General features: G+C 49.3%; 3 protein-coding genes across 15 annotated transcripts; 2 read left to right on the plus strand and 1 right to left on the minus strand.

Moving 5' to 3' along the window:
• The first annotated feature begins 528 nt into the window (after positions 1-528).
• RNF215 (ring finger protein 215) lies at positions 529-7,714 on the plus strand. 4 transcript variants are annotated; one of them, XM_053589598.1, is made up of 9 exons: positions 529-899; positions 1,147-1,290; positions 1,761-1,832; positions 1,912-1,997; positions 2,915-3,071; positions 6,204-6,320; positions 6,396-6,539; positions 6,754-6,856; positions 6,935-7,710. In XM_053589598.1, exons 1-9 carry the CDS (start codon positions 615-617, stop codon positions 6,955-6,957), a joined length of 1,131 nt encoding a protein of 376 aa, XP_053445573.1. In that variant the 5' UTR covers positions 529-614; the 3' UTR covers positions 6,958-7,710. The 4 variants fall into 4 exon arrangements, with proteins under 4 accessions (XP_053445573.1, XP_053445572.1, XP_053445569.1 ...); XM_053589597.1 differs by having other exon boundaries at positions 2,915-3,038; positions 6,754-7,714; XM_053589594.1 differs by having other exon boundaries at positions 6,754-7,712.
• A 2-nt stretch (positions 7,715-7,716) lies between these two features.
• On the minus strand, positions 7,717-25,628 carry CCDC157 (coiled-coil domain containing 157). 10 transcript variants are annotated; one of them, XM_053589589.1, is made up of 13 exons: positions 25,487-25,628; positions 20,674-20,800; positions 20,367-20,490; positions 17,572-17,830; positions 15,592-15,763; positions 14,298-14,943; positions 13,613-13,690; positions 13,074-13,264; positions 11,719-11,895; positions 11,400-11,568; positions 10,190-10,329; positions 9,537-9,625; positions 9,061-9,449 (listed from the first exon to the last, which is right to left on the minus strand). In XM_053589589.1, the coding sequence occupies exons 4-13, from the start codon at positions 17,817-17,819 to the stop codon at positions 9,200-9,202; spliced, it is 2,160 nt and encodes a 719-aa protein (XP_053445564.1). In that variant the 5' UTR covers positions 17,820-17,830; positions 20,367-20,490; positions 20,674-20,800; positions 25,487-25,628; the 3' UTR covers positions 9,061-9,199. The 10 variants fall into 10 exon arrangements, with proteins under 10 accessions (XP_053445567.1, XP_053445563.1, XP_053445562.1 ...); XM_053589592.1 differs by lacking the exons at positions 9,061-9,449; positions 9,537-9,625 and adding an exon at positions 7,717-7,839; XM_053589588.1 differs by lacking the exon at positions 9,537-9,625 and having other exon boundaries at positions 7,852-9,449; positions 20,384-20,490; positions 20,734-20,800.
• Positions 25,629-25,732: 104 nt separating this feature from the next.
• Positions 25,733-49,063, plus strand: SF3A1 (splicing factor 3a subunit 1). The gene is made up of 16 exons (XM_053589582.1): positions 25,733-25,893; positions 29,349-29,470; positions 35,776-35,983; positions 37,118-37,375; positions 39,665-39,739; positions 40,823-40,973; positions 41,311-41,504; positions 42,292-42,409; positions 42,709-42,894; positions 43,549-43,670; positions 43,772-44,017; positions 44,538-44,745; positions 45,253-45,407; positions 47,085-47,186; positions 47,298-47,369; positions 48,559-49,063. The coding sequence occupies exons 1-16, from the start codon at positions 25,831-25,833 to the stop codon at positions 48,658-48,660; spliced, it is 2,382 nt and encodes a 793-aa protein (XP_053445557.1). The 5' UTR covers positions 25,733-25,830; the 3' UTR covers positions 48,661-49,063.
• The last annotated feature ends 5,712 nt before the right edge of the window (positions 49,064-54,775 follow it).

Raw genomic sequence — 54,775 nt, forward strand, 5'->3', positions numbered from 1 at the left:
CATCCTTTTGTGTATCCCAAAACTTTCTTAATGACCCACGTATCAAGTCCATTTCACAGATGAGGGACAAAGCGACCCTAGCCTCTCTGTCCCACCTAGGAACTGTGACCTTCTGCTTCACGTCCCCCAGCTCCTCCCCCTCCCCCTCTGGAACTCTTGCCTCAATCTCCCCCGTCTGCCTGCCAAGCCAATCTCTAGTTCGCGCCGCAGCAGAGCAAAACCCAGCCCCTAGGTTTCCAGATGTCCCTCATTCTTGCCCTTCTCGGTCTATGATAGTGTCTCCGCTACCTAAGGTCTCCCCTTATAACTATCTCCCTCGGGTCTCCGCCGTCTCTGACTTCCCGCCAGTCACTAAGACCCGGGCTCCGCCCCTCTCCGGCTCCCCTGCCAGCCGGCGCCTTGCCTCTCATGGCCACCAGGGGACGCGCGCGGCCCGGTTTGGATGCTGGAGCCGCCGAGCGCCCCCCCCCCGTTTCTCCTGGAGTCCCGCCCCGTCCGGCCGCGGCTCCGCCCCTCCCGTCGCCCGCCTCGTCCGGCCGTGGCCTCACTGTCTCCTCTCCCCCTTCACCCGGGACCCCCGGCACCCTTGTCTCTCCAGCTCCCCGGATCGGGCCATGGGCCCCGCCGCTCGCCCTTCACTGAGGTCGCCGCCACCTCCGCCGCCGCAGCCCCCGACGCCACTGCTTCTGCTGCTGCCCCTGCTGCCGCTGTGGCTTGGCCTGGCGGGGCCTGGGGCCGCGGCTGACGGCAGCGAGCCTGCGGCCGGGGCGGGGCGGGGCGGAGCCCGAGCCGTGCGGGTGGACGTGAGGCTGCCGCGGCAGGACGCTCTGGTCCTGGAGGGTGTCAGGGTCGGCCCCGAAGCCGACCCGGCACTCCCACTGGGCGGTCGTCTGCTCCTGGTGAGCTACCCGGAACCATCTTGGCAGCTTCACCTAAACTCTCTCGATCCCCGCACCTAGAACCAGCCTTCATCCTGAACCAAGCCCAACAATCCTGCGTCCGCTCCCTTGGTTGCCCAGGCTCCCAACATTCAGGTTTTGAATACCTGACATCAAAATGCCCTCCCCTCCAAACTCATTCTCCAACCCGAGTCCCTCCCTCGTCTTCCTCCCTGTCTCCCTCTGCTCATGGCCCCTCACCACACAGATGGACATCGTGGATGCTGAACAGGAGGTGCCGGTAGAAGGCTGGATTGCAGTGGCTTACGTGGGCAAGGAGCCGGCCGCCCAGTTCCATCAGGAGAATCAGGGCAGTGGCCCGCAGGCCTATCCCAAGGACTTGGTCCGGCAGGTGCAGGGGATGTTTGTGGGAGAGGAGGGCTGGAGGAAAGGGTTCCAAGGCGTCTACCAGAGCCAGTCTACCAGGTGGTCCCTTAAAGAGCTTCCAGAGAAACCCTGAGCCTGGGTAGATCAGTGTACCCCAGTTTGGAAAATTGAGTCAGTATGGTGTCAAAGCAGGGAGGGGAGGGGAGGCCACAGAGAGGTCAGGAGGCTCCACCAGGCTCTGAGAGTATGGGATGGGGAGTTCGTGATGGGGCCAGTGGGGGAGACTGCCCTGCTAGGACCAGGGAAGGCACAGCATTGTTTGGGTCCTGCAGAGAATCTGCAGGGAAGGCAGGAGGATTGAAGTTTCTGCCCTTGACCTCCAGAAACTAGTGTAGAGTTTAAATCATTGCCAGGACCTAAGAGCATCTGGGGCTGTAGGTGACTAGACAGGTGTGCAACCAGGTGTATGCCAGCCTCCCACCTTCTGTCCTGCAGATGCGGCGGGCCCTTTTCCTGGGAGCCTCTGCCCTGCTTCTCCTCATCCTGAACCACAACGTGGTCCGAGAGGTAAACTGGAGCAGCTGTGAGGGTGAGCAGGCTGGGGACCGGGAGACCCAGGCCTGCTGACCTCCTTGTCCCGCTGCAGCTGGACATATCCCAGCTTCTGCTGAGGCCAGTGGTTGTCCTCCATTACTCTTCCAATGTCACCAAGCTATTGGAGGCACTACTGCAGTGAGTTGAAGTTTAGGGTCCAAAGGATTGGGTCTGGGAGCCTGGGTGCTGAGGATCCCTGAATCTCCCATGGGCTTAGGAGGACCTGTTAACCTTAAGACTCTCCTCTCCATAGCTGAAAAATGGGTGAGGGAATGGGCAGGAGGTGCCGGGATCTAGAGCCTGGAGGTAGCTCTTGGGGCTAGAATGGTCTGGCCTCAGCAAGGAGGAAGCCACTACCTGATTGGCTCTTTCCTGGGCTTCCAGAATTCTAGGTGTGGCTGGTGTGAAAATTGGATGTACCAACAGGCAGGAAAGGCCTGGGGGCCAAAGCAAAAGGCTTTCAGGGATGACATTCTAGGGCATGAGTATCCAACCCAACACACAGCCCACTGGCTACATGCTAATTTTGTGAGGACTTTTTTTTTTTTTTTTGTAGAGACAGAGTCTCACCTTATCGCCCTCGGTAGAGTGCCGTGGCGTCACACAGCTCACAGTAACCTCCAAATCCTCGGGCTTAGGCTATTCTCTTGACTCAGCCTCCCAAGTAGCTGGGACTACAGGCGCCTGTCACAATGCCCAGCTATTTTTTTGTTGCTGTTTGGCCGGGGCTGGGTTTGAACCCGCCACCCTCGGCATATGGGGCCGGCGCCCTACCCGCTGAGCCACAGGCGCCGCCCGTGAGGACTTTTTTTACTTATCTGTGGCATTGGATGGCACAAAATGTATGCACGGACCTTTGTTTTGCTAATCAGCTTTGTTAGTGGTTGTGTATTTTATGTGTGGCCCAAGACAACTCTTATCCTTCCAATGTATGGCAGAGAAAAAAAAGGTCAGACACCCCTGTTAGGGCATCCTCCCACAGGGTTGGTGTGGGTAGATATATTTTGTTTCACAGGAGCCCTCCCATCTGGCCCTTCTGTGACTTTCTTTCCTAGGAGGACTCAGGCCATAGCTGAAATCACCAGTGGAATGTCCTTGTCTGCCAACATTGAGTGGAAGCTGACCTTGTGGACCACCTGTGGCCTCTCCAAGGATGGTTCTGGAGGATGGCAGGACTTGGTATGCCTGGGAGGTAGCCGTGCCCAGGAGCAGGTGGGTGCTAGCCAATTATATGGGGGAGACCCAAGTAGGGCCACATACATGGCCTTCTCTTAACAAATCCTGTGGCCTCTCCCTGGTTTGGTGGCCAGGACAGCTGTTTCCACCCACAGGAGTGAGTGTTCAGTGACATGATGCAGGTGGGCCCACAGTGCAGCACCTGGTCCAGAGTCATGTTCAGTGTTCACTGTTGTGTGTTGTTCTGCTCAGACTCCTTCTTTGGTTCTATACTGACTGCAGACTAAAGTTCGGATTCCTCAGCCCAGCTTTCAGAGCTCTCTTGTGCATGCACCCTAGTTTTCTAGTCTTTTCTCTATGCTCTGGCCATCCTGGTCCTTACTGTCCTCCACATATGCCTTAGTCTCCTGAAACTGGGCCTTGTCCACACTTGGCCATAGGAGTGAACATCCTTTTTCTCCAGAATCTTTTTCATAATTCATCTTACCAACCTTCTTTAGAAAGTTTCTGTTGTACCGTCAGCTTGAAGTTCCTCTCCCTCTGCTACATCACCTCAGCACTTTGTCAGGCCTTCCCAAAGCTCTTAGGACAGCCCATCCTATGGGTGCTGGGACATGTGACTTTGTCTCCTGGCAGCCAGGGCTACATTTTATTGTCTCTGAATTTCCCAATGCTTAGCATCAAGGGGTTTCAAAGGCATTCTGCCCACAAGCTTTTCTTGAGTCCCTACTCTGTGCAGGGCAGGCACACCCCAGGCTCCTAGTGTGCAGCCTCTAAGTAGGTCTTGGCCAATGTGGGCTGGGTGAGGCAGCATCAAGTCATGCAGACTTGGCTTCAAATCCTGGCTCTGGGCTGGGCATGGTGGCTCATGACTCTAATCCCTGCACTTTAGGAGACTGAAGTTGGAGGGTCACTTGAGCCCAGGAGTTTGAGGCTATGGTGAGCTATGATCATGCCACTGTACTCCAGCCTGGGCAGCAGAGAGGCACTTTCTCTAAAACAAAACAAAACAAAAACAATCTGGCTTTAAGACCTTAGCTGAGTGATCTTAGGCTGAGTGTTTAACCTCTCTGGTCTCATGTTCCTTATTTGTAAACACATGAGTAGCCTGCAGACTTCTGAATAGGGCAGGCATTTGCTAAGAGGCCAGGAGGTGGGAATGCCTGTAGTTGCAGGGCAGTCTGACTGGTAAAGTGTACAAAGCTCAGTAGCCTTAGCCATACTGCTGATCAGGGTCTAGTGGGCACAGCAAGTATTGGGTGGCCATGGAAGCTAAGGTGTCTGCAGGGTGGCTGTGGCAGGCATCTCAGTGGCTGCCTGATGGATATTGGGATCTCAGCCCTGACCTCAGGTTGCAGTCACCCCATCCCTCCAGTCTCTAGGAGTCCAGAGCTGTAGCACCCATGTATTGGGAACGGCTGATGAGTATCAGCCACTGCCTTGCCTTCCCCCCTCACCTTGGTCTTCCCAAGATAAGCTGAGCTTGGGGAGGCTGGGTCTCTGCAGCTGAGCTTCAGGCTGGCTATACCCTCAGGCCATCCAGTCCCTGCTGGCTGCTCCAAAGCACAGAGCTCGAGAGCAGGCTCTTCCTTGGAGTGCTCGTGCTGCAATGGCTGTGGGCCAGCCTGGCTCATTATGGCATGGGCATAGCATGGCATGGGGCATAAAGGCAGGGCAACTCCAGCTGGGCCCCATGGGGGCCCATACTGGGGAGCAGATAGGCCAGAGATATGCTTTCACCCTGCTGGGGTGAGCACTGAGCTGGTGGTGGGCACAGGACTCACCTGAGCTCAGCCTGGAGGTTGGGGACAGCTTCCTGGAACAGGTGCCACTGCCCACCAGCAACTGTCCTGGGACAAGACAGAAGGGGGAGCTGGGGCTCACAGACACTTCAGTAATGGACCCCAAAGTGCCTCCACCCCGTGCAAGAGCAACCTCTTAACGGCACTAGCAGCACCCAGCCTCATCTAGAGTAGTGGCCTCTTTAACATCAAATCATTTCTCAGCCCTTCTCCCGCACATGACAGTAGCTGAACTTTAGCGTTGGTCAGGGAAGAACATGATGGCAGAGAGCCACTCGGAATACAGACAGCTTTCAGATGATGTTTATCAACCATAACACATCTCCAGGCCATGTGCAGTGATGTGCCTGTGGGGAACAGCGTGATTTGCCATCTTTTGCTTTCTCTGCCATGTCATTTCCTGACCCAGCTGTTCAGTAGGCAGAGCCTAGAAGCACACTGCATGTGGTAGGTGTTAAGTCAGTGTGGTTCCCCCAGTAACTCTGGACCCCCAGGGGCCCAGGACACCAGGTAAAGTGTTCTTTTAATCTTGTTTCCTTATCAAATTCATTCATTCCACAAAGGCCATGTGAGGCACTGGGGCTACAGTGGTGACCATGTCAATATGGTCACCTCCTACCAACAGGAGCACATGCACCCCAGAGGGCAGCAGCAAGGAAACTCGTGGTTGAGGTGGGGAGGCGTATTTGCCAGCCATGGTGGTCATGGAGAGCTTCTGAAACAAGGGGTATCCAGGGGCATTTGGTGAGGAAGGGCGCAAGGAAGAAAAGAGTCCTCAAGATAGGGAACAGTGTGTGGAAGGCTGGTCAGAAGCATGGGACGCTGAGAAGAGAGAGGTGGCAGGTGGAGCTGCACTGCAGGGAAATGCGTCAGGCAAGGGAGCTGTGGGGTCAGGTGTGCAGGTGAGATCCCTGTGGCTGTGAGTGAGAAATGAGTGGGAAGAACAGCATGAGACCCCCAGGAGAGCCAAGCACACTGGGCTTAGGGGCTGGCTCCCTCTGAGACAGAGGGTGTGCCAGCATTCAGCCTGGGTGGAGGTGAGTGATGGCAGGGCCTGAGGAAACGTGGGATGGGGGTGGGCTGGGGCGGGAGGGTGACTAGGTACTGGGCAGGAAGATGGGTTGGGGAGTATTTGAGGCTGCCAAGTAGACTGCAAAACACCAGGTTTGTTGCTCAGAAGAGCCCTGGGCTGGGGACAGATATGGCTCTCCTTGGGGTGTAGGGTATAGACCCTGAGGAATATGCATGTGGGAGGGATGCAGAGGCCCTCACCTGTGTGGGCCGGGGTATTCCTGGGGTGGATGTTCCTGAGTAAAGAATATTGGACAGCCCCAGTATCCTTGACACCTGCTTGCCTCCCTGCAAGCCCCTGCAGCAGCTGTGGAATGCCATCCTGCTGGTGGCCATGCTCCTGTGCACAGGACTCGTGGTCCAGGCCCAGCGGCAAGCATCACGGCAGAGCCAGCAAGAGCCCAGAGGCCAGGTGGGAGCCATCCTGAGGGAGCCCCATGCCCCCAGCCCTTGGGTGTGCAAGACTGTGGCTGTCATTTCCCCATAGGTGGACCTGTTTAAGCACCGTGTAGTGCGAAGACTGGCATCCCTCAAGACGCGGCGCTGCCGTCTGAGCAGGGCAGTGCAGGGCTTCCCAGAGCCTAGCACTGAGACCTGTGCTGTGTGCCTGGACTACTTTTGCAACAAGCAGGTTGGTACCCTGGGCAGGCACCAGCCATTGGGTGCCTGAGCTGCCTCCCAACTGACTGCTGAGAGACCTCCCACCAGGCTACAGAAAGCAGAATCATGGGGTTGGACAGGCCACAGGGTTTCGGTTCCCAGCTCAGATGAGGGACATGGGACCAGGTACCCCTACCTGGAGTCCTGATGCTGTGGCCTGAGCCCTTCCTCCCCTACCCCTGCAGTGGCTCCGGGTACTGCCCTGTAAACACGAGTTCCACCGAGACTGTGTAGACCCGTGGCTGCTGCTCCAGCAGACCTGTCCTCTGTGCAAATTCAACGTCCTAGGTGAGCAACAGGCGTGGGGCCCTTGGCTGACTCCACCTGCTGCCTTCCTCCCTGTTCTTTTTTCCTCTTCCCCTGCAGGGAACTGCTACTCAGATGACTAGCTGCCCCTCATAGACTTCGCACATGGGATGGATTTCTTGTGTCTATACCCTGGCCCTCAGCAGGATGGACAGAACAGCAAGCCCTGTAAGCAAGAGGATACCCCACCGTATCCACACTGGGAAAGAGGGATACCCACCATCAAGCGGTGGATTCAGGGCTGGAAGCTGCCATCCAAGGACAAGAGGTTGCTTTGGAGCCCCTCTCTGGAATTCTGGAGCATCTGTATCTACTTCCTCACAGGCAGTTCCCAGATCACTTGGGGAAGAGAATTTGGAGCCAGTCCAGATGTCCTCAGGGTTCTAGGAGTTCTCTGTGGCTTGTCAAGGGGTCCCTTAGGACTAAAGCTATAGTAGACAGGTTTGGTGCTTATTTATTGGGGTAGGGGTGTATTGAAGGAAGAGCTGTCGGGCCTTGGGGCACCCTGGCCTGACCATCTTCCAGGATACCTCTGTTGCCCGTGGCCCTCAGTTATTGGGCCCTGGGGCTCATGGGTCCTGCTGCCTGTGCAGCTGGGCTGCCTTCCCAGGCCTGGCTAGGACCAGAGGCCTTAGAAACTATCTAGTCCTGTACTTCTGGTTGGGGCTGTATGTTGCTGACCAGGATACTTGAAGCCACAGGATAAATGTGGTGCATCTTTCGGGGTATCCATTAAAAAAAAAAAAAAGTAACAGTTGGGAAACAAGTAACAGTTGGGGTTGGGAAGTTTTAATAGTAAAATAAACATGGATATATTTTAACATAAGATATAGAACTATATGGATGTTTTAAGATAAAGCCATAGAAAAACTGAGGCAAGAGGATCATTTGAGCCCAAGAGTTAGAGGTTGCTGTGAGCTATGATGCCAGGGCACTCTACCCTGGGTGACAGCTTAAGACTCCGTCTAAAAAAAAAAAGAAAAAGAAAAAAAAAAAAAAGAAAAAGAAATTCTGTTGCTGACTTGGAAATGAAGGGAGCCACCTGGCAAGGAAGGTATATAGCCTCTAGAGGCCAAGGGAGAACCAGGTTGACATCCAGCAGCAAGGAAATGGGGACCTCAGTCCTAAAGCTGCAAGGATCAAAATTCTGCCAAACTACCATGAGCTTGGAAATGGATTCTTTCCCAGAGCTGTTACAGGGGAACACAACTTACTAATACCTTGATTTCAGCCTTCTAAGACACTGAGCAGATAGCTCAGCCATGCAGAGCCTGACTTCCAGAACTGAGAGCCAGTTAATGGACACCAAGTTGATGGAGGCCTGAGAAAGTTAGTTGCTCAGCTATAAGAGGTCCTCCCACTAGATGTGGGCACAAGTCTCCTGCTCAAGGAGCCACACTGAGGGCTGGAGCTAGGCAGACCCAGCTGTGCCAGCTCAGCTCTACACAGCCCTTCTTGACTTCTCTTAATTCAGGTGCTCTGCTTAGTGGCCTCCTCACCAAGGGAGAATGTCCTGGACAGCTGGGAGTGTGTGCCCTGAGAAGTCCTGAGCAAGGTCTGACAGTCTGTTCTTCACAGAGGTGACTCAGCACAGGCCAGAAGAAAACTAGATGGCTGTGTGCCTGGTGTACCTGGTGGTATCAGTGCCCAGCCACATGGCATCCTGGGCTGGGTGGGCCTCAAGGGACAGGCCTGTCTTGAGCAGCCTCCTGGGGCTCTGACTTCTGGGATTTAGAGAAACCCTTTGTGACTATCACCATTTCCTAACTGCAAGGAATGTTCCAGGGAGAGGGAGCCTGGTGTTTTTGGGCTCTTAATATCCCCGCCCCAGGATCAGAGCCAGGGTGGGAGGCTGAAGTTATTGCTGCCCTCTGCCTGCCTGTGAGCCCAAAGCCTGGCAACCAGCCTCCAACTCCTTGTCTCAGGTATCCTCATTGGCCCTTCTCTCACACCTCCAAACCTGCTCCTCTTGGTTGGTGCCAGTCACTGAGTCACTTGGCCCTTGCTGTGATGATAGAAAGACTGCCTTTCACCTGGCCCATGTGTTAAAACCTTCTTTTTGCCCTTGGTGTACTCCCCTCTTCCATACGTCAGGAGGGAGGCAAGAAGTTCCCATTTTCTGAGGTTCATAGTGCCAGGACTCTGCTGGCCAATGACCTGCATGGCTGGGGATGCAGTAGCTTATGCCCAGGATAGGGATGGAAGGACTCTTCCCCCAACTCAGCCATGCTGTGAGGCCAGGATTGCTGTGGGTAGATGGCAGGAGCTTTATTAACAGTGGATGGGCTGCCAGCCACCTGCCATCCATCCCCAGTCCACTGTAGGCTACATGGGTCGTTCCTGGGGCTGGTGTGCAGAGCTGGCCTGGCCCCGGCCTGGTGATAGTCTCCTCCTCAGCCTGGCCAAGGCCCGGATAGGGTTCTGGGCACAGATGGCTGAGTTGGTCACATCCTCCAGAGAGGATTTGCTGGGCCGGCTGCAGGACTGTCGAGGTGAGGATGCTCGAGGCTGGCTTGGCAAGGTTCTGCTTGCACTGCCTGTCCTGCTGCCAGGAGGGTGCCATTTGCCCAGGGGCCTGAGGGAGAACCAGATGCAAGGTCTCCCATGAGCAAGGGGGACTACACCCACTCATCTGCCCTGCCTCTGGCAAAACCTCACTTACCGTGGGGATACTCGCTGAGCCTGCACTGGGGGTGCTGCCCCCTGAGTTCCCTTGCTGGGAGGGGACCAGAGCTGCTCCTGTGGGATCAGCTGCAAAGAAAGCCCAGCTCAGAAAGGTCCAAAAGGCCCCTTCGCACTGTACAGAAAGGGTGTCACAGCCAGGGATGGGGAAGAAGGGCCCAAATCCATAACTACCCTGTTTCCCCGAAAATAAGACATTTTAAGGTGTGCTCCCAAAGATGCGCTAGGTCTTATTTTCAGGGGACGTCTTATCTTTCCTGTAAGTAGGTCTTTCAGAGGATGTCTTATTTTAGGAAAAACAGGGTATTGTCTTTTCTACTAAGGGGCAGGGTCCATCCTCAGCTGCAAACTCTCAAGCAGGCAATACATGTGGGCAGGTTGCCTTCTGGTAAGGCTCTGGTTGCATGTGAAATATAGGTGTGAAGTGCCACAGGGAGCTTTGGAGCTAGGAAGCACTGGATCCATTAACATCCTCAGGCCTTCTTGAAATGTGGAAGATGTTTCACAAAAGCACAGCCTAAAGCCCATGTAATAACATGGGCTTTAGACAAGTTCCCATGGTAGATTCTAAAGACCTCTCTGCTGGGTAGGAGCTTCCTCTAAGACACCAAGGACCCACCCTGACAGGCCCACCTGGAGGCCCCCCTGCTGGGCCACCTCCCGGATTTTAGACAACATTGATTGCAGCCGCCCATTCTCCTCCTGCAGGACCCGGATGCGGATGTCATTGGCCTTCACTTGCTTCTCCATGTCATCTGTGACATTGCCAGAATCTGTGGGGACATGCTGTCTGAGCCCCCACCCCACCAGGTCTGCCTCTTGTGCCTAGTGGGACAGGACCTCAGAGGGCATGCACACTAGCTTGGGTGGGTGGTCTGGCAGGTGCAGGACAGCTGGCAGAGAATAGGACCTCCCATTTTGTCATTGTCCTAATGAGGCCTTGTTCCCCCTTCCCCATCCCCCTGCCTGCTGGGAAGGTGACCACAGTATTATAAAACTTGAGAGCTGGATAGGCCCTAGAGCTTTGTAAGGGTCTTAGCAAATAAGCCAGAGACTGAATCTCTTCCAAGACCACCTGGTTTTAGCAGGCCAGTGAGAAAGTAAGCTGGCCAAAAGTCGCACAGCCAGTGCCTGGTATGAGTCGCAGGAATTCAGCAAGGATATCCTTTCCCACGGCTTTGGTAATGGATAATTCCTTTGAACTCTATGAACCTGGGCAAGTTGCTGCCCATTCTGGTTCTTACTTTCCCAGTCTGTCAAAGGGGGCTGCCGACTGCCTCATAGAGAGTTTGAGAGGGGTACACAGGCATAGCATTTAGTGCTCAAGAGTGATGATTTATCAGGAGCAGCTGAAGTGCATCTCCTCCTGACAGCTGTGTGAATGGACTCACTCCAGAGCTTTAGCGGTCTAAGGGGCTGGGAGGAGAAACCAGGTCACCTGACAGCCTATACTGTGCCAAAAAGGGGATTCAGCATTCCTATGCCATGGGGTCCAGCCTTATGGTGTGGTTTGGGGGATGCCAGGAAAAGGAACATAGGGAAGTCAAGGAAGGATAGGCATGTGATGTGGTGAACAGCATGGGCTACAAAGAAGCCAGACTGGCTCTGGAGTTGGCTGTTGTGACTGGGGATGGTCACATCATGTCTGACTTCCACAGCCCAGTCTGCACAGGAAGAGGCTAACACATGAAGCACCTGGGTGTCATGCTGCTACCTAGGGGCTGTGCTGCTGGCTATCCTCACTGCACACTGGTGCACTGCAGCCCTGGTATCCTCCCTGTGGGAGCCCTGAGCTGCCCACCCTGGATCCTCTGTACCCTCAGCACCACCCCTAGTCTCCTACTTTGGATCTGGGCCTCGCTGGGCCTGTGCAGGTCCGGGAAGGCCACCAGCAGCCGCTCCCTCTCCCTCAGTTCCATCAGCTGCTGCTCCAGCTCCAAGATGGTCAGCCGCAAGTCTGTGGTCACCTGCTCCAGGCCTTGCTTCTCCCGCTGCAGGCTCTGCAGCAACTCCTGGGACAGGGAGAAGCCTGCCCTAGCTCAGGAGCCAGGCCTGAGCCACATGGCTCTGGTCTCTCTCCTAGGGAGGACACTTTCCCCAACCCCCAGACTTGAGATGGGCCTGGAGGCACTCAGCTGGGACCCTCCCACCCCCACCCTCACCTGTTGGGCCTGGAGCTGGCACCATCCCTGCTCCTTCTCGCCCTTTAGATCTTGCAGCTGCTCTTCTACACAGGCCTTCTGGGCCTCTGCCTTGTCCAGGCTGCTCCGCAGTTCCTCACGCTCCTGGTCCAGGCTGTCCAGCTGCTGCAGCAGAGCTCGCTGTTTGGCCTGCAGGGACTAAGCGGGAATGGACAGGCAGGGAGACTGTGAGTGGGCCATGCCTAGCCATGTGGGACTAAAAGGCTCCATTATCTGCTACCCTCCCAGCTGCGCCACCTGCGCAATGCGTCTGTGCACAGTGGAGGCTAGCCCAGCAGGAAAAAGACCATGCAAAGCCCCAGGAGAGCACTGTAGCAGGGCTTGCTGCTTGGCTGACTCTGGGCTTCTGCACACCTCTTCCTAGTCACAGTCCCCTCTCCCAGAGGAACTCTAGGAACCAAGCTGTTCTTTCTCCTTAGGTCTCCAGTGTCACATCTGCCCATGTCACTGATACTTACTGAGTGTAAAGCAAGAAGGGCCTACACTAGTCTACTCTTGAGTTCTGGCTCCACATCTCACTAGCTGTGTGGCCATGGGCCACTTCCTTAACCTCACCAAGCCTCTGTTTCCTCATCCTTAAAAGGGGGATGACAAGAGTATCCATTGCCTGCCCTTGTGGCAGGGAGTGAGAACAGAGTGTGGCAGAGCCTGAAGCCCAGTGCTTGCGTCACAGCAGATGCCCAAAATGTAGTGGCTGTGACTTTTTGTAACACACTAAGAAAAGCGCCTACTGGTGTAGAAAGGATTTCTCTATTCAGGGCCTAAGCCTGAGCCTGATGACTTCCAACTGGGCTCTAGGTTCCCTGCTGAGCCTTAGCGAGTAAGCCTAGCCAGGACAGCCCCTGACCTGCCTGCTTCACTGAGTGACTGATCACCTGTTCCCTCAGCCACACCCCTGAGAACTCCCATGAGAGCCCACTGCCAAGAGCAGAAGTGTGATCTGAATCCTGGCTCACCTGCTCCCTTCCCCTGGCTTATAAACTGATCACCAGCCACTAGTATCCTGCATAAAGGCAACCTCCTCCCAGAAGCTGTTCTGGATTCCCATAGCAGACATAGCTGTCCCTCCCTGGACCCTTGCAGCACTTTCCTCATCCCTCTTAGCCATCTGGCAGGAGAGATTTTGCACATCTGCTCATCCTTGCCTGATAGGGAACCCTCCAGAGTGAGGCCTCACTGTCCCCCCCAGTGCCTGGCTCAGGGCAGACTCTCCGTACATAGATATGTAGATAAGCCCCCCACCCCCTGCCAGTGGGGCCCTCTCCATGCAACCCATGTTGCAGTCGCCCAAGACCTGCCGAGGCCTCTGGCCTTACCTCCTGGTGGCGGACCATGCTGTCAACACGGGCCTTCTCCTTGTCCAGCTCTGTGCTAGCCCAGCAGATCTGCTGGCTGGCCCCCTCTAGCCGTCCTGCCAGCAGCTGCACCTGCTCCTCCAGCTGCTGTACTTGCCTTTCAGCCACCACCCTGCGCTCACTTTCCTCCTGCAGCTGCTGGGCCTTTGCCTCTGCAGAAGTGAGCAGGTGCAGGAGGGGCAGGGCAAGGGAGCCCCAGCTGCAAGCCCTGCACTATTTCTGACCCAGTTGGCACCTGGGGAAGGTGTCACATCATATCTCTGGGCCTCAATATTCTCAGCCACAAAATGGGTCTCTGGACCCCTCACAGCTGAAATGAGTTTGTTAAATAGAGGTGCTGTCTGGGTGGGAGATAGCAACCCAGCTTGGCCACTGCACAACATTGTGGTCGGTCAGGCCCACCCTCGTGTAATTTCCTTTATCTTTGTCCTGGAAGCTCAGGGTATAGACATGAAGAATGCTCATCTAGCTATGACATAGCTTGAGATGGGGCTTCTTACCCACGGCCTGCATGGACTCCTGCTGCTGCTTCAGTTCCCTGCCCAGGTCAGCCACCTTCATCTTTAGGTCACTTATTTCTACAGAAGCCAAAAGAGAGGCCTTTCAGAGGGCCCCTTGGGCTTGGCCAGTGGCCTTCACACCCAGCATGCCCTGCAGCATGGAGGCAGTGTCACAATGCAGAGGGGCCACCCAGGTTACATGGCTCTGCAGAGTACCAGGGGTCTGGACAATGCTTCCCACTGGCTGGCTGTACTTCCTGGACCTTGATGCCTACCATGGAGGCAACAGCGAGGGTCAGAAAGGGCACTGATATGTGCAAATTCCTCAGTTTACCAAAGCCAAAGAGGCTGCTCTACTCGGCTGAAGGGGCCAGAGGAATTCCCTGAAAGTAACTCAGTGACCAACACGGTGAAGTGGATGAATGCCCCAGCTCCCTTCCCTCCTGAGAGGTCAAGTCAGAGGCATCTCCCAGCATTCCCCAGTGGGACAGGGCTCAGCTGCTCAGGGTGTCACCTGTCACCACTGGATAAACATACTCTTCTTCGCTGCCTTCCCTTTTCTGCTGCTTGCCCATTCTCCAACCTGGATTTCTTACACACAGACTGCTGTCCTGTCACAGGAATGCCTCCGCTAAGGCTGTGGCAGAGCCCTGGGCACTAGGCATTCAGCCCCTGGGGCACAGACCTGTAAGTAGGTGCTGCTTGTCATGCTCCCATTCAGCCAGGCACTGCTCAGCCTCCTCTGCCTGCTGCTGTCGTGCCCCCTCCTCCTGCTGCAGCGCCTGTTCCAGCTTGTCCACCTGCTTTCTCAGTCCAGCCTTCTGCCCCTCAGCCTCCTCTAGCTGGGCCCTGAGGGGGCTGACAAGCTGAGAGAGGGTCCCCATATGCTTACTGAGACGCGTCAGGTCCTTGCTCTGCTCTGCTGCCCAATGGCTCACAGTGGCAGCTGGCAGTGGCCTGAGTCCCATGCTGTCCTGCACCAGCTGCTGGATTTGGGCTAAGGATGAGGGCAAATTCTGGCTCTGACACAGGCTGATGACCACCTTGCCTACCTCCTGCAGACTGCCCTGGACACTGATGCATGCATCACAGGGCACCAGGGCCGTCTCAATGGTCTGGGAGTGGATGCTCTTGGTATTCTTGGAGGTCATGGTTGGACACTGCAGAGAAACTCTGACAGGGAAGCTCTCCAACTCTTGGCAGGTCTGAGGCAATCCTAACACTGGGGAGGGGGGCTTGAAGAACTTGGCAGTCATACGTTCAAGGATCTTGGCTGGCTCGCCCTTGGCTGTGGACTTGGAGGTTGGGGCTTCCCCTTGCTTTGTCTTTTTCTGTGGTTGGGAAACAAAAAGGAAAAAAGATGAGGGACATGGGCCTGGGAGGTGACCAGTCCTCTGAGGAAATGTTCACTGACAGCCTTGTCTGAAGTGCAGACCTTCAGGTGTTGTCTGACATCATCATGAATAGGACAGAACTATCTCCCTCTTTTCCACTGACTTAACTTACCAGGCCAGGCCTGTACTCTTCTGCCCTGACTTGATGTGACTATATGCACGATATTGGGAGGGTAACAGTGACAGTAGCAGCTGCCAGTTACTGGGCTCTTGCTTAGTGAACTTGCCTGCTCTCCTGTCAACAATAACCACTCTCAGTTTTAGTTTCCTTCCCTTCATGGTGACAGTGATCATCCCCCATTGGTGGTTGTTAAGACTGTGGAAGAACCCCCATCATACAGATAAACAAACTGAGGTTCAGAGCAGATGGCATTTCCCCAAAGTCCCACAGCATAAATGGCAGAGTCGGGGAGCCCAGACATGGCCCCCAGGACCTAAAGTCTTAACTGCCATACTGTATGGCCCTGACTGGGAGGGCAGTGGGGAGATAATGGAGGACACAGCACACACAGTGGAACCCAGGAAGCTGGGGCTGGACAACATGAGGAGAGTCACAGCTGGGGGGAAAGGGTAGGTCCAACCCACCTGGGGGGCTGCCTGTTGGTAGAGCATGCCCAGCCTTAGCAGGCTGTTCCAGAAACGTCGTACTGTGAGCCCCACAGACATGCAGGGCCCCACAGCCCCAGCGGAAGGCATCATTTGCTCCGAGGCAAGGTTCTCCAAGTAGCTTGCACAGCTCTGAAGCAGCAGCAGGAGCCTATAGACAGAGATGCCAGGGATGCTGGGACCTTGGCTGGTACCAATGTATACTCACACCACAGCTCTGGGGATGGGGCCCAAGTATTGGGCCCTTGAAGAGTCTTAGCATAAGATATTGGGCTAGTTTTAAACCCAACCCAGGGGTCACTTCCTCCAGGAAGTCCCCCTGGCTCCAGTTTCAACTCGGGGCCTCTTCTTGGCCTCTTGGCTGGCAGCACTTCTGCCTGGTTGCTTCCCCACTGGGAAGCTCTGGTAGGCCAGGCCTACCCTTGCCTCAGGTGTATCCTGAGTCCTTGGAAAATTCTGTGTGAAGAGCTGTCTTATATCAAGTAGCCCAGAACCTTTCCAGATGACAGAGCAGAGACCTCAAGACAGGAGGAACCTACCCACAGCCACAGGGTGAATAGGGTAGGGCAGGGCAGAGCAGGGGTGAGATGCACTCTCCTGATCCTAGTCCGGGCTTCTCCTACAAGGTGAACTGCTTCTGTGACAATGGAGATGTTAAGTTGAAGACACCTAAGTGTCTGTCCTAACCTCCAAGTTCAAAATTAAGAGTCAGGTGCTAATTTTAAGGAAAAAGGGTGTTAGAAAGATAAGTGGGGTCTTGGGCAGAGAGGGCCTGGGGGCAGACATGCTAACTACTCCAGGCCTTGCCCCTCTTTAACCAAGGTATTGTCCTCTATGACTGGGGAATGGAGACAACTGGCAGGAGGGAATGGGAAAGCATCTGGAAATAGCACAGAGCATGGCCTCAGCAGAGCCATCTGTCTGCCCAGTTTCACCCTTGTGGTGGGATATTGTTGTGCTGCCTATAGCCTTAATCCCAACCCTGCCATGAACTGAGTTTCTCTAAAGGCTACACTGTGGGCCAGAGGCCATAGCTCTGACCTCCAGGGTTCCTAAGGAGTCAGGCAGGGCGGGAACATGTCAGCGACAGGTTCACAGAGAAGAGGGTGGGTGAGCTGTGCCTTGGTCAAACCAGGAACAGGAAATAGGACCTTCTTAGCAAAGGGAAGCATAACACATGTAAAGCCACGGAGGGAGGAAGGCGTGTTCTGTGCTCACACACTTTTGACCCTCACAAATTACAAATGGTGCTTTCATACCAAGGGCTCCTCCAGGCTTCAGGGTGGTAACCCTGGCTCCTCTGTTCCCAGGAAGGTTATTCTGCAACTGCTAGGGTCCCTCTCACATTTCTGCTGGCTCCCTGGCCCCAATGATTTTACTAGCACGTGAGACTTCTGAGCACAGGAAACCCGGGTTGCAGTCCCTAGGGAGTAGAGGCTGAAACCCACATTAACTTTAATGATCCTGTGGAAATGGTAGGGCTGCAGGAGAATCCACTAGCCTCTTACCAGTAGGGCCATGACTTGGGAAAAACATATCCCATGCCTGGCCTGTGACAGGCAGAGGGAACAGCACAGCCCACAGAACACTGGGGAAAAGAGGCTGGAATGGAAACTGTGAGCAGCAGCTGCAATGTCTCTGACACAGAAACCCTGAGGAAGTGGTTGGGAGTGGCTGGGAGGTGGCAGTCAGAGCCATGGTGCCACAGAGACCACCAGTGTGGCTAGCAACTCCCTGAGATAGACAGAACAGCATAGCCTAGCACACGACACAACAAAAGGTTAAATTATTTTGAAGTCCTGAGCTGATCTGGTTCCTGACAGGTACTCAGCAGCCAATGGTGAGTTTTGTGACCAATGTCATCACAATCTCTGTAGGGGACTTCTGCAGCTGCTACTGGTTTAAGAAGGGGTGGGGTGCCACCATCCCAAGATGACCAGGTTTGGTCAAGGCCCTCACCTGTCAATGACCAGCTCCAGCAGTACAGCATGGGACAGCTGCGTGAACTCGGGGTCACCTGGCACATGGTCATAGTGCTCTAGCAAGGCTACCATGTCAAGGTCACAGGCCACCTGGTCAGGGAACTTCCATGAGGGGAAGCGCACGGGCCCAGCACGAGAGAACACATCTACGATGGCGCCCTGCAGATCAGTGAGGTCCTTGCGCAGGCTTTCCATGCAGGCCTGGCTGCCCAGCAGGTGTGCCATCCTCACAGCTCCTGTGGCAGGCAGAGAGGAGTCCTGCTAGCAGAGCCAGGCAACTTTTGCTGGAGGAACTCCCTAAAGCCCTAATTTGCCTGGTGGCTCCTAGGCTAAAAGTATTCCCCATAACCTGGGGGAAAGTCTGCTCCCCAGTCTCAGGTGATGAGGCTTCAGGACCTGGTTCTGGGCAGCTTCACCAGCCTCCCACTCACTCACTCTTGCCCAGGCCCCCACTGCTGAGTCCATCCTTCCATAAGTCCCTCCTGAGAGCCTATGTGTGCAAGGCCCCCTACTAAGGGCCAAGAGGATATAGCTGTGAATAAAAATGTGCCCACAACACTCCTCTTCCAGGGCTGTGAATAAGAATGTACCCACCATCCTCCTCTCCCAGGGTGAACCCTCAAATAGGGGCACAAACAACTGAAAAAGAGTTCTAGCTACAGTGTGTGTGTGGGGGGGAGTGTTGGGCCACACCAGGCCACTATCATCTCCTGCTTAGACCATTGTAACCATTGTAGCAGGTTTCCTGGGCCACAGCCTGCCTGTTCCAATCTGATCAACTTCAGCTCCAGAGAGTTGAGCTAAACTCTATGTGATGACATCACACTGACCAACAATGCCTCAGGACTCCTGGGGAAAAAAAAGGCCACCTACACCACAACCCCCCTCCCTTTGAAGCCCCTCCCATACTCCCCACTCCTACTATTAGCAGCTATGAGCACCAGCTCATGCACCAGGTACTCATTTCTGAATCCTTTTCCCTCTGTCTCTTTGTCCCCATCCAATTCCCACCACCTGGCTAACTGCTTCTCTTGAGCACCCTCTGGGCTCTGGCCCTCTCAGCTCTGATTGCTCTCTGCCCAACAGCCTCCTCTCCAGCCCACCTCAGTCACTGTGGTGTCTCCAGTGTAACCAGCCTGGGGACTGGCCCATTGTAGATGCTCACTGGTAAATGAATGACTGAGTGATTGAATTGAGAAGATAAAAAGAATCACAAAGAAAATTTAAAATGCACTGATGTTTAGGGGAAAACAAGTCCTAAATCGGAAAAGGAGAAAACCAGAAGATAAGTACTGAGACCTATCCTAATCACTCTCTGGTGACAGGGAGCCCATGCCATCTTCATACAGGGAGACCCAGCCCTGCTTCTTCTTTACAGTGTAGCCTCAAGCAAGCCACTTTACCTACTCTGAGCCCCAGCTCCTTCAGCTGTAAAATGGGGACACTGTCCCCAAGTAGTCTGGGTTGTTGAAAGACTTTAAAGGGGTCATGAGTAAAGAACTTGGTCCAAGGCACTGTTAAAGTTCACAAACAACACTATCATGATATTCTTAGCAGTAACAACAGCAGAGACTATCCTTGTCTTCAGCACATGCCCAGCTCCTCTACTTCTCCAATTCCCCAGCAGTACACATAGAATGCTTTTCTTCCATCTCTGGACCCTGTGCACAGTGGCTGGATGATCTACCCATGTCCCTTAACTCAGAAACTAGAGAGGTGGCTGGGCGCAGTGGCTCACACCTGTAATTCTAGCATTCTGGGAGGCCAAGGCAGGATGATCACTTGAGCTCAGAAGTTCAAGAGCAGCCTAAGCAAGCATGAGATCCCATCCCTACTATAAATATAAAAAAATCAGTTGGGCATTGTGGTAGGTTCCTGTTATCCCAGCTACTCAGGAGGCTGGGCCAGGAGTTTGAGGTTGCCGGGAGCTAGGCTGATGCCATGGCACCCTAGCCTGTGGCAATAGAGACTCTGTATCAAAAAAGAAGAAAGAAAAAATTAAAGGTGGAGGGGAGAGGCGAGACACTCCTGACCTGGTCCTCCTATAGTTCGTGATGCCCTAGAAGGTCCAGGGTGCAAGTTGGCAGCTGGTTTCAGAGCCAGCACTCTGCTGGGAATTGGGTAACTGTGTAGATGCTGAGCTCTGGTCCCTACCTACTTGCCAGCAGAGGTCCCTTGTCCTTTGTGGATTTCTCAGATCAAAAAGCACCTCCTTGCACCATAACCTCTCCCTGAAATGCAAGGGCTACTTGGGTAATATTTAGGCCACAGTTCCTTTTGCCTCAGCAAGTCCAGGCCTGGTAGGGAAACTCTTCTAAAACCTATCCTTCCCCCAACCTCCCTCATCTCAGAAAAGTAGCAACAACTGAGTACACCATGGCTTGGCCCAAGCCCAGGTTCGTCCTCAAATCCCCTTTCCTCTACCCCCACATCCCAGCACCAATTGCTGCCAAGCCTACATCCAGACCACATTTGGAAGCAAGCACATCTCTCCATTGTAACTGCTCCTGCCCCACCATCTCCCCACACTACTGCCACAACCTGAGAGGTCACCCACTTCCCTTGGGCCCAGCACCACCTCTTCCATCTGACCATGGCAATCAGACTGATAAAGGCAGCTTACCCTCCTGCTCAGAGCCTTTCATGTCTTTATGCAGCACTAAAGACTGGGGAAATTCCTGGGGCTAAGGCTCTCTATAGCCTGATCCCACTACTTCAGTGTCTCACCACCCAGAATGCACACCTTTCCCACTCTTCATCTAGATAACATACCCCTCTAGGGTCTTTACCCAAAGCTTCCTTCCTCAGGAAAGCTCCCCGTCCGCAGGCTGGATGAGGTCCCCCATTGCACTTTATCAGAGCATTGTGTTCTTTTCCTTCCCAGCACACTCTGTCACTGGAAAGGAATCATTATTTGAGTCATTATGAAGAAGTGATAGCCTGTCTTCCTATGAGTGTGTGGTATTGCCTCTTGGTCACCTGGGTCACAGATGCTGGGGAAATCAGAGGTACCCAGGGGTAATTGCTGAGGGCTGACCTGGATTGTTCAGCCTTCCAGAGGACTGGGCCTTCCCCTCACCTCCATGCAGGTGCTGCCCATGGAGCTGTAGTGACTGAGGTATCTGGCTCTCAGACCAACCTGTGGGCTCAGGAGCTCTGAGTCAGAGGCTTATGCAGGTGCCTGGCTTCTTGTCTCCAGTGCAGGCCTTGGGAACAGATTAAGGAGAGAGTGAATGAGTCAGGTAGGGCTGCCTATGGGGCAGGGTGAAGAAGGCTGTCCAAGAAAAAAGGGAGGTGTTTCAGGCTGAAGGAATGGGGTGAGGGAGACAGCAAGTGGGATGGCTGCCTTGAGCCTGGGCAGAGGCCATGCTTCAATAGTGACTCATGCCTGTAATCCCAGCACTTTGGGAGGTTGAGGCAAGAGGACTGGTTGAGGCCAGGAGTTCAAGACCAGCCTGGGCAACACAGTGAGACCCCACCTGTCTCTCTCTCTCTTTCTTCTCGGACTATACTAACAAGGATTGAGACCCCATCTCTACAAAAAATAAGAAAAATTAGCTGGGTGTGGTGGCCTGGGCCTGTAGTCCAGCTACTCAGACAGCTGAGGTAATAAGACTACTTGATCTCAGGAGTTCAAGACAGCAGTGATCTATGATTATACAGCCTGGACTATAGACCCTATCTCTAAAAATGTTTTTCTTTTTTTCTACTTCTTAGCCATATACATTGAAAAATATTTTTTAAAAAATAGTGCTAGCTGGGCGGCGCCTGTGGCTCAGTCGGTAAGGCGCCGGCCCCATATGCCGAGGGTGGCGGGTTCAAACCCAGCCCTGGCCAAACTGCAACAAAAAAAAATAAAAATAGCCGGGCGTTGTGGCGGGCGCCTGTAGTCCCAGCTACTCGGGAGGCTGAGGCAAGAGAATCGCTTAAGCCCAGGAGTTGGAGGTTGCTGTGAGCTGTGTGAGGCCACGGCACTCTACCGAGGGCCATAAAGTGAGACTCTGTCTCTACAAAAAAAAAAAAAAAAAAAAAAATAGTGCTAGCTGTGATTAAAGAACTTATTATGTGCCATTTCTTCAACTCTTTCTCCTTTATACAGAAGAGGAAACTGTATAAAGTTAGGAAGCCAGCCTAAGGGCATTCAGGGAGCTGGGATTCTCAGTCCAACATCTCTGCTGTGTTCTCCTCAGGCCATGCTGTTTCTAGAGCAGCGGAGTCCAAAAGAAATAAGGTGAGCCATATACAGGATTTTAGATTTTCTATTAGCCACTGATGAGGTACAGGAAATACTAACCCAAAATACAGCACCTTGGAAACTAAGAAAACTGCAGAAGCAGGAAGACCATAATCACCTTCCCTCATCCATTTCTCTAAAACAGGCTATTGGGAGGGTCACTCTCTTCCTTATACCTAGCTGGAAAGGAATGTCACAAAGGAACACCAAGAAATATCTGAACAAATGGGCCTTGCTAAATTCTCCCCCAGCTTATTACTAAGATCATACCCTCCCCTTTGTCTTCCAATCATACTTCTGCACAATTGTCTATAAAAATACACAGATCTCTTTGGGTCTTCATTTCTGAAGGTACTCATGTTAGGGAACACTTTTATTAAATAAATATGTGTGCTTTTCTCTTGTAAATCTATCGTGTTATAGGCATCTCAACCATGAATCTTGTATTGAGTGAGGATAAAGATATTACTTTTTCTCCCCAAACATTAAAAAGAATTTTAAAATAGGCAAATTAATTTTAATAACATTTTATTTAATCCAATATACTCCAAATATTATTTCAACATGAAATCAAGATAAAATTATTAAGGAGATCTTTTTTATATTCTTATTTTTGGTATTATGTCTCAAAGTCCAATGTCTATTTGACATAGTACATCTCTGTTTGGACCAGACACCATTTCAAATGCTTAAAAGCCACGTGGCCTGGTGGCTACTCTATTGAATAGCACAGGTGGAGAACGTCAGATACTGTGTGTCGCCCAGTAAATGGTGGCTATTTATCAACTGCATCCCAGGCACCATACCAAGACTAAGGACAAAGCCAGTTACACAGAGGCCTGTCTTCCAGGAACCATCAACTATGTCTGACAGTCTCTGCAAGAGGTAAGCTTGGGTGTGTCAGCTCCACCCACATGGTGGAAAGTGATGTGGGTCTACCCCCAACACTCATACACACAAACACACACACATGTTGCTTAGCAAGTGCCTCTCATGAGATACTTCTGCCTAAGAGATTTTATGTCCCCAAAGAGAAAGGTGGAAACAAAGGAAAACAACAGACGGAAACATTGTGGGTTCCTTCTTGAAATGAGTGTGCAGTAAATAAATAAAGCAAGCAAGAAGCCCCAACATGGGAGGAAGTATATTCAGGTGGCAAAGCACCTGGAACCCATAAGCTTGCTTGTGAAGGCACCAAGGAACACTGATCCGTCCACTTTCAAACAACTATAGCTGCCATGGGGGCAATCTTGGATATCAGTTCACATTAGATTCTGGTTCAGATAAATAGCACCGAATGCCAGAGTTTCAAAACTATCCAAGGTTACCTTATGTCCTTTCTTATTAAAATTGAGGTTATGCAGATATAGGCATGGTTTGAGAAGCACTTAAGTGTGTGTCAGGTGAAGAAGCATTCGACATGTGCTTACTCTGTAATTCCTGGGTCTTGAGTGGAACTCTCAGCTTGAAGCTTTCGGCCCTGTACTGTACTTAAGCCACACTGCCAGCAGGAGGAGCAGCAGCTAACTGTGCCTCTCCTAAGTTCCCTGGGGATCAAGGTGGTCTTGTAACTCCTAGGAAAAGGCAGAAGTCTTTCTTTTGCTCCCATTCAACACTCAAGCCTTTGTGAGAACTAGTACTCTAATGCACTGGTAAATATTATTCTTACCTCTCAACCACTGAGATTAAAAGTCACCATCATGAAAACACATTGGAAACTCTAGAACCAACCATATGACAGTTGTCTCAAACTTGAGATTGTTAATTATCTGGATCCCTGGCGACACTGAAGGAACCAAATGAGTAAAAAGGTGTGAACTAAAATAAAATCTTAAGGTTTCCCCCCAGTAGCTGAATGACTGGATCCTCTCTTGGCCAAGAGGATCCCCTAAAACTAAGTTGCTAGCCATGAGAAAGGAGATCAGACATGCCTCATCATGTCCTCCTACCTTCTTACAGATGTCTTTTGTAATTTATTAACAAGCGTCAGGCTCTGCAACATGTATTTGCAAGTTCTCAACATACACAACAAACCACTTGAGTCTAGATCTATGTCCTGCAGTTTGTCTCTGATTAACAGACCCACATCTTAGCATATTTTTCCCGCTAACTTCTGGTCTATTATACAGGGCTTAACTCTTTTAGCCAACTGTCAGCTAAAAAAATCTTTAAACCTACCTGTAAACCCCTGCTTTAAGATATCCCGCCTTTCCCAGCCAAACCAATGTGTCTTCCATGTATTGATTTATGACTTTCCCTGTAATTCCTGTCTCCCTGAAATGTGTAAAACAAAACTGTAACCCCCATCGCCCAAGTCCACTTGCTCTCTTGCCTCAGCCTCCCAAGTAGCTGGGACTACAGGCACCCACCACAATGTCTGGCTATTTTTTGGTTCTAGTTCTTGTTGTTTGGCAGGCCCAGGCTGGATTCGAACCCGCCACCTCCAGTGAATGTGGCTGACACCCTAGCCACTGAGCTACAGGCGTCAAGCCGCTCAAGGCTTCTTGGATGTAGCTCCAGGTTATACCCTCAAATTTGGCTCAGAATAAATAAACTTCTTTAAATTATTTAACATAATATGGCTTTTTTTCTGTTGACACACTAGTAGAGAAGACTGGCCTGAGTTTGTGTACCTACTCCACCATCTCCAAACTTCCTTGTCCTTTCTGTAGATTGCTACAAGGAGTAAGTAATGTAACATGAGAAGTGTTTCACACAGGGTCTGGCTCATGGTAAATGTTCAATGCATCCTAGCTTTCATTATTGTTCTACATTGATAACAATGGCATAAAACTGCTACGTGGGGGGGTGGGGGGGGGCGGGGACTTAGGAGAAGGAGATCTCAGGAGCCTGCGAGATTTGAGGTTTGCTTCTAGGAAGCCAGGGCAGTAGTCTGCAAGTCCGCACTTGCGCTAGTGAGGGATGGAGCCTAACGAAGTGCCGTTACAGGCTTGGCGTCTGTGGCTCAACCGGCTAAGGCGCCAGCCACATACACCAGAGCTGGCGGGTTCGAATCCAGCCTGGGGCCCGCTAAACAACAATGACAGCTGCAACCAAAAAATAGCCAGGCCTGTGGCGAGCGCCTGTAGTCCCAGCTACTTGGGAGGCGAAGGCAGGAGAATCGCTTGAGCCCAGGAGTTGGACGCCACAGCCCTCTACCAGGGCGACAGCTTGAGGCTCTGTCTCAAAAAAAAAAAAAGAAGCGCCATTACAATCCTGGCACTCTGGAAGGTTGAGACTGGAGGATCGCTAGATCCGGGGAGTGTGAGGTTGCTGTGAGCTAGCCTGACGCCATGGCACTCTAGCCTAGGCAAAAAGTAAGACCCTGTCTCAAACACACACACTCAAACTTAGCAGCCCTGATGTGAGAGGGTCCCGTGAGGGTGGGGCTATGGAAGGCTGTGGGTAGAACCTAGAACAGGCAGGCCCAAAAGAGAAGGAATTAGTAGGAATGAAGTGCGTTGATTTGGAAGGGATCCTTGGAGGAGGCGGGCCTGGAGTTAGAGGTAAGGGAATAGGGACTTAGGGTTTTGAAGCTGCAGGCCTGATGGCAGAAGAGCGGGACCTCTGGACCGCGGGGTCGGACAGGGAGAAGAACTGGGCCGTGAAATAAAGAAGGGTCCAGGACCACAAGGTGAGGTGCTGTAGAACATCTCACCTGTTTCCAGCGCAGCTTCAGCTTCCGTATCAAGCAGGCTCATGGAACTGCCCCCGTAGCGCTTCCGGCTTCGGAGACCAAGCAAAACCCCAATCCAGGAGCTCCAGGAGCTGCGACCGCTGCCATGGCAACTGCGTCGCGGGCTGACGTCCCCGCGAAGGGGGGCGGGAAGCTTGCCACGGCGAGGGGCGGGTCCGGAAGTGCGTCCGTTTCACCTCGTCCGCTACGACTCGCGCGGCCGCCGCCATCTTGGGAGCTCGTCGTACCGTCCGGGAGGGAGCCTGTCTTGACGCGGTACCTCTCACCTATACCAAGGCGGACTGGCAGCCCTGAGCGTCGCAGTCATGCCGGCCGGACCAGTGCAGGCGGTGCCTCCGCCGCCGCCGGTGGCCGCCGAGCCCAAACAGGTACCTTCCCCCTGCAGCCCAACCAGCAGCTCGAGCCTAGGCCTGGGCGCTCTTCTCTCGCGCTGGAAGAAGCGGCCGCTCTGGAAGGGCTTGCGAGGGGCTGCAAGTCCCGGGAGGCTGCGCGCTTCCTGCACTGCACTGTCTTCTGGGAGCAGAACAATCACTCTAGAACAGTGGTTCTCAAAGTGGTCCGCGGACGGCTCGGCTCCGGTAGCTCAGTAGTTCGAATCCGACCCAGGCCTGCCAAACAACGATGAAGAAAAAAAAAAAAAACAGCCGAGCGTTGTGGTGAACACCTATAATCCCAGCTACTTGAGAGGCTGAGGCAAGAGAATTGCTTAAGCCCAAGAGTTTTAGGTTGCTGTGAGCTGTGACGCTACGTAACTCTACAGAGGGCAACTAGTGAGCCGGATTAAAAAAAAAATAAAAAAAAGTGGTCCGACCTGGGAACTTACTAGAAATACAAAGTCTCTGTCGGGTGCAGTGGTTCACGCCTGTAATCCTAGTACTCTGGGAAGCTGAGGCGGGAGGATCGGTTGAGCCCAGGAGTTGGAGACAAGCTTGAGCTAAGCGAGACCCCGTCTCTGCTAAAAATAGAAAAAAAAATTAGCGCGACTCCATGGCACATGCCTGTAGTCCCAGCTATCTAGGCGACTGAGGCAGGATGATCGCTTGAGCCCAGGAGTTTGAGTTTGCTCTGAGCTAGGCTGAGGCCATGGCACTTTATTCTGGTCGAAGGAGCTAGACTCTATCTCAAAAAAAAAGAAAGAAAACAGAACCTGCACTTCAGACCTTCCGGATAGGAATCTGTATTTTATAAGATCACCAAGCGATGTTGCTGAAATGTGAGGAGCACTGATTGAGCTCCTCCACTGATGGATGATCTTTGGAAGTTGCTTCTCCCCCACAGTGGGGTTCACCCAGTAGACCCTAATTTTCCAGTCTTCCCGGTACATTTTTGGATGTTGATTTTCAGCATCTACTCAGTTCTTTTCTTCAGTCAAACACCATGCCAGGTTCCAACCTAACCAGACTGAATTGAGACACAAACTTTAGGGAACTCAGTCTAGCCCGAAGGCTGACATACCTGAATACTCTTCGGGAGGTGTTTATTGTCTGGATTGCCATAAATTATATAGTGCCTCCCAGCACTTAAAAACCTCTCAATCATGCTCCTGAATTTTTTTTTTATTGTTGTTGTAGTTATTGTTTATCAGGCCCGGGCAGGTTTGAACCCGCCAGCCCTGGTACATGTGGCTGGTGCCCTAACTGCTCAGTATGGGTGCTGAGCCCTGCCATTGGATATTAAGCTTGCCATTCCTCATCTGTTATATGGATCTGTAATGTGGGGATAATAAGAGTACTTAACCTGGGAGGAAGGGGTGGGGAAAGGAAGAGCAGAGAGAGGGAAGGAGGGAGGAGGGTGGGGTCTTAGCGTGTGCCACACCTTTTGGGGTCAAGACATGATTGCAAGAGGGACTTTACCTAACAAATGTAATCAGCGTAACCTGGCTTATTGTACCCTCAATGAATCCCCAACAATTAAAAAAAAAAAAAGTACCTAACCTTATTGGGCTCTCCTAAGGGTTAATATATTTAAAGTGCTGAGTAAGAGTATATTTTTAATTATTAAACTATCAATACTGTAAGAGTTAAAATATTTAAAGTGCTTAGAAAATATTTGGGGCCAGGCGTGGTGGCTCAACGCCTGTAATTCTAACACTCTGGGAGGCCAAGGCAGGTAGATCTCCTGAGCTCATGAGTTCGAGACCAGCCTGAGCAAGAACAAGATCCTGTCTCATTTAAAAATAACTGGGCATTGTGGTGGAGTCCCAGCTACTCCTCGGAGGCTGAGGCAAGAGAATCGCTTGAGCATAAGAGTTTGAGGTTGCTGTGAGCTATGATGCCGTGGTACTCTACCGAGGACAACAAAATAAGACTGTCTCAAAAAAAAGAGAGAAGAAAGTATCTGGGACCTGCTCTGCTTGATAAATGATAATATTTATTATCACTGAGTATGGAGGCTAAGGAAGGGAAAGAAGGCCCAAGTTTCTGACCTGGATAACCAGATAGGCGCTCATGGGGAAGAAGATTAGGGATGAAAGTGTCTAGGGGTCAGCTGGATCTAAAGGCACAAGAATGATCTGTGACATGGATTTGGGTGGGATTTTTCAGCCTAGAGGTGGGAGGGAAGTAGAGGACATGGTTGTGAGTGCCTGGTGGAGGTGTGAATATTGTGAAGAGAACCAAGAACAGAATTATGGGGGTCTCTAGCATTATAGGACAGTAGGTAAAATAGAAGTCAGGAAGGAGACTTAGAATGGTGAGCAAGAATGAAAGACAGGTGAGAACGGGGCCTGGGAGTTGAGTGGAGAGTTCTGTGAAGCAGTGGTCAGTAGTCAAACCCAGATAATGGCTGTAGTTGGCTGTAGGCAGTTTTTTATTTAAGACAGGTGAGAATGGGGCCTGGGAGTTGAGTGGAGAGTTCTGTGAAGCAGTGGTCAGTAGTCAAGCCCCGATAATGGCTGTAGTTGGCTGTAGGCAGTTTTTTATTTTGGTAAGAACACTGGAAATGAATGAGAGGTAAGGAAGTGGGAAGTCCAAGACTGAAAAGAATTCAGGATGTTTTGAGTACTTACGTAGGGTTCCTCACACTGCTGGCCCCGGGCCACATGAGGCGGTGTGATTGTATTTGTTCCCGTTTTGTTTTTTTTACTTCAAAATAAGATGTGTGCATAGGAATTTGTTCATAGTTTTGTTTTGTTTTTTAACTATAGTCCGGCCCTCCAACGGTCTGAGGGACAGTGAATTGGCCGCCTGTTTAAAAAGTTTGAGGACGCCTGACTTCGAGTAAGGGAAGGGAGATGGTACCAGCAAAAAGGAACTTGTAAGCCAGGAAGAAACTATTTTTCTAAGATGTGAGACATGACCCTTTGTTTACTAAGGGGAAGAAGCTGCTGGAGAAAGAATATGGGAACTTACAGAACAATTTATATACTGACTATTCCAATGGAGTTTGACAAAACATTTGAGCATTGAATGGTGGTAAAGAGTGTGGAACAGAAGGGAAAAGGGCATTCAAAGCAGGATGAACTGCCAGCACAAAATATCCCATTTCTGAATGTTCCATGCTGGGCACAGGGTTATAGATATGGCCTTCTGGATTCTAGAACCTGGTTTCTCTGAATATAGTCAGAGCCTCTGCATTTGTATCTTCTGAGCATTTGTTAAAAATGCAGATTCCTGGTCCTTCTGAGATCGTCCAGTTAGTGGAGAGCTAGGAAGGCTGCTCTTTTACCTGGTTTCCCAGGAGTGGCCTGTGCAAGTGCTATGCAGTTAAGAGAACTGCTTTTCTGAAGCAGAGGATGCTACCTGGGAAGTTGGTGGGTGAAAGTCTGTGCTCTCAACAGTATCCTAAAGGGGTTTAATAGTATTTCCTTTTCTTGTTTCCATAGCCCACAGAGGAAGAAACATCTTCAAAAGAGGATTCTACACCTTCTAAGCCAGTGGTGGGGATTATTTACCCTCCTCCAGAGGTCAGAAATATTGTTGACAAGACTGCGAGCTTTGTGGCCAGGTAACATAGCTACTTCTACTCAGGTGGGTCAGAGGTGGATGTTAGCAGGAAGAGTTCTGAATTAGCACAAAGGTAACACCTGGGCTTTTAAAGAGCCTCACTGTTGGCTTAGGCCTGTTAGTTTATCTAAAACCACTACATAGCAGTGAGGTGGTAACATCTCTGACACAGTGGCCAAAGTGACAGTCAGACCTAGCTCTATAGTCACCAGGAGCTTCTGCTTTCAAAACAGCTTGAGGAAGTGCCTGGAAAGCTTTTTTGTCACAAGGTGTATGGGGCTGTGCGTGTTTGTCTGTGTCTGAACTGCTGGCCTGAGTAAGATAAAACGCAGAGTTGATCATTCTCATTATGCAAGGACTGCATTCCACAGAATCTCAAGTGACTCATCTGCAAAAATGAACAAAATGCCACCTCAGGGTTATGTCATGAGGCAAGAACAAGGTAATGGGACTGAATGCAATTCAGTTATGTCATGCAGGTGTTAGCTGTTTTCTCAGGGATAGAAATAGGTGAGAGTCCTTCCCCTCCCTTCTTCCCACTGCACTTATACACACTCACAGATCCTTGGGTGGTTTTTTTTTTTTTTTTTTAGACAGAGTCTCACTTGGTCACCCTTGGTAGAGTGCCGTGATGTCACAATTCACAGCAACCTCAAACTCTTGGGCTCCAGCGATTCTCTTGCCTCAGCCTCCTGAGTAGCTGGGACTACAGGTGCCTGGCTACTTTTTAGAGACATGGTCTCGCTCTTGCTCAGGCTGATCTCAAACCCTTGAGCTCAGACAGTCCACCCACCTTGGCTTCCAAGAATCCTAGGATTACAGGCATGAGCTACCACGCCTGTCCTTGGTTGGAATCTTCTTAATGGCCACTTGACTCCAAAAGTCATTACATCCCCTCATTTATAGTATTTTTTATAGTATTCCTTTGGCAGCCAGCTAGCCAAGTTCGGCCCACAGATTGATTGATTTATTTTGAGACAAGAGCCTCACTAGGTTGCCCTAGATAGAGTGCTATGTCATCATAGCTCACAGCAACTTCCGACTCTTGGGCTCATGCAATCCTCTTGCTTCAGCCTCCCAAGTAACTGGAACTACAGGCACCTGCCATAATGCCCAGCTCATTTTTTTCATTTTCGTAGTGACAGGGTCTTGTTCTTGCTAAGGCTGGTCTAGAATTCCTTAGCTCAAGCAGTCCACCCACTTCGGCCTCCCAAAGTACTAGATGTAAGCCAGTGTACCCAGCCATTTATTTTTGGTTGTCTTCATAATATTTTTTAAAAACTCATTAGTTGCCACTATTTTAAAAATTAGATTTTATAATTTGAGTGCCTGGACCAGGCATGGTAGCTCACTCCTATAATCACAGCACTGTGGGAGGCAAAGGCAGGTGGATTATTTGAGGTTAAGAGTTTTAAGACTAGCCTGAGCGACATAGCAAGATCTTATCTTTACAAAAATTAGAAAATTTAGCTGGGCTTGGTGGTGCTCTTCTATAGTCCCAGCTACACAGGGGCTGAAGCAGAGGATCACTTGAGGAGTTTGAGGTTGCAGTGAGCTATGATCACACCATTGTTCTCAGGCCTGGGCAACAAAGTGAGACCCTGTCTCAAAAAAAAAAAAAAAAAAAAAAATTCAGGATTTCTGGCTACTCTTGACAAACTGGACAGCTCTTCCTCCTGTCGTCCTTGGATATCTACTTTTCAGGGGGCCACCTTGAAGTCACTCCCGAGATAGTATCCAAATTACTATACATCTTTTTTTTTTTCCACTTTATCACCCTCGGTAGAGTGCTATGAAATCATAGCTCACAGCAACCTCCAACTCCTGGGTTTAGGTGATTCTCTTGCCTCAGCCTCCCGAGTAGCTGGGACTACAGGCACCGCCACAATGCCCGGCTACTTTTTTGTTTTAGTTTGGCCAGGGCTGGGTTTGAACCCACCACCCTCAGTATATGGGGCCAGGCGCCGCCTACTATACATCATTTAATAGATATTCTGCCTTTCTCTACCTTCTAATAAAATTAAACATAGATTAATCTGTTTAAGTATTTCACTTTGCTTTATACAGAGTTATCTCTTCACATTTCAAGGGCTGTAATTAACTGAGTAGTCAGTTAAAAGCTGCTTTGTGCTTGATTGAACATTATTAGGTCATGTCAGCTTTAGGGCAGCAGGTGTTGGTTAAGATAAGTGATCCGTGTCTCATAGCCACACTCATGCTTCCTTTTTCCCCCTGATTTTTTAAAAACAATAAATAGGAAAAGAGTGTTGAATGAACAGTAACCATATCTCAGTACCAGAATAGTTGCTACCAGCTGTTTTCACTTTTTCCTGTTTCTTTTTTTTTTTTTTTTGTAGAGACAGAGTCTCACTTTATGGCCCTTGGTAGAGTGCCGTGGCCTCACACAGCTCACAGCAACCTCCAACTCCTGGGCTTAAGCGATTCTCTTGCCTCAGCCTCCCAAGTAGCTGGGACTACAGGCGCCCGCCACAACGCCCGGCTATTTTTTTGTTGCAGTTCAGCCGGGGCTGGGTTTGAACCCGCCACCCTCAGTATATGGGGCCGGCACCTTACCGACTGAGCCTCAGGTGCCGCCCCTTTTTCCTGTTTCTATCTGCCCCTTGGCATCCTTTTTTAGATTCCTGTAATGCTAGCAGATATACTTTCACATTCTTCTTTTCCCTTCATAGTGTGCTGTAGACATTTTTCTGCATTGCTCAGTATCTTCCTGATGCTGCACAGTCAGCTATCGTGAGGATGCATCGTGTTGAAGTGAAGGGCCTTCCTTAACTTAGCTGTCTCCCTGTATTTTCCTTAGAGATTGTTTCTAGCATTTCAGAAGAAAATTCAGTGTAGTACGTTACCATGTTTAAAGATTTCTTTTTATTTTTTCTTTTGAGACAGTCTCACTTTGTCGCCTTTGGTAATGTGCTTTGGTGTCACAGCTCGCAGCAACTTCAAACTCTTGGGCTTAAGTGATTCTCTTGCCTCAGCCTCCCGAGTAGCTGGGACTACAGGCCTCTGCCACAACACTCAGCTATTTTTAGAGACAGGGGTCTCGCTCTTGGCTCAGGCTGGTCTTGATACCATGAACTCAGGCATTCCACCCACCTTGGCCTCCCAGAGTGCTAGGATTACAGGCATGAGCCACCCCACCCGGCCTAAAGATTTCTTAAAGATTTTGCCAAAGAGCTTTCTAATAGTTTTGTGTCATCCTGTGCTGCTATAGAAATAAGGTTCAGGGTCCCTTAAAAATAAATACACATGCACATCTCTAGATTGATGTTTAGCTACAGTGAGTGCTTTCATATGCATTTCTAAAATCTTTGAACTTGCTTTCATTTGTGTTGCAATGCAGGGACAGACTGAATTAAAACAAGCATGCAGCTAGGCGCAGTGGCTCATGCCTATAATCCTAGCACTGGGAGGCCGAGGCGGGTAGATTGCTTGAGTTTAGGAGTTAGAGACCAACCTGAGCAAGAGTGAGACCCTGTCTCTACTAAAAATAGAAAAAGTAGCCGGGTGTCATGGTGAGCACCTGTAGTCCTAGCTACTTCAGGAGGCTGAGGCAAGAGGATCCTCGAGGCCAAGAATTGAAGTTGCTGTGAGCTGTGATGATGCCATGGCACTCTACCCAGGGTGACAGAGTGAGACTGTCTCAATAAATAAATATAAATAAATAAAGCAAGCATGCAGAACTGTGCTTTACTTCAGCTAGGTTCACATTCATGGAGTATGCGGCAGCAATCCATAACTGGTTTTCTAAAAGGAATTTTTTCTCTTCCCTTTCCTGTATTTTTCTGTTAAGAAACTGAAGTGGAAATTAGCCTTTAAAATCCCACCAGCTGGGTTGAGTCAGAATCATGTCTTTTTTCTGCTGAAATCTTGTGTTACCGAATGTATTTCTAAAATTAACATTAAGCTAATTTAAAACAACAGAATATCTTGGAATGAATACGCCTGCCTTCTCATTGTTTTAACTCACATTATTCCAAATGTCGTGAGCTTACGGCTTAGGCAGTGATACCGGAGACAACTAAGGCTCCTTTTTCTAGCAGCCCTTCCATCTGTCCTGGGCATTTGCTGGGCATGGTGGCCTAGTTTAGCAGGATTTTAAGTGTACATTCACCCTCCTCCTCATGTGTGTATTATTTAAAGAGTGGAGGGAAGTGGTTTTTCCCAAAGCATGAGGTTCCAGTTGGACTAACATGCTATCAAATTGAGACCTCATGTTGTTAGTCATGATGCAGGGTGGGACCACAACTTGCTGAGGAGCTGGCCTGGATGTTGATGACCCCCAGCATGGCATAGCTTGCTGTGGCTAATCTGAAGCACAGCACTGCTTGCACCTTGCCCTGCCTTCTCACAGTACCAGGGGTGTGGAAGTCTGAAGAAAGTCAAGCCATCTGGGGAGCATCAGCCCCTGGGGCCATGTGTTTGGGGCAGTTCTAAGAACAGGATTCTGGCTAGAAAAGTGGTGGAAGTGCCACAGACATGTTGAATATTTATGGAACAGCCCCTTTTAGCCTTCAAAGGAATAACAGCCCCTAGCATTTGCAGGCCATAGTATGATTCAAAAAGGCTTTTGCACCTCCTTAAGTATTTGATCTTCTTAATTAGAGGGAAGGTGGTGTTAGCAACATTTTATGTGTCGGGAAATTGAGGCAAAAAGTAGTTTGGTAATGTGCTGTGGTTCATGAGTCTGTTGTGAATGTGAAACTGGAATGTATCCAGACCAACACAGGTGTTGTAAGTAAGTGTGGCACCTTGTAGTATTACCACTGAGATTTTTTGTGTGTGTGTGTGTGATTTTTGGGCGGGGCTGGGTTTGAACCCGCCACCTCCGGCATATGGGACCGGTGCCCTACTCCTTGAGCCACAGGCACCGCCCACCACTGAGATTTTTTTAAAAATCAGGGTTCCCTAAACATTGTGATGGAGCATTTTTTCATTAACCTGAGGTTTTGAAGACATGCATGCTGAGTCCCTGGGGCATACCTGGACAACCATTTCCGGCACAGAGAATGATGGAGGACCACTTCTGCAGATCTAACAACCCTGTCTTCTGACTGTGCCTTCTTAGTATAAATCTGGATCCTGTGGAGCAAGTTTCCTATGTGGGCTTCACCAGGATGATTTTAGATAGTGCCTGGACAAGGCACCAAATCACCTAAATTTTTATGGGTTTTTTTTTTTTTTTTTTAGTCTTTTCTCATTACCTAAAGGACACAGTCCCAGTTTGGTGCTGTCATTGTGTAATCTCTTTAGCAGGGTTAATCTCCCCCACCCCTTACTCCGTTGCCTATACTAGAGTGCTGTGGTGTCAGCCTAGCTCACAGAAACCTCAAACTGTGGGCTGAAGCGATCCTCTTGCCTCAGCCTCCTGAGTAATTGCAACTACAGGCACCTGCCACAACACCCACTTAATTTTTTTTTTTTTTTTTGGCCGGGGCTGGGTTTGAACCCGCCACCTCTGGCATATGGGACCAGCGCCCTACTCCTTGAGCCACAGGCACCACCCAACACCCACTTAATTTTTTCTATTTTTAATATCCTGCCTTGGCCTCCCAGAATGCTAGGATTATAGGCATGAGCCATCATGCCCAGCCATAATCTCCCCTTTTAACAAGAATTAGCCTCAGCAAACTTGAAGCTAAATAGATTTTGACAACTTTTTTTTATTGTATGTACTTTTGACTCTTTTTTCTTTAATTATTTTTATTGGGGGGGGAGGTATAGAGACAGGGTCTCACTATGTCTCTATACAAACTTAAACTCCAGGCTGATCTCAAACTCTGGACTCAAGCAATCCTCCCACCTTAATTTCCACTTCAACTTCCTGAGTAGCTGGGTTTATGGGTACCAGCTTAATAGATTTTTTTTTTTTTTTTTTTCCAGTTTTTGGCCAGGACCAGGTTTGAACCCGCCACCTCCGACATATGGGACCGGCGCCCTACTACTTTGAGCCACAGGCGCCACCCAGCTTAATAGATTTTGAAAATAAATAAATTTAATTAAAAGAAAAGAACAGTAGCCCAGATGGTTTTAGAAATGACAACTGGCAGAGGAGCTAAGGAATGATGGAGGCTGAGGAGACCTTGTGGTAGAGGTCTCCTGTTTCAGGCTGAATGAAGCAGATACAACTGGAGGCTTATACTAGGAGGCCAAGGAAGATGTCTGCTGTGCTGAAGGATGGGCTGGCACGAGCAGTGGGTGGTGGCATGAAGGAAGCACAAATGGACAGTGTTCCGGATCTAAGTAGTTACAAAGGTGGTTGTGGTGATAACTTTTCTGTCTTCCTTTCAGAAATGGGCCTGAATTTGAAGCTAGGATACGACAGAACGAGATCAACAACCCCAAGTTCAACTTCCTGAACCCCAATGACCCTTATCATGCCTACTACCGCCACAAAGTCAGCGAGTTCAAGGAGGGAAAGGCTCAGGAGCCCTCGGCTGCCATCCCCAAGGTCATGCAGCAGCAGCAGCAGGCCACCCAGCAGCAGCTTCCCCAGAAGGTTTGGAGCTCAGCCCCTCTGCTTACTTCCCCAGGGATAACAGGGAAGCAAGAGTAAGGAAGGTGTACATAATTAACCCTCACGTCCAGACCTCACAACCCCCTGGGGAGAGTAGTGAGGTTGTCATCCCAGTCTCACAGATGCAGATTTTGAGACTCAGACAGCAAAGTACTGATAATAGTTGGTATTTCTTAAACACTGCTTATCAAGTTCTGTCCTCAGTATTGTGGGAGCTTTGTCTCATTGACTCCTCACAGAGGCTTCATGAGGAGGCTGACAGAGTGACCATTTTACAGATGAGGAATCTGAGGGTTGGAGGTGTGATTTATCAGGGCCTGGATCATGCATGGGGTGAGTGCAGTGTCCTGGTAATGTGGAGGACTTCCTACCTGACTGTGCTGAAGGAGGCAGTGTGGCATTGGGTCCCTTCTTGTACCATCCCTTCTGTTTCATCTTCCCAGTTCCCCTCCACCTGGTCTGCCCTGATACCATCCTCCATGAACTGAGGCCCAGCACTAGGGTCTGTTAGGGTTGTAAGTGAAAACAGAGGCTAACAGATTTTGCTTCCTGTGCAGACCTGTGCTGGTCCTTTTTGCTATACTCATGAACCAAGGTAGAAGAGGCAGCTCCTTGATTTGCAGTGGGATGTAAAGGTTGATGTCAGGTTCTAAGAAATGCTTTGCAGTTGACTACTTCTAGGTCCTTGGGCTACTTCAGTTTCCACAACTATAAAAAGGATCCATATTACCTGTTCTGTTTATGTCATGGTGCATGTGGAGGTCATGGAAACACTTTGTACAGTGGGGTTCTCTGCACACGTAGGCTTTACGCCTTCCATCCCCTCAGGGGGATTTAATAAACTGTGTTCCTGTTGGATCTTCTGCCATCCAGTTTCGGCCCTCAATTTCAGGGCAGGAGCAAAGATAATAGAGGGGCATGGGTCTTGAAGCTGTTCGGGGAGTCAGGCTACAATTGGCCAAGAAACTGGTGCTTTTTGTGAGTTAGGATTCTTTAAAACCAACTGCCATTCGTGTATACAGAAAACATAGAGGTCCATGGCCATCTCACTTGGAGGGGAGGGGGCGTTCCTTCCCACCCTTGTATGTCTTGCCTCACATTCCCTCTGTTTCTTAGGTCCAAGCCCAGGTGATCCAAGAGACCATTGTACCCAAAGAACCCCCTCCTGAGTTTGAGTTCATTGCTGACCCCCCCTCCATCTCAGCCTTTGACCTGGATGTGGTGAAGCTGACAGCTCAATTTGTGGCCAGAAATGGACGCCAATTTCTGACACAACTGATGCAGAAAGAACAGCGCAACTACCAGTTTGACTTTCTCCGCCCACAGCACAGTCTTTTCAACTATTTCACAAAGCTGGTGGAACAATATACCAAGGTGCCTGGTCAGGGCGGGAATGGGGATGATGGGCCCAGAGAAGGAAAGCATATTACCACTGGAAGCACTCTTCTCTACTCACTGTGGGATGATGCTACCTGGTGGGGACTCTGAGCAATTTTGTTATGAATCTCAGTTTAATGTAAAATCTTGATTTCTATTCAGTTATTTCCTCAAATGCAACACAGAAAACTTCTAAAGAGAAATGAAGCACATGGTTACCAACTACCATTAGGTGGTTGCCTAATGTCTGACAAAGGCCAAGTGGTGCTAGGTGTTTTTAAGTATATTTCCATTTCAGTTACTTGATAACAGAGCCTGAGAAGAAGCAAGCCATTAACAGTTGCCTCTTGTTACCTAATTTAAGTGTTTTTCCCCCATTTTTCAGAAGCAGAAACAGGCTTAGAAAGGTGACTTATGAGCTAGTAGAGATTTAAACCAACATTTGACTCTAAAACCTATGTTCTTCACCCTGTAAAGTGCATTATATGAGAAATACCATTTAAGGAGGCATTGAGAAATGTAATGTAAGTCAGTATAACTGACATTATTGAGTGCTTAACAAATGCAACTTCTCATTTAATCTCTAATAGCGTATAAGGTAGCCATTATTATGTTCACTTTTTCAGAAGAGAAAACTAAGGCACAAAGAAGTTAATGTGGCCAGAGTTACACAGCCAGGACATTGCAAAGCCTTGATATCTGGCATTTTTACTTTAGACCCTGCTATCTTTTTTTGTTTTTTTTTAGAGACAGAGTTTTACTTTGTTGCCCTCGGTAGAGTGCTGTGGCGTCACAGCTCACAGCAACCTCCAGCTCTTGGGCTTAGGTGATTCTCTTATCTCAGCCTCCCAAGTAGCTGGGACTACAGGCGCCCGCCACAATGCCTGGCTATTTTTTGTTGTAGTTTAAGATATAAACTGGTATATCTTAATTACCATGTGACATTGCTGTAGTCAAGCTATTTAAAATAATCAGATCATTAATTTATTGTAAAATACACTGGTAAAGATTTGCCTGTGGTGCATTTTCCTTGCTGTACTTACAGGGGACTAAGCATAGCAAGTGGGATGGTATGTACATCTGTTGGGGTTTTTTTTACAGTTTTTGGCCAGGGCTGGGCTTGAACCCGCCACCTCCGGCATATGGGGCTGACGTCCTACTCCTTTGAGCCACAGGCACCACCCTGTATATCTGTTCTTGATGTCTCAGACTAACACGTTAAAAAAAATATGACTTAAAAAGACTCACAAAGATTTCCTCTGACTTCACTTGAAGTACTATATATAATTAGAATTGTAAAAGTATGTGTGTTTAGAAAAAAATGAACAAATCCAAAAACTGGTAGAAAAGCTAAAATAACAATCACTGAAGGCCAAAGGGTTACTGCAAGTACACAGCATCAATTATTAAATGAGCCATATGTTAATTTCCCTCAGTGGACTGCTTCCGGGGTTAAAATCCCCAGATGCTTTTTTATTCTGTTAACTTTCCTGTTTTTCTCTCAAAAATTGGGTATTGGTATGTACTACTCTAACCCAAGGGCTCTGGTGTCTGCTTCTAGCCAAGGAAGACTGTGCACTGATAGATCATTGGAGTAAGAGGTATGAGAAGGATTGGGGTTGGGGCTGAGCCTCTTTGCCAGTGGCAGTAGATACTATTGGGGCAGTTAGAATGGCTGCCTGTTTAGAACAAAATTAGCATTTATTTTCTCAGTACACATTACCAGACATCATTCAGGGTTTTGGATATGTGATAGTGAACAGAAGACAGAAATGCCTGCATGGAGTTTCTAGTCTAGTAGGGAGGAGACCAGTGCAACGTCAGTGTATGTCAGATAGTGCTAAATGTTATGGAGAAAAAGAAAGGAGAGACAGAAATACAGGGAGGTGGGGCAGGACAGGCTGCAGTCTTCAGAAGGGTAGTCAGGAGAGAGGCCTAAATAATACTCTGAAAATTCAGAGAGAGTGAGCAAACCAATCTCATGGAAGCAGGCATCACATACTTTCCCTATTCTGAGTAATCTCCCAGTCCTTTGCATATAGCCTGCTAATCCTTGAAGCAACCTTTTTAAGTTGATAGTGCCAACTTTTAAGTGATGGTGTCACCATTTTGCAGGAGGAAACCCAAGTTATTGGGTTAGTAACTTCCCCCAAAGTCCCACAGTCAAGTGAAGCTGGGATTGGGACCCAGAATCCCATGCTCTCATCTCATCTGATCCTTACAGCCATCCTCTGTCCCATGTTGTGATGTACTGTCAGTTGTTTAATTCTTCTATGTTTTATTTAGATTTTGATTCCTCCAAAAGGATTATTTTCAAAGCTCAAGAAAGAGGCTGAAAACCCCCGAGAAGTTTTGGATCAGGTAAATAGTAACTAATGATGGAGGTTCTGCTGTGTGGGTTTTGTTTTGCATTTGAATATATCTCTGAGATGGCTCAGCACCCATAGCTCAGTGATTAGGGTGCTGGCCACATGCACTGGGGCTGGTGGGTTTGAACCCAGCCAGGGCCTGCTAAAAACAATGACAACAATAAAAAAAAAATAGTCGGGTGTTGTGACAGAGGCCTGTAGTCCCAGCTGCTGGGAGGCTGAGCCAAGAAAATCGCTTAAGCCCAAGAGTTTGAGGTTGCTGTGAGCTGTGACACCACAGTACTCTACTGAGGGTGACATAGTAAGACTATCTCAAAAAAAAATAATCTCTGAGGCAGTACCTTGCTGTGTTCCAGGCACAGGAGTAGTGGGAAAAGGCGTTGTGGTTACAAAGGCCAAAGAAACCTGGGTTCCATATGCTTCTCAGTATACCACTACTTTCTACTTTGCTCTCAGATTCAGTACATTTCTTTTCTACTATGGCTAGAAAACCAGCTTCCGAGCGGGTTCTCTGGTGATAGATGCTTTTTGGAGCACCCAGGTTTTCAGAATCATAAAGGCATTTTGGTGCTGACTGGTTTTGGTGGCTGCAAGAAGGCTTTTTTTGGGCGGCGCCTGTGGCTCAAGGAGTAGGGCGCCGGTCCCATATGCCAGAGGTGGCGGGTTCAACCCAGCCCTGGCCAAAAACCAAAAAAAAAAAAAGAAGGCTTTTGTTTCTCAGGATCTCAGCCTACTCCTTGTCTTGAGAACTACAGGCTTCCTGGAGGATTTTGCTAGATTGTTGGCACAGAGTCCCTTGCCAACTTGAAAAGAAAACTTTGAACAAATAGTTGACTCTTGGGGCCCAGACAGAAGATGGTTTCTGTATTATTTAGAATTTTTGTCCGTCCAAACTCTGAGTGTGACTGAAACCAGATGCAAATACCCTAATTTGCTCCAGGAAGTTCCCCTCGTGGATAGAGCAGCATCTTGTTCTGAAGGAAGTTCTGTTTTTAGTGAAAGCCCTTCAGGTGATAGCCCCATGGGGAATAGACTCTGATTCAGCTTAGTACTGTGCTCTTTCCCATCCTGGCAGGTGTGTTACCGAGTGGAATGGGCTAAGTTCCAGGAGCGTGAGAGGAAGAAGGAAGAAGAAGAGAAGGAGAAGGAGCGGGTAGCTTATGCTCAGATTGACTGGCATGATTTTGTGGTTGTGGAAACAGTGGACTTCCAACCCAATGAGCAAGGTAGGACTATGAGGAGAGTGGCTCCAGATGGGGAGCCAAGAACTGAGTCGTCACAGGAGACATTGTACAAGTATTCCCAGGGAACAGCCAAACCTCACAGGGGGCTTTATTAGTCGAATCTCGCAGAGGGCTTTGTCTGTTTCCTTTCTGCTCCCAGAAGACTTTGTCCAAATGAAATCCAGTTCAACAAATATGTATCATACCAGACCCTGGGTGGGCCTCTGGAGATAGGGAGAGAAATCAGACATAGCCCCAGCTCTTAGAGAGCTCAAACAGATAGTGCAGTAAATTGGTCTTTGATAAGGAATCCCTTTGACTCTGGCTTACCCTCTGGTAGGGAACTTCCCTCCCCCAACCACGCCAGAGGAGCTGGGTGCTCGAATCCTCATCCAGGAGCGCTATGAGAAGTTTGGGGAGAGTGAAGAGGTTGAGATGGAAGTTGAATCTGATGAGGAGGATGACAAACAGGAGAAAGCAGAGGAGCCTCCTTCCCAGTTGGACCAGGACACCCAAGTGCAAGACATGGATGAGGTGAGCTGGGTGGGCCTATGGGATGACCTTTTTCCCTAGAGCCCCAGGAGATAGGGGTGCTCTCCACCAGAGTCAGAGATCAGCTCCCTTGTGTAGCTTATAAGGCAGCGTGGGTCCTGAACAAGGCTGTACACTTGCCTAACTCCAGACAGCACAGAGCCTCTTTCAGATTTGGCAGTAAAGATTCATTCACAAGCAAGGATTTAAAAGCTGTGGCTGTCTCTTTACCCACTGCCTCATGCTAGCTTTCATTTAGGGGGCTCTCTGCATCAGCCTACGCTTTGGTATATTTTGAGGTCTTAGCTAGGCCTCAAGTTCCCAGAATTTCAGGCCAACCCCTCTAGCAGCATAGTCTCCAGAGCCAAATTGCTCTCCCCCCTTAGAAAGAATTTGTGTACAGTCTAAGAAGAAAGGGCCCCTGTGTCTGTGGGAATTGACTTTTTCTCTTCCTCCCAGCATTGCTCTGTGAGCAGCTACCATTGAGTGCTGACTCGCCCCCATGCCCCTCCCCAGCATGTCAAGTGCCCTTGGCCTCTTGGGACCGCCTGGTGCCAGCTTCTGGAAATGCCTAGGAAGAATGTTAGCACCATGACCCCCAGTGCTCCCATTCATGCTGTGAGGAAGCAGGTTGGCCTGCTGCCGGCTGGCCTCAGCTGCCTTGGGAGGCTTAGCACATGGGCACTAGCTGGCGGAAGCCAGGGCTCCTTGCCACCCTGAGAGGTGCCAGGACTCAGCTGCAGTGAGATAGCTTCTCATCCCCTCTGAGTACTGCCACTTTGCTTTTCAGGGTTCGGATGATGAAGAAGAAGGGCAGAAGGTGCCCCCACCCCCCGAAACACCCATGCCTCCGCCTCTACCCCCAACTCCAGACCAAGTTATTGTCCGCAAGGACTATGATCCCAAAGGTATGGCCTATTTCCTAGCCCTTTGACTGCCGGGGAAGAGCCTGTATGCACTTGTATGGTCTTTAGACCTATCTGTTTTTGAGGGGGCTTGTTCTAACAGCATTGATAGCTTATTACAGGCATTGTGGTGGGGAAATAAGGCTTAGTCGTCTTGGTGCCTGGTACCTTGAACAGTACCAGGTACGAGGGTAGCTCTGAAAGGATTTGTTTTGAATGAATGATGCATGAATGAAATAACCACCGTCGTTTAACCTAGGCTGCTACCCTGTGTTCTAACTCAAACATCTGTATTCCTTTAGCTTCCAAGCCCCTGCCTCCAGCTCCTGCTCCAGATGAATATCTTGTGTCCCCCATCACTGGAGAGAAGATCCCTGCCAGCAAAATGCAGGAACACATGCGCATTGGGCTTCTCGACCCCCGCTGGCTAGAGCAGCGGGATCGTTCCATTCGTGAGAAGCAGAGTGATGATGAGGTATATGCACCAGGTGAGTGGGAATTCCAGGAGAGTCCATGGGAATTTCCAAATTACAGCCAACTTTCTTTAGCAAACTTAGGAAGCAACAATTGAAATTAACAGAAGCTTTTGAGGATAGGTGCAGCACTTAATGTTGCAAAAGAACTACCTATTTTCTAGACGGATTCCCCACAGGAATCCTCCAAAGGTGGGCACTCATGCAGATGACATATGCTTGATGATATCCCAGAGCAACATCTGGCTGTGACTAAGAGGGTTGCTTATTCCTGTGGCTTTCTTAGAATGAGGGCACTGATGGCAAGAGTACGCTGAGCTCCTTGGAATGCAAAACAGTTGCTACAGTGCAAGAAACAGACAATAGGGAGGGAACCATCTGGAGTTGGGAGACCAGGCTTGACTCTGTACTTCCCACTCATGTAGCCTATCTGCACAGTTTGCCTTCTCTGGCTCAAAGAGGGCCTTTTATGTGTCAGAGGGGTTTGTAGGCTCAGTACCAATTGGGCAGCTTTCCCCAGCTTCTGAAGACAACAGTGCTGTCTTGAAGGCCAGAGCCACCCTCATTCCAGCTTTCACCCTGCACACCAGGAAAGCTGCTGCCTTGTCAGAAGAACTCCTGATTTAGTTTCCTTTTCTATCCCTGCCTCTGATCTGTGACTGTGTATAGGTCTTGATATTGAGAGCAGCTTGAAGCAGTTGGCTGAGCGGCGTACCGACATCTTTGGTGTAGAAGAAACTGCCATCGGGAAGAAGATCGGTGAGGAGGAGATCCAAAAGCCAGAGGAAAAGGTGTGGCTAATGGATCCTAGTGCCTTCTCTGCCCGTAGGTCCCCATATACGGGTTTAATTTCAGGAGTCCTGATAAACTCTGTCTTTGCTTTCCCATGCAGGTGACCTGGGATGGCCACTCAGGCAGCATGGCCAGGACCCAGCAGGCTGCCCAGGCCAACATCACTCTCCAGGAGCAGATTGAGGCCATCCATAAGGCCAAGGGCCTGGTGCCAGAAGATGACACCAAAGAGAAGATTGGTCCCAGCAAGCCCAATGAAATCCCCCAGCAGCCACCGCCTCCATCTTCAGCCACCAACATCCCCAGCTCAGCCCCACCCATCACCTCAGTGCCCCGACCACCCACAGTAAGCCAGCAGCCACCCTGTGACTGACTTTTTAGAACTTAGATCTTGGGGTTAGATACTATTGACTGAGAAGGGCAGCTACCGTACAGTGAGGCCTGAGTGCTGAGTAGGTCAAGTTGAAAGACTAAGAACCCTTCGAAAGGAAGTGGGAACTTCTGTCCTGATCTGTCTTCAGAGGAGGATTGGATCAGGTAGGGAGACAAGGGGCAAATATGAGAAGCCAGCTTGTATAGAAAAAGGCTGCAGAGCTTAGTGGTCTTTGAGTACTCCTGACTTGTCTCCAGGAGGCTAGAGGTCAGCCTCTTAGTGGTTCTCAGTGTTTGCCACAAGCAACTGTTTGAGTTTGACCTGCTGCGTCCTAAGTGGAAGGTGTTGCCCTGGGCCTCTCAGCCCTGTAGTTTGTCAGGTGCCCGGTTGAGGCTGTAGTCTCTCAGCCCCATCATCAGGACTGTAGGTGGCCACTTGCCAGTTATGTATACCCTTGGGTTCTTATCACCTGTGGATCCTTTACCCTCCACAGATGCCGCCTCCCGTCCGTACTACAGTTGTGTCTGCAGTACCTGTCATGCCCCGCCCCCCAATGGCATCTGTAGTCCGGCTGCCTCCAGGCTCAGTGATTGCCCCCATGCCACCCATCATTCACGCACCCAGGATCAACGTTGTGCCCATGCCTCCTTCCGCCCCTCCTATCATGGCACCCCGCCCACCCCCCATGATTGTGCCAACAGGTGAGTGTCTTCAACAGCTTTCCAGGTTACTGGGTCCAGGACCACAGGCCAAACACTGTCAGCAGAGCAGTGGCTGATATTACTACCAGTTGTTTTAGCTGGGTGTTCAGTCCAGAGGATAGTCCTTACTCCTATGTGAATGATCCCCAAACCTAAAACTGGGAGCCCCAGCTCCTAGGGGAGATGGAGTTTAAAATGGCATAGCTGGTGTCTGCACTCAGAGGTCAGGCCTCATACAGGCTTAGAAGCCTGATGGGTGCTTGTTGGCTGGTACTCACTCCATCAGTCGGTCTTGCCCTTCGCCCAATCTCCTGCTACCATGGAGAACTAAGCATTTTACAGCCTCCTAGGTCTTTGCCAGGAAACCTGCTGCTGGCCAGTGAGGAGTATCACTTCACACCTCTGATTAGGAAGAACCTTTGAAATTACCCCCTTTAAGTTCTTACCAGCCCTGAGTCCTGGATCTTTTCTTCCAATTCATGGGGCTGCTTATTACTATCTTTGCAGCCTTTGTGCCTGCTCCACCTGTGGCACCTGTTCCAGCTCCAGCCCCAATGCCCCCCGTCCATCCTCCACCTCCCATGGAGGATGAGCCTGCCTCCAAGAAACTGAAGACAGAGGATAGCCTCATGCCTGAGGAAGAGTTCCTGCGTAGGAACAAGGTATATGTTGTAGAGTGTCACTTGTGGCCTGGAGTGTATAGCTAGGGGGCCCAGTACTACTCTAGCCACATATTCCCCTGGCTGACCTGATTCCACTTAATGATTTTGGCTTCTGGGACGTAGGCCAGCCATTGGAGGCTTCTTAGGGCTTCTGAGTGCACACTAAATGTAGGATCAGTAGTTGGAAGAGTGATTCTTAAATTCATTGTGCCCTTCCTCCCAGTTGGAGCCCTTAGGAGGGCTGCCTATTGGGATAGGACCCTAGTGGGCATACTGGAATTAAGGGGAGGTAGGAACCGTGGCATTGCTGGTTCCTAGGAAAACTGGTAGGCTCCAGTTGAGGAGGCAGAGAAATAGCCCCAGTCCCTGCTTCCACAGTATATTTAACCACATCTTTTTTTTCTTTTTTTGAGACAAAGCCTCAAGCTGTTGCCCTGGGTAGTGGCATTACAGCTCACAGCAACCTCCAAGTGCTGGGCTTGAGCAATTAATTCTCTTGCCTCTGCCTCCCAAGTAGCTGGGACTGTAGGCGTCCACCACAATGCCCAGCTATTTTTTGGTTATAGTTGTGTTGTTTGCCAGGCCCAGGCTGGATTCAAACCTGCCAGCTCTGGTGTATGTGGCTGGCACCTTAGCCACTTGAGCTACTGGTGCTCAGCCATTTTTTTTTTGACATAGTTGCATTATGTTGCCTTTGGTAGAGTGCTGTGGCATCACAGCTCACAGCAACCTCAAACTCTTGGGCTTAAGTGAGTTTCTTGCTTCAGCCTTCCAAGTAGCTGATACCAGGTGTCCACCATAACACCCAGCATTTTTTTTTTTTTAATTGTAGTTGTCATTGTTTAATAGGCCCAGGCCAGGTTCGAACCTGCCAGCCCTGGTGTATGTGGCCAGTACCCTTCTCACTGAGCTATGGGCACCAAGCCTAACCAAGTCTTTTTAAATTTTCTTTCTAATAATAGTTCTCATTTCTTGAGCACTTAAGTGCCAGGATAGAGCAAAGCACTTCACAGGTATTGAAGTGATGATAGCATTTTGCTCACAGATACTAGTTAAATGGGAAGCTAGATTAGGAACCCAGGTTTTTTTCCCCTTGTGATGCTTCTTGGGGTTTGCAGAGCATTTTCACTACTTTAGCTCCAAACTCAACCAGGAGGCAAAGCAGAGATGGTTTTAAAGAAAAGAAAAACTAAACCAAATCTTTTTTTTTTTTTTTTTTTTTTTTTTTTTTGAGACAGTGTCTCACTTGGTCTCCCTTGGTAGAGTGGCTTAATAGAGGTTAGGTTACAGCAACCTCAAACTCTTGGGTTCAAGTGATCCTCTTGCCTCAGCCTCACAAATAGCTGGGACTACAGGTGCCTGGCTATTTTTAGAGATGGGGTCTTGCACTTGCTCAGGCTAGTCTTGAACCTGTGAGCTCAAGCAGTCCACCTGCCTCTGCTACCCAGAGTGCTAGGATTACAGGCATGAGCTACTGTGCCCAGCCTAAGAAACCAAATCTTAAAAAGGGGAAGTGATTGTATAACATCACAAGAGTGATCAGTTGTCAACCAGGCCAGAATCCAGGTGCTCAAAAGCATGGGTGATAGTATTTGGACTGGTCCAGGGATAGCATTCAATAGGGTTCCTGATCAGCTCAGGGCTTCACAGACATAATGACCACCTCCGATTTTGCAGGGTCCAGTGTCCATCAAAGTCCAGGTACCTAACATGCAGGATAAGACGGAATGGAAACTGAATGGGCAGGTGCTGGTCTTCACCCTCCCGCTCACAGACCAGGTATGGGTTGCTGCCACCAACTGGCATTTGGTGCACGGAAACCAAGGGGTCAGTGGACATCTTTCAGCAGGCCTTAGCAAGGGGATAAATGATCTCTTCTTGGTCCTACAGGTCTCTGTCATTAAGGTGAAGATTCACGAAGCCACAGGCATGCCTGCAGGGAAACAGAAGCTGCAGTATGAGGTGAGTCAATGTCCACAGTCCTGCCCTCTGGGCTCCAACAGCTCTGCCATTACAGAAGGTAAATCCCAGGTGAAAACACCGTGGGGACTGGAAAAACGTTTGGGTATGGCCAGCTACCTGGGTCCGTCCTAGAAGTAAGAGTGCTAGGGCAGGCAGGTCCGAGATTTTGGTAGGGTCACAGTAGTCCTAGTACAGTTTTTATTATATTATTATTAAATCATAGCTGTGTATATTAATGCGATCATGGGGCACCATACACTGGTTTTATAGACCATTTGACATATTTTCATCACACTGGTTAACACAGCCTTCCTGGCATTTTCTTAGTTAATTGTGTTAAGACATTTATATTCTACATTTACTAAGTTTCACATGTACCCTTGTAAGATGCACCACCTAGTACAGTTTTGATTAGGGATAGAGATCTAAGGACAAGACTTGGGAGGGTTCCTGACCCAGTGGTGGGGTCTTCCTAGCATTATGCCCTCTTAACAGCCTGGCGTTGTGCATGGGCACAGAAGTGTAGTCCAGCCCAGCCTGGTGTCTGCCAGGTCACATGCAGGGCTGTGTTCTCCCTCTTTGGATTTTAACAAATCTCTCTGGGCCTCACTTTGCTTTTCTGTGATTGCTTACGATCTTATGATGTGGCAGTGCCCATGGCTCAGTGGTTAGGGCGTCAGCCACATACACTGAGGCTGGTGAGTTCAAACCCAGCCCAGGCCAGCTAAAACAACAGTAACAACTGCAACCAGGAAAATAGCCAGGCATTGTGGTGGGCACCTGTAGTCTCAGCTACTTGGGAAGCTGAGGCAAGAGAATCTTAAGCCTACGAGTTTAAGATTGCTGTGACCTGTGACTCACGGCACTCTACCCAGGGTGACAACTTGAGATTGTCTCAAAAAAAAAAAAAAGATCTTATGATTTGAGAGTCAAAACTCCATGGGATTAACCAGGGCCAGCTTTGGGGGGAGTTAAGCTTTGAATCAAATGTTGTTAAAGGGGAAGAACACTTCCTTTTTGTGGAAAGGAAGGGAAGAGGTAGGAAGAAAGAGAGCCTTTCACTCCTCTGCCTCCTGGCTTTCTGCAAGCTCCTTTATTTTCTAAGTTAAGAGATGAACAGAGTTGTACAGCAGCAGCAGTGTACCCCAGGCAAGTTGCCCCTCACTAAGGCATGGTCTTTGTTTTTCAGGGCATCTTCATCAAGGATTCCAACTCGCTGGCTTACTACAATATGGCCAATGGTGCTATCATCCATCTGGCCCTTAAGGAGAGAGGCGGGAGGAAGAAGTAGAGAGAAACTCCGCTGTCAGATCCCTGTTTTGTACGTCTCCTGTCTCCACCCCCTGCCCCAGATCCAGGAGGCCTACCTTGGGCTTTGGGTTCTGCCTGCATATTTCTTTCCCTCTAACTCACTTTGAGAATTTAAATTGTTCTCCAGAGGTTCACTTCTCCCACCCCTTCCCCACATTGGTAAGAGTAGCAGGATTTTCTGAGCTACTCTTGTTAGAGTCTTGATTAGAGGACATTCATTTCTTTAGGCAGCCCATTAGGAACTGAGAGCCCAGAGATATCCTACAGGACATTTTCATAGTGCTAAGTGGTACTAATCTGATAGAAGATGGTGGTTACTGTCTTTAATCATTTTGTATCTTGCCATGGACTGTCTAATAAACCTCTTGGACCCTGTTGTGAAATCACTGTGATAAGACTTGTCCCTTGGCCACTTGTACCCTGTCCAGACTTAAGGCCTTGGGAACACTGCACGATGCTATGTGGCTTCTCTCTGCTCTGAGCCATGCTGGGGTTTGCAACTAAATTCTTGCTTCCATCTTATCTTTTACATATTAGATTTTTTCTTCTTAAGCTTCTAAAAGGCATATTTGTGTTGCCTTTTTAAAGCTTTGGGACTCTGCAAAGGCCTATTGCTGTATATTTATCAGATTAATAAAAAGCCTAGGGTGGCGCCTGTGGCTCAGTGAGCAGGGCGCCGGCCCCATATGCCAAGGGTGGTGGGTTCAAACCCAGCCCCGGCCAAACTGCAACAAAAAAATAGCCGGGCGTTGTGGCGGACGCCTGTAGTCCCAGCTATTTGGGAGGCTGAGGCAGGAGAATCGCGTAAGCCCAGGAGTTGGAGGTTGCTGTGAGCTGTGTGATGCCACGGCACTCTACCGAGGGCAATAAAGTGAAACTCTGTCTCTACCAAAAAAAAAAAGCCTTCAGCATGCCAGGCACCACAGAAGAACAAGGACAAGTGGTACAGTCCCTGGTTCAGCAGATCCCAGAGACACGTGCAGATGAGACATGGAGGGTAGCAGTTTCCTGTAGGCCTAGAATCACCTGTTACCTGATTGGCTTTAAGGGTCCTTGGCAGAGCTTCACTAGTGTGCAGATATGATGAGGTCTCTTTAAAATGTATTTAATAAATACTTAATTATGCCAAGGTCATGCACTATTCTAAGGATTTTATAAAATTTAATTTACTCTTTACTGTTTGAACCAGTCTAAAATTCTTTTTTTTTTTTTTTGGTAGAGACAGAGTCTCACTTTATGGCCCTCGGTAAAGTGCCGTGGCCTCACACAGCTCACAGCAACCTCCCAACTCCTGGGCTTAAGCGATTCTCTTGCCTCAGCCTCCCAAGTAGCTGGGACTACAGGCACCCGCCACAACGCCCGGCTATTTTTTGGTTGCAGTTCATCCGGGGCCCACCCTCGGTATATGGGGCCGGCACCTTACCGATTGAACCACAGGCGCCGCCCCATGAACCAGTCTAAAATTCTAACTCATGTAATCCTTAGTGTTCCTATTGAACATTGAGTAAGCTGAGGCGCAGAGAGTAAGTTGCTCGCTTATAGTCACACAGTATTAAGGGAAAGAGAATGTGTGCACACTCCTACTGCCTGAATAAGTGCCAGATGTAGGCTGTTATTTTTGGAATCAAGCTAGTCTGGAGATACCTGTGGCTCTAGGTGTTCAGAACAAGGAAGATGAGAGCCTGTTGATAACAGTTTCCTGGTTAAAACTGATCTCATTTTGAGGATCTTGTGTATACAGCCTCTGAGGGTTCCCAGTGTGTTTTATTTGCAGTCCCTCCATTTGATCCTTCTAGCTGCCCCATCAGTCATCTCCAGGGCTTAGAGGGTTTTCCCAAGGTCACAAAACCACCTCTCTAGTCACCAACCTGTCCCTGCCTCTCCCCGTCAGCCAAGCTCAAAGCCCTCAACTCCAAACTCAGGGAGCCTTTCTACAATGCCAGTTGCATAGCTTCATTACAAATTGCTGAATCGTTCACATTTTTAAACTTGATTAATGGGACGTCATTCTGCAGCCTGTCTGACATTTGCCTCCTGCCAGGTTGCTAGAAATTTGTTCCAGGGGCTAGAGCCAAACTTGACCTTCTTGAAGTGGGCTTCGTGATTTAGGTGCCTAAAGTGAGCCCACTGCTTAGTTGCTTCTCCTTGGTCAACACCAGAGAGGGAAAGGGGTCAGGAGACCTTGGGAAGAAACATATTCCGTGTTCTTTCTTGGCATGGTGTCAGGGCACTCATGTCCATAGATGACCCCCTATGGCCTCCATGGCAGAGGCTGTGACTTGAGGCCAGGAATGCCTCTGGGGTGAATATTGAGTGAATGGGCCCTTTGAGCTGCCCTCTTGGGAGCAAGTCCAGTTTCCCAGAGCTCCTGAATGAACATCTGTCCTGGCTTGCTCAGTTGCAGAAAGCCTATTGACCATGAGACCTTTTGACTATTGGTGGCCAAAGGCCCCATGTGTGGCCTGGCATTGCACTCCTGTTCAGGGCCTGCAGTGTGTGGATAGCATCTTCCTGTTTACAAACCTGTGCTGCATAGCTTTTTTGATTCTTACTACAATCTCCTAAGGATTGTCCACTCCATTTTTAAAATGAAGGTCATGTAGCCAGTTAAGGCTCTGGAAAGCTGAAGCAGTTCATCTACTGGTGACCACATTGTATTGTTCTAGCTGAGCAGACCGTAAAACAAAGTTATTCCTGTTACATGGCCATTGGGAAAACCAGGCAGGATAGGACTTAGGACTTTTCAATTACCATAATTTTAAAGACTGGCAATCGGAGCTCCAGGAATCATTAGACATTAAGCAATGTCACTTAGTTCCATCCACTGTTTGGAATGAGTAGCCATTATACAGCACTAACAGACCCATTTCACTTTAAAATTATGTAGTGACAGAATATATACAACACTTATATTAGGTTACGTTAGGCTGTACCTTGAGTAAAAAATCTGTTGTAACTAGCAATCATCCATAACATACATCCCTAGAATTAGAAAACTGGAAAGGCAAAAAGTATTTTATATATCATTTAAGGGTATATGTGGGTACACATAGTAGTATATAAGATTTTCAGAAGTTTACTTTTTTTTTTTTTTCTTGACAGAGTCTCAAGCTGTCGCCCTGGGTAGAGTGCTGTAGCATCACAGCTCACAGCAACCTCAAACTTGGGCTTAAGTGATTCTCTTGCCTCAGCCTCCCAAGTAGCTGGGACTACAGGCACCTGTCACAATGCCCGGCTATTTTATTACTGTTGTTGCAGATGTCCTCGTTTTAGCTGGCCTGAGCTGGGTTGGAACCCGCCATTCTTGGTGTATGTGGCTGGCACCCTACCCACTGTGCTACAGTGTGCCCCAGAAGTTTCTCTTTTAAAAATAAAAGTGAAATATAAGATCATTAACTCTGCCTGATTTGGGTATATGCTCTTAACTACTCTGCATTGTTATATTTTAAAAAAAGCATGTAAGCAAACAATTCTAGGTTCAGTGCATGAAACAGGACAAAATAAACTGCTGGTGTGATGACATGTGCCTGTAGTCTCAGCCACTCAGGAGGCTGAGGCAGGAGGATTGCTTGAGTCCTGGAGTTGGAAGCCAGCTTGGGCAACTATAGCAAGACCCTGTCCCCCGCAAAAAAAAATTTTTAAAGATAAACTCCAGTTTCTGGGGCAGCACCTGTGGCTCAGTGAGTAGGGTGCTGGCCCCCGCCAAACTGCAACAACAAAAATAGCTGGGCGTGTGGCAGGCACCTGTAGTCCCAGCTACTCAGGAGGCTGAGGCAAGAGAATCGCCTAAGCCCAAGAGCTGGAGGTTGCTGTGAGCTGTGACGCCACAGCACTACCCAGGGCGACAAAGTGAGACTCTGTCTCTTTAAAAAAAAAACAAAAAAACTCCAGTTTCTAATTGTTACATCATTACAGAAAAGTACGACTATTGCCTTAACCTGAGTTTAGTTAAGCCTATCAGTGTTCCCTATCCTTGAACTGTGGTGATTTAGTTCAGGGATAGACATGTGACGCAGTATAAATGATCTGACTCATGAGGGAATGCAGCCTCCCCACAGTTGACCAGAATCTACCAGAACACTTGTGTGAATGTGTGAAGAAAGATGTGAGGCTTGGAGCTGCTGCCATGAGAGGCTCTAGCTTGAAAATTAAGTAGCCACAGGAAGGAGTAAAAAGGAAAAATGAGACCATAGTGCTGGTGATAAGTCTGGATCAAACTGCTCCTAAAACTTATTAATTTCTTTAAGCTATAGGACCCACTAAATACAATTTTAGTTTAAGCCTATTTGTGTTTTCTGCTATTTGGACCAAAAAATTCTAAACAGTTTCTCTTCACAATAGGATAAATATACTTCACAGTCTGCCTGCTTTTCACAGGCTGCTAGGCATCAGCTGTCATTATGAAGAGCCTCAACTCTGTCATCATTATGAAGAAAGCTATGACATCTGGACTTTTGCTCATGCCCAAAGCTGACAGGTTTCCCGAGTACATGCAAATTTCATGTTTCAGGATCCAGTAGAAAGTCCCAGGTCTGTGCCTTAGGCCCAGAATTTGGGAATGACCCCCAGCATGAGACTGCAGGATATCAATACATTTCTGTACCCCTCGGAAGCATCTCTCATCTTCAAAAGACTGTCCACAAGAGCCAGTTCACCAGCATGTTTCACAGCATTGCCTAAAGGCCTAGTATTTTGTATTCCAGTGAATCAAGTGATTGTACAGGGCATTCCTTTTTGATAGTTTATTCATTGTTCACAGCCCCCCGCTTTCTCACACCAATCTAATCATACCATCTTTTAAACCTGTTTCTCCTTCAAGGGGAAGCTTTGTCTTTGCTGCCAGGTTTCTTGTACGGTGCAGATATGTCCAACCTTTATTTTTTCTCTGCCTTATATTGGAAGAATAAAAGTTGTCTCAAGCCACACATTAAATACACAAACACTAATAAAAGCTGATTAGCAAAAAAAGGGTCCATGCTTGCTTTTGTGATACTGACACCATGGAAAAGCAAAAATAGTCCTCACAAAATCAGCGTGGGGCCTATGGCCATAGGTAAAACATCCCTGTTAGTATTCTTCCAGGTCCCCCGAAAAGGCACCATTATTTCCATCCCTTCCCCAGGTCCCTATCCCAGCATTCTCTATAGCAGTGGTTCTCAACCTTCCTAATGCCACAATGTATTATTGTTGTTGTTGTTGTTTTTTAAGAGACAGTCTCAGTTTGTCCCCCTCGGTAGAGTCCTGTGGCATCACAGCTCACAGCAACCTCCAGCTCTTGGGCTTAGGCAATTCTCTTACCTCAGCCTCCCAAGTAGCTGGGACTACAGGGGCCCGCCACAACGCCCGGCTATTTTTTGTTGTTGTTGCAGTTTGACGGGGGCCGGGTTTGAACCCGCCACCCTTGGTATATGGGGCTGGCACCCTTTCATTGTTAAAAAGGGGTCACAACCCACAGGTTGAGAACCGCTGCTCTGTAGCTTACCCTGCTTTATTTTCTTCACACTGCCTGAAAATGTCTGCTTGGTCATGTTGGTCTGTAAGCTCCACTGGGCCAGGAATATACTCTCTGGTTCACCAGAGTATTGTCTTGGTGTATTAAAATAAGTTAATAAAAAACTCTGGCGTTTGAAGGAAGTAAAGAAACATAACATTTACTAAGTGCCTCCTAGGTACTGGAGGCTTCAGAAGCATAGCTGATTGACTTAAAGTAATTTTTGACATCCCTCTTTCTCAGAAAAAGAAAACAAGGTTCTAAACAGTTAAGCAGTTTTGCACAAGAACACTCAGTTGTTGAGGGGCACAGACACTATGTAAAGTCTTCAAAGCCACATGCCATGGATTAAACCAGGTAAAAACTCTCCTGCTGTGTCCACAGGCTGTGGTGGGGGAAGGCTCAAAACAATGAATTTGCCCATGCTTTGCAAAGTACAAATACCACCACTCCTGGCTACTATTTACTGGAGCCAGATATTTATCATGTATTGCACACTAAAGTCTCAGAACAGCTCTTCCAGGGGGCATTTTTTCAGTATTTCCATTTTACAGATGAACAAACAAGTGATTTGCTCAAAGTCAGGGCAGAAATTTGAGTCCTG

This window comes from Nycticebus coucang, chromosome 4 (genome assembly GCF_027406575.1).
Source record: "Nycticebus coucang isolate mNycCou1 chromosome 4, mNycCou1.pri, whole genome shotgun sequence".
Classification (NCBI taxonomy): Eukaryota; Metazoa; Chordata; class Mammalia; order Primates; family Lorisidae; genus Nycticebus; species Nycticebus coucang.

What these genes read in the sequence shown, in the direction of transcription:
- RNF215 (XM_053589594.1), top strand. Translation starts at nt 615, where the DNA reads ATGGGCCCCGCCGCTCGCCCTTCACTGAGGTCGCCGCCACCTCCGCCG. An exon ending in CCAAGGACTTGGTCCGGCAG is followed by an intron (nt 1,291 to 1,760) that starts GTGCAGGGGATG and finishes TCTGTCCTGCAG; the next exon opens with ATGCGGCGGGCCCTTTTCCT. An exon ending in CTATTGGAGGCACTACTGCA is followed by an intron (nt 1,998 to 2,914) that starts GTGAGTTGAAGT and finishes TTTCTTTCCTAG; the next exon opens with GAGGACTCAGGCCATAGCTG.
- CCDC157 (XM_053589588.1), bottom strand. Translation starts at nt 17,819, where the DNA reads ATGGCACACCTGCTGGGCAGCCAGGCCTGCATGGAAAGCCTGCGCAAG. An exon ending in ACCAACAGGCAGCCCCCCAG is followed by an intron (nt 14,944 to 15,591) that starts GTGGGTTGGACC and finishes TCCCAACCACAG; the next exon opens with AAAAAGACAAAGCAAGGGGA. An exon ending in GCATGGTCCGCCACCAGGAG is followed by an intron (nt 11,896 to 13,073) that starts GTAAGGCCAGAG and finishes ATTCCCGCTTAG; the next exon opens with TCCCTGCAGGCCAAACAGCG.
- SF3A1 (XM_053589582.1), top strand. Translation starts at nt 25,831, where the DNA reads ATGCCGGCCGGACCAGTGCAGGCGGTGCCTCCGCCGCCGCCGGTGGCC. An exon ending in TGGTGGAACAATATACCAAG is followed by an intron (nt 37,376 to 39,664) that starts GTGCCTGGTCAG and finishes TGTTTTATTTAG; the next exon opens with ATTTTGATTCCTCCAAAAGG. An exon ending in AACAGAAGCTGCAGTATGAG is followed by an intron (nt 47,370 to 48,558) that starts GTGAGTCAATGT and finishes TTTGTTTTTCAG; the next exon opens with GGCATCTTCATCAAGGATTC.